We start from the raw sequence: 72,089 nt of genomic DNA, 5'->3' as shown, positions 1-72,089 counted from the left end.
TACTCCATATCTCTGTCGGGTGGAAACCTCATATATCCGAAACTGTCTTCTCAGGATTCAAATTCAAAAACAGCAAAAGTGGCAGATCGATAACCTCGAAACGCGTCGCTTAGTGCCACGTTTGTGACGCTGTAGTATGATCAAGTAGGCCGTTAATTTACGAAAAAACACAAAAAGTTAGATTATGGAGATCGATATGAGACCTGTGTCCATGATGGAGAAATACTCCAGTAAACTCCACATCTTCCTCTGTGGCCCTGCAGGGTTGGTTTGATGTGGCTGTTGTGGCTAGAGGACTTATAGTCACTGTCAGGGTGGAAAGCTTGTATGTCCCAAACGTGTTACCTTTCAGGAGATGGAAAGGAATAGCAAGTAGCTATATAATCACGGATCTACAAGCTCACAATGCGTAGAGATGCGACGCGTTGTGAGCTTGTATAGATCGGCTATTTTTGCTACTTTTGTGCGACACTCTTGTACCAGAAGTAGGGCATTAATTTCCAAAAACAAAGCATAAGTTGAAATTGAGGAGATACTAGGTTTCTGCCCAATAGCTACAACATGCATAATGGCTTATGAGTCAACTCCAAATATCCCCTCTGTGTATGAGGTCAACTCTGACTACCCGAAGAGACATTTGCCTTGAAGGCAAATGACTGGTTAATGATCAAACGTACCCCACGGATGTAGTGAGAAATAATGTATACACTTTCTCATGCACAAAGTTATAACGCTTCAATCTGGAACTTATTTTAATGAATGCAATGTTATTTTAATAACCACTTGAACCCCAGCATCATGCCTATTCTTGGGGGAACATTCTGCAAAAAATTACAGACCCCTGGGGGGTCATCAGTGTTATAGGTTTTAAGACATATGACTCGGCACTCTCATACGCTAGGTTGGTCTAAGACTGAATCACATGCGCGCGCGCACGCACGCACGCACGCACGCACGCACACACACACACACACACACACACACACACACACACACACACACACACACACACACACACACACACACACACACACACACACACACACACACACACACACACACACACTGGCTGTTGTGGCTGGGGGACATATATGCATGATGGGTTATGACTTATGAGTCAGCTCCAGATATCATGCACACACACATGTGCACACACATGCATGCAATTCTTCCACCCTGGCTTTAAATGACCTCCAGAGCCTTTGTTTAACTTGTGAATCTCCTGTATGCCATTCTCCCAGCTCTCTATGAATCATTTAACATCATCACCTTGCATGCCATCTGGCCTGGCAGTGACCTGCTGTCTACACTGGACTTATGATGAACCCAGGTCCTGGGGCTCAACCCTCCTGAGGCTGATAAGGTTACTTCCTTTCTGAGTGAAGTATTTAAATTACCTTTTTTTCTTGTATAGGTCTTGTAAAGGGTAACCGTCCTATATTAAAATTGGCTAATGAGCGGTGCGGGCCTGCCGGCCAACCACCCAGTCACCTCTCAGTCTTATGACTGAGACGTGACTGGGTGGTCGGCCGGCAGGCCCGGTTATACCATAATAGAGGCCGGCCAGAGGCCTGCCACTATGACTCAGACATAACCCTGTCACATGCCCATTTATGGGCATATACTGATGACATCAAGGACCTCCATATATGGGCACAAATGGGACAATGACTGACATATACAGAGATCTCCATATATGGGCACAAAAGGGGGAATGCCCATATATAGGCATATACTGATGACATCAAGGATCTCCATATATGGGCACAAAGGGGACAAGGACTTACATATACAGAGATCTCCATATATGGGCACAAAAGGGGGAATGCCCATATATGGGCATATACTGATGACATCAGGGATCTCCATATATGGGGACAAGGACTGACAGATACAGAGATCTCCATCGGCGGTGCGACATAGGTGCGAGGGCTGCTTAGCGGCCCGAACTTTAGATGTGAGGGCCGCGTATCGGCCCGAACCTCTAGTATTTACAAAATTCCAAATCGGGACCCGTAATCACTTAAATGCGAACATCGCAAATATACAAGCTTAGGGGCTGCGAGCTTTCAGATGGGTGGGCCATGAACGCTTTTGAGGTTTTCAAGAGGTGAAACTGAGCCACACATTGAAGTGTGAAAACACCACCCTCCTCCCTCGGAGTACAACATTCCTTCCTCTTCCTGTTCTCTCACACCTTCTGTCTGTTCTGTGAAGCAGGCCTGGTTGCCATGAACATCCCTGAACACTGTGGCTGCTTTGGCTTCTTTAGAGTTACCGTTAACTAAGGCCATCAATGCAAACTCCCTCCCAGTGATGAGTCACTGAGAACACAGCAATTCATAAGTCAGACAGGATTTCATCCTGCAGTAATGGAGCAAGCAAGTGGAGCTGCTCTGATCTTTAGCGTTATCAGTCGGGAGACTGTACCATGTACCATGCTGGTTAATGTTGTTGCATGCTTTAGAAATGTAACGCCACGCTTGCGTTGCGTTACGATTTTTCTGATGACACTTTCACGAAACTATCACTAAACCTAACCCTAACCTCACAAATATATACCTAAACCTAACCCTAACCTCCCAAAAATATGCCTAAACCAAACCTTAATCCTAACTCTACCCTCACAAAAACTATGTGGAGAGAGAAAAAACAATTGTAACCATAGTGAGATTTGTTCACGGGAGGATGCAGTGACTAGTCAAGCGTTGCTACCAGGTAAAGCCACCGAAGCAGTTGTCCAAACTTTCGATTCGAGTACTATTTGAAGCTCCAATGCGTGCCTTTTAGTTTTTGTGTCCTATAGTGACGCATCAGGGAGTGAAAATGACGGAGCGGCAATAACTGTGAGAATGTGTTGGCGTGGAGTATATTTCAGGCTTTAATGAGGCAGCATGATGTATGGCCTGCAGTGTGCGGGATCATCATCATCACGTTTGCCAACTGACTGCCCATGTTCCACATCTGTCTGGCCTGCTTACTGTCACAGGAGGAGGGCAGGGGAAAGCTACAAGGCTGGGGACATTTTTATCAGCATCAGGGTTGCTACAGGGGACATTGTATCTGCATCAGGGTTGCTTAGGCTGGAGACATTGTATCTGCATCAGGGTTGCTTAGACTGGGGACATTGTATCTGCATCAGGGTTGCTTAGACTGGGGACATTGTATCTGCATCAGGGTTGCTTAGGCTGGGGACATTGTATCTGCATCAGGGTTGCTTAGGCTGGGGACGTTGTATCTGCATCAGGGTTGCTTAGACTGGGGACATTGTATCTGCATCAGGGTTGCTTAGGCTGGGGACATTGTATCTGCATCAGGGTTGCTTAGACTGGGGACATTGTATCTGCATCAGGGTTGCTTAGGCTGGGGACATTGTATCAGCAGGGTTGCTAAGGCTAGGGACATCACTTATACCATGACCAGACGTCCCGGTTTGTGTGGGTGTCCCGAGTCCCGACACATATCTCTAAAACACTAAAATGTCCCGGTTTTGCAATGTTCATTACCAAATTGTCCCGGTTTTTCACTTTTCACCGCAGTTAAAATAATAACGCTTGTTTTGAGAGCTTACATATGTGTATCACGTTCTCTTCTGTTGAAAGGTGCAGTCAGTGTGCTATTAAGCGCTAAATAATTGTCCCCCATCCTGATGAAAACGGCAGGTGAAAATACATTTTGTATAGCTCTTTTTTAAATGGGATTCAATAGATTATGGCAGTGGTTCTCAAACTTTTTCATGTCAAGGACCCCCAAATTGACACTTATTAGCCCGCGGACCCCCATTTCAAAAGATATGCCAGGGACCCCCATAAGAGAAGATTTTTTACGGCTCTAGCAGTGATTCTCAACCATTTTAATTTCAAGGACCCCCAGTTTGACATGCATTAGGGCTACAGACCCCCATTTAATGGCATTTCTATCAGTTGGACTGCAATTTATATTGTAAAATCAATGTCAATTTAACTCTGAGAGTGTACAAATGGACCCAAATGGACCCGGTTGTACAAATGGACCCAAATGGACCCGTTAGGGTCCATTTGGTTCCATTTGTACACTCTCAGAGTTGCAGATCCATGAGGGTACATTTGGTGCCTAATCTATCATTTAGCTGGGGACCCCCTGGAACTCCCTCAAGGACCCCTGGGGGTCCCCGGACCCCACTTTGAGAACCAATGCACTACAGGACAGCAGTGGTTAGGGTCAGTCTCTCTGGATACCTCCCTCTGACAGCATCTCATCAACATGACACAGAGTGGATTAGCCTTATATACCACCATGCTGGAAGTCAGCATGAAGCATGGAGCTTGTCTAATTGACACACCCACCAGGAACAATACAAGTATTCTATTCTGTGTCCTTCAGCCTGACTACCCCCCCACTTCATACTGTAAGTCATTTAACCTCTCTTTGTGTCCAACGACCCCCCTACCCCCATCCTTCACTCTCTCTCTCTCTCACACACACACACACACACACACACACACACACACACACACACACACACACACACACACACACACACACACACACACACACACACACACACACACACACACACACACACACACACACACACCCGCACACTCTGATGGAGCCATATGCTGTATAATTTGGTTCTTTGCATATTCATAGTCTTAAACAAAACATGGAGATACCATAGAAGAGGTTTTATCTTTTCTTATATAATGTATCCTCCTCCTCCTCCTCCTCCTCCTCTCCCATTTCTCCTGTCCTCCTCAGAGTCCCACAGGAAGAATAGTATCCTTGTTATGACAGTCAGATGTAGAATATAATCCTCCACTGAATAACAGCACTTTATAGAGGGGAATGTGGGGTGATACAAGAATTGTGGCTGTGCTATTATAGTATAGTATGTCGTCGCTGTTCGGGGTGGAAACTTCATATATTTCCAAAACATAATGTTCCAAATCCTTTGCAGGATTCAAATTCCAAAATAGCAAAAAATCCACAAGCTGAAAACGCGTTGCATATTTAACCCGTTAAGCCCTGAAGAAGCATCTGTGTCACCTTTTGATTTGAGCTAAAAAGCATTATTTTACACTTTGGCTATTCAAAAAATAGCAGATCTACTATGAGCTTGTAGATCTGCTATTTTTGAAAAATCGTGAAAATGTGTGCAAATCTTTTAATATATATTGTTTTAAAGCGAAAAACTTTAACTCAAATCTTTGCTTCCGGTGGTCCCTGGAACATATATTTTTAGATGGGGGTCCGCGGCCAAATACATGTCATTTTGGGGGTCCTTGACAAGGACCACTGATATTATGTTTCTTTTTTTCAAAAAACTGTTGAATCCCCCAGAAGCATAGATTTGAGTTACAAATGTTCGCTTTTGTAACTCAAATCTCAAGATTTGCAAAAAAATAAAGATTTTTCAAAAATAGCAGATCTACAAGCTCATAGCGCGGCACTCGGTGCCGCGCTATGAGCTTGTAGATCTGCTATTTTTGAATAGCCAAAGTGTAAAATTATGCTTTTTAGCTCAAATGAAAGAGTGACACAGAGGCGTTCCAGGTCTTAATGGGTTAATCAATTACACAATTATATGTGCTGTTGTTCACATAGGCCTATTATATTGGGTCTAAGAACCTGTAAACAACATCATGGAAAATAGAAAGACAAACAAAGGAATTAAAAACAGACAGACAGAGAGACAGACACTGTCTGGTTTGTATTAGAAGCTATTGTGCATGGCTGCCTAAATCATCCCGTCACCAGAACCAAGATGTGTCATTCTAAGAACTATACTCCCTTTTCACTGAAGCTCAACAACAATATTCACATGCAGTCATGGTTTTATTTTTATTTTCTATCAAAACACACATTCAACACTCCCGGACATTGCCGTGTAGCAAAGCAGGCTTTCTCCATCCATCCATGATCCATCCATCCATCCATCCATCCATCCATCCATCCATCCATCCATACATACATACATACATCCATACATACTGTACAGTGGTGTAAAGTAACTAGGTTACTAGGTAATTAGAAAGTACTGTACTTAAGTACAATTTTGAGGTATTTTGACTTCATTGGAGTATTTCCAATGTTCAGTACTTTTACTCCACTACATCTCAGAGGCAAATATTATTCCACTACAATTATTTGAAAACTTTTAGTTACTAGTTACTTTGTAGATTTTGATTATTATTACAAAACATACATTTACCACTTCAGCCCTACATTTCGGCTATTTGAAAGTAGCCGATCTACAAGCGCACAATGCGTCGCGATTGTGCGCTTGTAGATCTTCTATTTTCAAAAGATTTTTAGACATTTTTATTCATTTGAAAACTTGTGAAATGGGACATTCTGCATAATGGGTACTTTCCACTTTTGGTACTTTAAGTACATTTTGATACCAATACTAATGTACTTTTACTCAAGTAAATGTTGAATTCCGGACTTTTACTTGTAACAGAGTATTTCTATATTGCAGTATTGATACTTTAACTTAAGTAACAAATGTGAGTACTTTTTTCCACCACTGAACATACATACCTCCTGGAAGAGGAGTGGACGAGAGGGGAAAGAGGGGACAAGACGCAGTGAAGCCTCAGGCCGGGAGGTGCTTCCAGGTGCTGACGAAGGCCGTGGGGATGAGGGAGTAGGGAACGGTGGTGATGCTGTTCCAGGCGTCCAGCGTGGGGTCGTAGCAGTCCAGAGTCTTACAGCGCTGCGTGCCAAAGTACCCGCCCACCACGTACAGTTTGTTGCCGGACGCCACCGCCTGGCAGCTCATGCGCTTGGCGGTCACGTCGCCCACCTTAGTCCACTGGTAGCTGTCGCTGCTGAACTTGTAGGCCGAGCACGCCGAGAACTCCGTGTCGCCGCCCATCACGAAGATCTGGTTGCCCAGCACGGCGGCGGCCGTGTAGCGCCAGGGCTGCGGGCAGGAGGCGGGCACGGTCCAGCGGTTCTCCGTGGGGTCGTAGCACTGCACCTTGGGCAGCTTGTCGTGCGTGACGCTGGTGCCGCCGAAGGCGAAGAGCTTGCTCTTGACGCTGACGACGGCCGCGTTGCTCACGCCCTCCCTCAGCGGCGCCACCATGGTCCACTTGTTGAGCGCCGGGTCGAACTGCTCCACCTGTTTCACAGCGGTTGATAGTTATACACAAAGTACATTTACTTGAGTACTGAACTTTTAACAATTGTACTCCACTACATTTCTTGGAATGGAAAAAAGTACGTTATGAATTCACTACTTAAGCCCTATTTCAAATAATGCGCATTGCAACTATTTTCACTTTTATTTATATTATATCAATTGTATTACAGCAATACATTGATGTTTAACAGAAAATGTACTTTGTAATGTGTACTTTTGGATACTTTTGGTATTTCTAAAAGCATGAACTTTTGAATACTTAAGTATCTTTTTAAACCAAGTAGTCCAGAACTTCAACTCAAATACAAATTTCGACAGAGCAACTTTCCCTTGTAGTTTGAGTAACTTTTGACCAGGAGACTCTGCTATACTTTGACTCATGTACTGGGGGTTACTTGGGAATTACTTTGTCCACCAACTGACCTGTTTAAGAGACACAGAGGGAGAGGCCGGGAGGCATCCGGTGGCCGCGGTGTGACCTCCCACCACGTAGAGGCAGTGCTTCAACTCGGCCGAACCGTGGCCGAACCGGGCGATGAGCATGGGCGCCGCCTTGGACCACTCCTCCTGGACGGTGTCGTACACCCACACGTCTTTGGACACGCCGTTCTCCGAGCCCCGCCCGCCGGTGATGTAGACCTTGCAGCCGATGGCGCAGGCGCTGAACTCCTTCCTGGGGCTGGGGATGTCCGCCTTGGGGATGATCTCTTTGGCCTTCTGGTCCACCAGGTACAGCTTGTCGCACATGAAGGTCTGCCCGCCCAGCAGGAAGAGGGCGTGGCTGGTCTTCCGGGGCCGCGCGCAGAGGCTGTTGACCACGCCGTCGTTCTGCAGGATCTTCAGCTTGCAGCGGATGGCCTCGTCCACCAGCTCTTTGCTCTTGGCCTGCGCGTTGATCAGCTCCTCGGTGGAGACGTTCTCCATGAGGAAGATGGCCGGCAGCAGCGCCAGCCGGACCGTCCTCAGCAGCTCCGACAGGTGACAGTGTCTCCTCTCCAGGTCGTAGTTCACCCAGTTGAGGGCGGCCTCGTACACCAGCCTCTCGTCCTCCGTCTCCAGCTCCTCGTGGGACAGCAGCTGCACCACCATGTCCTTGGGCAGCTGGAGGAAGTCCTCCGTCTTGCAGATGGCGGGGAAGTTGCCGAGGCACATGCCCCACGAGAGCTCCGACAGCTTGGTGCACTGGTGGGCGTCGGAGAGCAGCAGCATGCCCAGGCAGTTGGACGGGTGGAGGTTGCGCTCCAGGAACTCGGCGCACGCGTCCCGGATGTCCTGGAACTCCAGCATGTCGCCGGCCTCCAGCAGGGACTCGGCGTTCTCCTCGTTGATGACCACGCGCGACGAGTAGGCGTAGTCCAGCAGCAGCTCCAAGACCTATGGGAACAACCAAATAGACTTATATAGACAGCCCTTCGTGCCGGTAGCTATGAAGATGTAGGCTATATGAGGCACATGTTGGTCGCTCATCTCGCTCAGCGAACGAATTGCTCGGAAACAAGCAGTCCAGTACGGTATGCTTCTGTGTGTTCTCTTGTACTTTTACGTCTTTGCACTATGCTAAGCACTCTGAGGCTGTATAATGTTGTATTGTGTTAGTTTCATACCTTGTATACAGTATATGCAATGGAGTGACTGACTATCGTAAACGATACTGACAATATCGCCGGGACAGTTTGTTTATTTTTGGACCACAATTCTTATATACTGTAAGTCGATTATAAGATGACCCAATGTTATTTTCCATAGAGATATTACTTCCGTGGCCCAGGGGATGAGCAAGTGACGTCAGGACTTCTGTACTCTATAAAGGTCTTATTCTTATATCTTACCTCCGGGTGGATGGAGTCGCGGAAGTCCACCTCGCTGGCCTGGCTCTCCCGCAGTCCGCCGCTGAACATGGCCTCGAAGTAGCGGCTGCATGCGGCCAGCACGGCGCGGTGGCAGGGGAAGGAGCGGGCGCCGGCGTGCAGCAGCACGTCGGTGAACAGCCGCTGCTGCCGCAGCGAGTTGAGGTGCATGAGGACGCTGTCCGCGTACGACGACTTGTGGAACAGGTAGATGTTCATGGAGCCGGTGCTGGCGCGGGACTTGCGGTTCTCGTGGACGCAGACGGACATTTTCATTGAATCCTGAGAAAAAAGAGAAAAAAACATGTTTTAAATGTATTCTAGATCAGTGGTTCGCAAACCTTTTCAAGTCAATGACCCCCCGATTTGATAGGTATTTGACCACGGACCCCCCCATCTGAAAAGGTTTCGTGCCAGGGAGAGAAGATTTGTATAAAACATTTTTTTTAATTATTTTATTAAGTGACGACATAGCCAACATATAAACGGATAAAGTGTGATAGATATTTTGTCTACTATTGATGACTTAAAGGTGGTGTAGTGATATTGTTCTAGAAATCATTGCTATAGAATGTTTGTACAGTAACAGGGCTCCCGTCTCTCCAGCTCTTAAATAGAAAATACATTTTCAGGTCTGGATACCAATTTCATCCAGTGGGAGAGAGAAGCCATACGGCTGTTTTAACCAAACAATATCACTTACAGCACCTTTAATAGTTTATAGTGTAATTTAACGTGGTGGAATTCCAAGAGCAACCATGCATTTGTCATGTATATTTGATCTATTTCATCTACATGTTTGCAGATAAAGTAGGTGGAGTCGAGAAACCTAATACAGTACTGTATTATGTTTCTCCACACTGATATTGTTTTTCTTAAGTCTTACAAACCACAAAACCATTTTGTCTGGTTCAAGATAAGCATCCTTTACCCAACCTTTTCCTTGCCAGGTCAGGTTCCTGCCAAAGCGGCTCATGGTGAAGAACTGGTTTCAACCGCTATTCCGGCAACTGTTGACTAATAGAATTATGTTGTTTACAACATAACCAGATATCGAGCCTGCATAGTTAATGTTTCTTTTTCTTATTTATTTTTTTCATAAAAACAAATCAAAGAAGTTTAAAATCAAAATAGTAACTGAAAAATGAATGGTCTTCAAACGCATTAGAAGGACAATGTCAGGCACCAGAACCTGGACGTGCGTTTAAATTGAGTTTGAAAAATGAATATCGAAATATTGAATCAAAACTGTCCGAGTGCACACAGAAGCCAGAGTGGACGTAATTAAATAGTCAAATGAAATTCCCCTTTAAGTGGTTAAAGAGGTTCCAAGATGTAATTCTCCCCAGCTTTATGAATTTGAATTCAGAGGAAGCAAATTGAGAGCTTTAATCTTTGTACCAATTTCATTATCTAAACATGTCCAAACAACAGGTGCGAGAAAAGGAAACAATAGGCATGATTTGGGTCACACCGTACGAGCAACAAGCATCAAGGACTGCTTCCCCTGATGAGTCATAGCATACCAATAAGTAACTCATTGTCAAGCAATGATGGGAAAATACAAAGAATGTTCTTCTTTGGTATGCTGAACACCACAACAAGAGGACGTGGTGACATGTGACTCCTTCGGTGTTGTCAGTTGTCATTAATCACTTTCAAACTGGCATCCTATTCAGGTCAGGTCATTATAGGTGAAATATTATTTTATATTCGTGTAAATATGCATTTTTATTCTTTTGTAACAACTTTTCTGTTTTCACTCTGCACTACATATCTTCGCTGAAAATAGCTGATCCACAAGCTCATGACGTGTCGCAATGCGACGTGTCGTGAGCTTGTAGATCTGCTATTTTCGGCTAAAGTGTTGCCCAGGATATGGATGCTGGGGGGTTTAAGTGACAGACAGTGTCTGTCTGGATCTTCCTGTGATCTTCCTCCTAACCTTTGAGTGAAGCAGGTGCTATATAAGCTCATAGAGAACCATTGAGGGAATCGATAGCTTAAAGCTGCTAAACAAGCCAACATTTGGAGCTGTGAAGGTCAAGAAGATTAATTGTCAGGGTGCACTGCTAGGTTACCTGATGTGTGCGTCAATCTCTTAATCACTGGCTTCTGTCTGGAAACCTGTGTTGTATGTGTTGTCTCTTTCTCTCTCTCTCTCTCTCTCTCTCTCTCTCTCTCTCTCTGTCCACGGCTTAATGTCTCTCTATATCATCCTATCTAATTAGGGCAGTATGTGTGTGCATTTCATGAAGATATGGAAATATGGAATACTCTGCCATTACATCTACTGGAGCTGTTTCCCCACAAATTCAAGAAAGATCTGACATCGCTTCTCTTAACCACCACTATACTTTCCATATATGGTCTGCCTAATTAACCTGGGTCTATTCAATATTTTCCCCAGAGGTTTCGTTTTTTTGTGCCTTTTGTTGTTGCGATATGCTTTGGTTGTTTATTTTCTTTGGTGTATTATCCATATCGTGGGGCATTAATTTACAACAAAACATAAAAAGTTAAAATATGGAGATACAAGGTAGGCTATTCTGCCTGACAGCGACGATATAGAATATATTAAGATGAATTAATCTAAAATAGACAGCAGCACAGTACTCGTCTTCTCCACTACCCCGCTGAGAACAAATGTATCCGTCTCTAAAGATGACAAGACTGCCTCTAAAGAGACCGGAAAAAAGTCCACACTCACATTATATCAAAGTCCTTTTCACTCTCCCTCACACACACACACACACACACACACACACACACACACACACACACACACACACACACACACACACACACACACACACACACACACACACACACACACACACACACACACACACACACACACACACACACACACACACACACACAGAAAATGCACAGAATTTGTCAGGGTCCCTACAGTATACTCATTTTGAGTGGAGATGTCTCTTCCCATTCTGACTCACATGTCTCACATTCATCCACCCTACTTCCAGACACATCAGGAACCTCATCCACTAGAGCTGGCTGGGCAATTAACTGAAAATATATCCAAACCCACATTTACAACCAATAAATACTTACTTTTTTTAAGTGAGCTTCCATCACTGTGATGACCACTGTTGTTTTCAAATAGCACCGCTCACTTCACACTGGGTGTTATTTATTTTTAATAATCGACTCATTTGATAAGTCTGATTAACCACTATTAGTATATTCAAAGGCATTATACAAAAAGTAGCTAAAATAACCGATCTACAATGCTTCACTTTGCTACTACGCTGTGACCTTGTAGATCTATTGTCACCGTACGAGTACACCCCATGGACATGACGCCAGCTTGTCACATCATGTGCAAGTATACCCCATGGACATGACGCTAGTATGTCGCAGGGCCTTAACTACGCTGCCTGCCAAGCAGGGAAGATTTTTTTATAGTCTATGATATGACCAGGTCAGGGAAGGGGGAATCGAACCCTAACCTCCCAATCTCAGGGCGGACACTCTAACCACAAGGCCACTGTGCTGGTTATCCAGCTTTCTGTCTCTTTGGCTTTACTGTCACTCGACCTGTATCCTCTCTCTTCTCATGGAATTTTACAAAACGATGCAGCGTGCACTAGTACAATAATTTCACCCACTGGTTTTATACCCGTAAACCTGTGATGTGAAAAATGAAACTGATTCCGCTTGTGTGTGGACACCGTTGGGTTGCTCATACCTCTTTAACATCCTTAATCTTTTTTTTTACTTAAGAAATGTAACTCTTTGTGTCATGTATGCTTTGGATTAATGTAAGCTTCTTTGTTTTTCTCACCGCTGTCACAGTGATTTCATTTCTTTAACGGAACAACCTGTTGTTGACACAAACGTGGCTGAATGCCAAATGAAGTCAAGTGATCCAGATACACAGTCATGATGCCGGTGAGGTATGCAGACTAACTGCTCCAACCTGTACGCAGGCCTTCCCCCAATATCATAATGACTTCTAGCTTGGCTTATAACCACACGATCCTTATAGCGTCCCTTTTCTAGGCATTATCATAATAGCCAAACCTTCGAGTTTCGAGCGAAGAGATTTTGTGTAGAGGGGGAAAAGGGAGGGGGCCTAGTATATAGATCCCCCGGTCAACGAAGTATAGGGTTTAACAGTAGAAGATATTGACATATGTCTTGTTGACTAAACCCCATGGGGGGACCCCGCTCAACGGACTTGTATCACAGTTAGACAGACAGATATATAAACCTTTAGTGATCCCCGGGAAGGTACAGATACAGAGTAAGAAAGGTGCTGTGAGATAGTCAATCATCATATCTATGTTATCATATAACATCACGAAAAGCGCCGCTGAACAAACGTATACGACAGTGGCCATACACCCTACACAATAGCATGCATTATGCAAAATACACTGTACAGAATACACACCGTCCCGGTGTTATACAGTAATAATTAGACCAAGTGGTCAGCCTTGAGCGCACGGGAGGAGCAGTTAGGGGTTAATCATTTATAATCATATATTCCTCTCATTTGCAGCATCTGCAATTTGGGAGTTTGTTTAAGAGGAACTAAAGGAGTGTTCTGTTCTGCCGGTGCTGAACATATTGAAATCCTCAAGAGCCAAGAGGTGAAAACAATGGAAAACTGTTGAACAAATTTGTGTTTTTAATTCGCCTAACATGCAACTATCTTTAAACAAATGATGAACATTTTCCACAAGATTCTGCGGTGCACGTTTTGCCGGGTTAGTCTCATGGGACGTTATGTATGCAAAAGAGGACTCAAATGAGTCCTCTAACCCTAACCGTGACCCTATTGCAAACACCAGACAGTCGACAGAAAAGTATGTCAATATCCTTTACTGTTAAACACTATTGACTTGACTCCTCTGCCACGCAGTTTCCGCTCTCAAGGGTGCCTTTGGGCAGACAGTTTGCTGTTTACCTGCATTACCTATTCTCTGCTGTGTCAGCCTAGCGATTTTGAATACTACCGTTCTTAACTAGCTGCATAGTCTTTGTACTGGGCGGTATACTGTTATGATTTGGGCAGCCATAGCTGAATAGGTAGAGAGAGGCCGCCCGGGGGGAACAGAAGGTCACTGGTTCGAGCCCCGGAAATGTGTCAAGACGAGATGTCCCTGAGCAAGACACTTAACGACTTAAACCTCAGCATCCGTGTTCTGTTGGCTGAGAATCACCGGTGAAGACTGTGTTGGTGCTAGTTCAATTCAACTTCTAAAGTGCTGAGTGGTCCACTTCAACCAAACAGGGACCACCACCACCACCACCACCATCACCACCATCACCCCTTGGGGATGAGGGAGGTTGAAATTCATCTTGTGGTGGTGCAAGTATCAGTAGCAGGGTTGGATTTGCTGTGGGGGATGGGGGGCGGGGGGGGGGGGGGGTTAAATCCATTGCCACTGCTTTTGTTATACCTCCTCTTGTCATTCATTTTGAGGGCCGGTGAGGAATGTTTTAGTCCCCTGCTTCTGGCCAGTGAGTAAATGGCGTGAACGAACGCTAGTCAGCAAACAACGGGGTAAAAATGGTCATGTACGTTAAGTAAGCCTTTACTGAGCCATGTGGCCCAAAGGGGAGGAGCCTATCTATCTCCTGTTTCTGTAGCTTGAGGCGGCTTGATGTACATGTACATCCTCCCAGCCATGATGTAGGGCAGTGGTTCTCAAACTTTTTCATGTCAAGGACCCCCAAATTGACACTTATTAGCCCGCGGACCCCCATTTCAAAAGGTAAGCCAGGGTCCCCCATAAGAGAAGATTTTTACGGCTCTAGCAGTGATTCTCAACCATTTTAATTTCAAGGACCCCCAGTTTGACATGCATTAGGCTGCGGACCCCCATTTAATGGCATCTCTATCTCTGGGACCCCAATTTATATTGTAAAATCAATGTTAATTTAACTCTGAGAGTGTACAAATGGAACCAAATGGACCCGTTAGAGTCCATTTGGTTCCATTTGTATGCTTTCAGAGTTACAGACCCATAAGGGTCCATTTGGTTCCTATCCATCATTTAGCTGGGGACCCCCTGGAACCCCCTCAAGGACCCCTGGGGGTCCCCGGACCCCACTTTGAGAACCAATGATGTAGGCTACAAGTACATCCCCCTGGACATGGCGCTAGTACAGTATGTCACAGGGACTTATACCCCCAATCCAACCCTTGATGCTGAGTGCCAAGCAGGGCAGCATGCATGCGGACCCATTTTCATAGTCTTTGGAATCGAACCCGGATCTCAGGGCAGACAGTCTAACCACCAGACTATTATGTATGTAGTGCTAATTTACTGCTAATGTAGTGCTAATTTAAGCTCACAACGCGCCACTGTGAGCCGCATTGTATGCTTGTAGATTGGCATTTTGTGTGTGTGTGCGTGCGTGCGTGCGTGCGTACGTACGTGTGAGAGACACTGACTCATACGACGATGTAGGGCATTAATTTACGAAAAACGTGAAAAGTTGAATTATGGAGATACGAGGTTTCTGCCCGACAAGGTCGTTACATACCGTAGCGTTATGTGAACAAGTATTCATCTGTAGAGCATCTATCAAAACAAGCAGATCGTTGCCGTCGGGGCAGAAAGCTCTTATCTCCGTATTCTAAATGTTTTCTTAACCCATTAAGACCTGGAACTGTGCCATTTTTAGATTTGAGCTAAAAAGCATTATTTTACACTTTGGGCTATTCAAAAATACAGATATACAAGCTCATAGCGCGGCACCGAGTGCCGCGCTATGAGCTTGTAGATCTGCTATTTTTGAAAAATCGTGAAAATGTGTGCAAATCTTTGAATATATATATTTTTAAAGCGAACATTTTTAACTCAAATCTTTGCTTCTGGGGGGTCCCTGGAACAACATATTTTGATGAGGGTCGGCGGCGAAATACATATCATTTTGGGGGTCCTTGACATGAAAAGGATTGAACACCACTGATATAGAAACATAAGTTTTTCAGAAAACTGTTGAGATTTAGGAGACATGTAGAATCGGCTTCAGGTCTTAACGTCCTACTTGACCATGCTACAGCGTCACACAAGAGCAGCAGATCTGCAAACTTGAAACGCGGCGTGAAGCGACGCGTTTTGAGCTTGTAGATCTGCTACTTTTGCTATTTTTGAACTTGAGTCCTGTAAAGTAACAGTTTTGGACACATGAGGTTTCCACCCGACAGAGACAAGATCTAATCTCAGTCAGTGTAAGTGTGTGGGTGGACAGTCAGTAGTCGTGCTGCAGATGAGCAAACAGCTAAATCCTGAGTGATACTTTAACTCTACAAAGTGTTAAAATTAACCTTTAACCCATTAAGACCGGGAACGCATCTGTGTCATTTTAGATTTGAGCTATAGCCATTATTCTATACTTTGGCTATTCAAAAATAGTAGATCTACAAGCTCATAGTGCGTCACAGAGTGCCTCGCTATGAGTTTGTAACTCAAATCTTTGATTCTGGAAGTCCCTGGAAGAACATATTGAGATGGGGGTCTGAATCCTAACAGTTTTTTGAAAAAAACTATGTTTGCTGTATCAGTGGTTCGCAAACTTTTTCATGTAAAGGACCCCCAAAATGATATGTATTTGGCCGCGGACCCCCATCTCAAAATATTTTGTATAGGACCCCCAGAAGCAAAGATTTGAGTTACAAATGTTCGCTTTAAAGAATTCATGTTCAAAGATTTGCAGTATTTCAGTATTGAGCATTAGAATGTTGCAGGCTTAATTAAATGCACTATTTATGATATAATATAATACCTGCCCATTTGATATCCTCAATGATAAATTCTGCACTCATATACTGTTCAGAAAATCCAAGAGCAAAAGGTGTCAATCCATACAGAACCATGCAGATCTACAAGCTCACAATTTGTGAGCTTGTTTTTCAAATGCTCCTTATAAGCTAGTCTTTTTAATCACCAACATTTTGACAGTGGGTTGCCTTCTTTGTCACGACCTTGATGAAAACAACCCACTGAGGTATATGTGTGTGTGTGTGTGTGTGTGTGTGTGTGTGTGTGTGTGTGTGTGTGTGTGTGTGTGTGTGTGTGTGTGTGTGTGTGTGTGTGTGTGTGTGTGTGTGTGTGTGTGTGTGTGTGTGTGTGTGTGTGGTATTTCTCAGTGCTTTCCATGCTGCATAGACCGTAGCTTACTATAAGCAACTCCTAGACTGGATACATTTCAGTACATTTTCATTTGCCATCTGCTTTGTCTGGGGGGAGAAAAAGGAGGGTATCCATCCAAACTGAATGAATCCTTCTCGTTTGCCACATGATACATGCGTTGTGTCTCAAAACAGCTGTCACCATCTCTTGTTTAGTTTCAGTTAATGGCATTTTCAAACCGAAGCCATGTCACTAAAAGATGTCTTGATCAAATTAGGAGCATTAATGACACATCAGACAGGCAGCGAGGTCTGGAGGGCACACCTGATGCCCCGGGCTGGCCATTTAAAACTGAGCAGCCATCAAACCTCCACCATGCTGCCAGAACAGAAGACATGCAGCTCTGTATAAACAAACATTGCAGCAAGGAGAGTGTCTGTCTTGCATTAATATATTATAAAACAAAGAACACAAAGGCGTTGGTTGAATGTAGGCTATACTGTCAAATGAAACAAAGATGAAGATAGGTGGGAGTGGGACATAGCCCAATCAGTCAGGCTATTCATCGCAATTATGTGTGTCTGAGTCTGACACCCATTTGTCCACCAATTATATCAAAATTGATCTAATCAATGGTTATGGTAGTAATAATAAATAATAAGTTTTAGGCTAGACTACCCCAGATATGTACATAAACACAGCCTGGCTATTATTGATCATGTTCTTCTACACTCCCCTCCCTGATCATCATTGATTCGTGATCAGAAATAAATTAGCCTATATTATAGGGGAAGGAAAACCCCCGCTTTAGCAGCTATATTACAGGCTGTAGGCTATCATCATTATTAGTAATAACATAGTTATAATAACATGATACCATTATAATAACATCTATTACAGGCTCAGCCTGTATAGACGTTTTTCATTTTATTATAACTATGTTATTACTGATAATGATGACAGCCTACAGCCATCATTATCAGTAATAACATAGTTACAGTGTAATAACATAGTTATAACAACATGGCACTACAGTTACAGTGTAATAACATAGTTATAACAACATAGCATTACGGTTATCATTCCATGTTGTCCATGATACATACCTCTTTGGGTGAAAGTAGGAGTTCAATTCTGCCCGCTTTATCCCTGGAACATGAACATGCCTCGGTCTGCGAGAGATGAGCCGCCACGATGTGACCGTTGGTTCCAGTGGAAACCTCCTCCTCTGTGCGTTATGGGAATAGAAACCAAACGAAGTCCTCCTCGGTTTAAATTCCGATCGATACTAACCAGAGAGAAATATTCAGTGGAGAAAAAAAAGAAAAGATGGATCTACTCTTTCTCATACAACAGATCTAGGCTGGATATTGAGTATATTCTTCATTAGATAGATAATCCACCACGGCTGTGTATGCGATCTCCACAACGTTCCACAGACATCTGCTACTGCTGTGGTGTGTGACTGTGTGACTGTGTGTGTATGTGTGTGAGACGCTCCCCCCTGCCTGCCTGCCTACTAACCACTCTTCCCTAGAATTTAATGGGAGAGGAGGGGGAGGACCATCACCTCTCTCTCTGGGATGAAGTGGGAGGGTAGCCTACTACATCAGTGGTTCTCAACCTGTGGGTCGGGACCCCCAGGGAGGTCCCCACATGATTTTTTTTTTGGGGGGGGCGGGAGGGGGTCCCCATGGTTTTCATTCAGGTTTCCCCCCAAATTAATGTAGGTATTATTTGGGAGCGGACCCCCATCTGAAAATATTTTGTGCCAGGGACCCCCATACAAGATTTGTAAAAATGTTAAGATACAATAATAATAAAATAAAAGATATTTATCAAGATCAAGAAAATATCAGATCTACAAGCGCACAAAGCATTGCAATGCGACAGAAAATATTCCAATTTATTTTTGAAAATATTTAACATTTGTAAAAAAAAAAAAAAAAGGATCTGTATATAACGGATGGGGACCCCCTGGAACCCCCTCCAAGGACCCCTGTCCGGGAGGGTCCCCGGGCCCCACTTTGAGAACCACTGGCTTGTTATGATTGAGGTGAATAATTAGGAAGACATCAAGGGCATTCCAGGGCATCCAAGCGACTCAACAGCACGTCTGCGTGCACAGCACGTGCACGTTTATAGGTTTATTGGATAGGATCCCTGGGGTCCACATAAAAAGAAGTACAAAGAGTGCTGCGTGCTTATACCTACAGTAGTAGACTAATACCTCTGTTCTGCCCACAGATGTGCAGGTATTTGTACATAGTTTAACTCCTTGAACACCTTTGTAGCCCCCAGTTTGACGGACCCCAACACCATTTCTTATCTCCCATGGGATCCCAAGCCACACTGTAAAATCCTCAGTGTTCATTTAACTCAGACTATACTGTCTGAGTTACAGACCCATATATGGGTCCATTTGGTTCCCAAATATCTATAATTTAGCTGGGGACCCCCTCAGGACCCCCGGAGAACCACTGGCCTTTCACTAGTAGGCCTATGACTAAAGTAAGAAAGCATACTGCATATAATCTGATTGGATTATGTATATTACTATTGCATCAAATATACAATTTTAGATATTAAAGGAGTAGTTCACCCAAAAATTACTTATTTTCTATCAATTACACACCCCATGAAGCATTGAATTCATGGTGATTGTTTTGTTTTCGTCGCATTCCTAAGCCAATAATTTGATGACCGGCGGTCTCTCCGGTAGGTGACTAGAGACTCTTTGAGTCTCCTACCGGATCTTTCTGCCGGTTATTGCCTTAGGAATGCGACAAAAACAAAACAATCTCCATTCATTCAATGCTTCATGGGGTGTGTAATTGATAGACAACAAGTCATGTTTTGGGTGAACTACTCCTTTAAGCCTGCAATCGTTGTGATTTGTGATGATGATGATGTGCTGTAGCCTACTAACCTAATTAGGAGTAGTAATTACTGCTTTGATTAGGCTACTGTTCCAAAGGCTGCTGCTATTTCTGTTCCATTGAGTCTGCCTTAGCTGAAACTAGCGGTGGATGTCAACTAGCCTATTCATTCCCTTTATCATACTGTTTCTTTTTCTTTTTTGCATTTTAATGTGGCTTTGGCACTTTTGTGAGAAAAGAGATAGTGCTACTGCAATTATAGCCGAAAGCTCTCGGCTGTCTGTTAATTCCAAGAAGTTCCTTGTGGTTTTCTCATGAGCTGAGGCTCGTTGTCATTAATGTGTGTTTTTTAAATCAACATGCTTAGATGATCAAAAATCTGTGAAAGAAAACTCAAAACAAAAAAAGATGTACTACACATTGCCTGTTAAGTGTTAATTCATCAATTTCATGACAATGTGGCCCCCTAGTGTACAAAAGGCAACCCTACAGCAGTGGTGGAAAAAGTACTAAAATGATTTACTTAAGTAAAAGTACCAATAGTGCAATATAAAAGTACTCTGTTACAATTAAAAGTCCAGAATAAAAAATGTACTTAAGTAAAAGTACAAAAGTATTGGTATCAAAATGTACTGAAAGTACCAAAAGTAAAAGTACTAAATATTTGAAAATAGCAGATCTACAAGCTCACAACGCGTCGCTATGCGACGCGTTGTCGCGTCGCTATGCGACGCGTTGTGAGCTTGTAGATCAGCTATTTTCAAATAGCCTAGGTATAAAATAGGCTAAAGTGGTTAATGTATGTTTCATAATATCATAATTTATATTTGAAAAGTAACTAGTAACTAAAGTTTTCAAATCATTGTAGTGGAGTAAAAGTACAATATTTGCCTCTGAGATGTAGTGGAGTAGAAGTAAAAGTACTGAAAATTGGAAATACTCAAGTAAAGTACAAATACCTCAAAATCGTACTTAAGTAAATGTACTTCGTTACTTTCCACCACTGTAAGCAAAGGGATTGGCACTGTGCTTTGAGGTAGGCAGTAAGTTACAGTATAAGTGTGTTGTATTACAGAAATGTAGTGGATGTGGTTTTCTAGACTCAATTGCTTACCGGTTAAAATGGCTGCTGTGAAAAGAGATTATTCAGGGTCTATTATTTTTTATTCAGCACCAGACAGGCTGCCATACATTGCAGCTGTATGGGACTTCAGGCCAAATTTGAACTGGACCATATTTCCTACATTTTCCAAATGTTTTAGCTCAAGACCCAAAAGAGACATTAGACCATTTGCCCGGGACCCAAACTAGTGAAAATAGCAGATCTACAAGCTCACAACGTGGTGCGAGATCTCCTATTTTCACTACTTCTTAAACATTTTTTGTTATTTATTTATGGAAATGATTTGTTTTTTTTATTTAATGAATTGTACTTATATACTTAATACTTAATTAAATTGTTTTTAATTGATCAAATGTTTTGCTGTTAAGCTTTTTAAAATAAAGTATCTTTGTTTACGTACGAAGTGAAAAATAAATAGGGAATATTACCCGCGATCCATACAATTTGCTCCGTGACCCAGACATGGGTCCTGACCCACTGTTTGGGAAACAGTGCCTTGGTGCTCAAAGTAACAATCACTCGGTCACCACAGACACGTTTGTGATGTGTGGGGGATGGCTGATTGAAACTGTCACACCTGGCCCCAGTTCAAACTAATAGGACTCTGAGCTGAGTGTGACTAGCCTGGTAAACCCTCCCTCCGGAAATCTCATTTGTCATTTATTTGAAATCAAATGGAAATGAGATTTTCCAAAGGGAGGGGCTTTACCAGGCTAAAGTGTGACTGCACACAGGTTCATTCTAATGGTTACACATCGCTATTCCTCCACATCGCCACTTAGAAGATTGACTTCCATTCTTCGGAGTGGAGATGTTTCCCATTTGTTTTAAAGACATCGCTATTCCGACTGTGACGCATTGCTATTTATAAACACCGCCATTCCGACTATATAATCACAATGAATGTGAATTAATGTAGGCATACTTGGTAAAGCATCTCATGCGCATTAATGAGACACTTGCATCTGATCTATTGTCAAATCAGCCCAACATCAAAACACCATGTGTGTATTAATGCTTCATTAATCCTCCTTTATTAAATAATATTAAAGTTTACACCTGCCACAACCATAGGCATTATGTCATTTTTGTGAACAGCACTGCTTTCTTTTTGTCATCTCCAATTAATTCTGGGCCTTTAGTTTGGAGACAATGGAGAGATTCAGTTTTAACCCAGAATGAACCCAAATCTCAAGCGCAATAGTTCAGGGTTCTCTCTAAATCCTAAGTGTATATATCCATGTTACTTTTGTGAATAATTATGATAGGCTACACATGAGCCAAGCTTTCAGAGTCCATTATTGCGGTGCGGGATGGGGCGCGCTGCGCAGGTCGACACGCAACAAAAATAAAATAAAAAGCATTATACCGTCTCTCTCCCTCTCCTCTCTCCTGTCTTCCCGTCTCTTTCCTCCTGGTTGGAATCATCTGAGCTTAATATGTTAAATGTGTTGCTTATTTGCTGCCTCTAATGAATTAAAAATCATTGCAGAACGACACGCGCATGGGAGGGAGATCCGTTGTCATTTCATTGTAGATTTAAAAGCAGCCTATAGCCTACTATTGACTGTACTACAATATGGCTTGGTAACATGAACATGAACTTGGATGCATCACAGCGCCACGCCTTGTGAACTATAGGAGATTACATATTTTCGAAGAAACTGTAGCATTTAAGAAACTAGGAAAAATAAATTAAGCATCCCTGCGCAACTTGGAGCTCTCCAAATTGCCACATTCAGATTGAAGGATTTTTCTCACCTAATTCACAACAACTGTCGTGAATTCTAACCACCAGAAGTATGATCAAATTAATCTTTCACCTTAATTTGTCCACTTACTATAATAGTCCACTTCATATGCCCATAAATGAAGTCTTCAAGAGGCGTCCATGAGATGAGATTGCGCACAGCTGTCCACCGACAGCCTGGTTTGGTTTGATATTAGACCAGACTGGACAGTGGACACTGCATGTGTCTCAAACCAAACGAGGCTGTGCGTAAATGCTGTGCAGTGCAATAAACAAATTGATGCTATTATTATTATTACCCTTATTATTATTATTATTATTATTATTATTATTATTATTATTATTATTATATTATAATTTAGCACATTGGCGTGAGTGCGCTCCCACGGACGCCCTGCATGGGTCTGTCTGTCTGTATCTATCAGTCTATCTATCTATCTGTCAAGCTCTTTGCCAAAAATAGCCGATCTACAAGCTCACAACGCCTGGTGCTGCGAGGTGTTGTGAGCTTGTAGATCGGCTACTTTTGGTGCGAGTGAGTGTGCTGACTGTGCTCCGACGGATGTCTGTCTGTCAAAGGTCCGCGGCCGTAACACGCAAGCTCTCTCTCTCTCTCTCTCTCTCTCTCTCTCTCTCTCTCTCTCTCTCTCTCTCTCTCTCTCTCTCTCTCTCTCTCTCTCTCTCTCTCTCTCTCTCTCTCTCTCTCTCTCTCTCTCGTGTGCGTCTGTCTACAAACTAAGTGCCTTTGATCCTAACCACCTTTGATGTGTGCGCCGAATGGGCCATCAAGTTTTTCTGATCTCCCAGTGGGGAGCTAACGACCGCTGTTGATTCATTGACTGAAGCCATCCACACCTATTTAATTACGGGGCCAGGCTTCCAGCATGGACCCGTATTGTTATTCGCATTATTCCATTTCTTCTTCTTCTTCTGCCGTTTTTGCCAGTTCTGGCTGAACCGTGCATACGCTTTTTATGAAACTCGGCCATATGATAGATGGTCATGAAAAACGATCAAAAAATAAATCTCACAATCTTTCGTCAAAAGGTGGCGCTATAGCACTCAGTTGAAAATGCCAACTTTGAACAGGTACAACTCATGCCCTGTTTTACCTACAGCCATAAAACTTCAATACACACATGCGTCTCCTCATGATGAACAACTTTCACACTCTGACTTTTGACCTCTGACCCTTAGATCTCCCACCATTTCGAATTATATGAAAAACAGTTAAAACCTATCTCCTCCTGGGATTTTTGAGTAATCTGCACGAAACTTTTTACACATGAACTTTGGACCTATACCAAAAAACGTTTGCAAAATATCTTCCATAAGTGAAAAAATGAAGCTTTAATGAGCCAATGAATATTGCAGTTTTATGACAATTATTCATCTGCCCTTAACACATACATGCAGACTTACCATTCTTTGAAACTTTGCAGAAATGTAAAGGGCCATTCCAAATATCACTGAAACCAATCTTACTCCAATTGGTCAAACGGGGGCGCTATAGCAATTTTTTGAAAATTGAAACTTTAAACAGGCAAAAGTCATGCCTCGTTTGGCCGACAGCCATTAGACCTGCTTACACATGTGCCTTGACTAATGAGGAACACATCTATCACGTTAACCAGTAAGCACCGCCCTTATATTGTCCGCAATCTTGAGCAGTTTGAAAAACACTTAAACCCAGGATTTTTCAGCTATTTGCGTGAAACTGTATGATCTGTGTGATCTCCTTTCACAGGTTCTTGTCTGTTGGTGGCTTCTCGCTTAAATGTGTGCCCCACAACCTGAAAGGTCACCAGTTCAAGCCTCACTTGGTGCAGACTTCATCTAAGTTGCATTTCACACAACATGACTATCAATGAATACATCTGCAATTGTTAAAGATAACATGAAATACTTAATTGAGTGTTTTTTACATACTTCATTGTGAAAATAGCTGATCTACAATCTCACAAACTTTTCAGATAGCAATGAGAGTATGTTTTTTCAATGTATAACATACTTCATTGTGAAAATAGCCGATGTACAATCTGACAACTTTTAATGGTTTGTGAGCTTGTAGATCGGCTACTTTCACTAGTTTTGGTTCTGAGGAGATGTACAATTTCTTCATTGGTAAATGGTTTGTGAACGAGTGATCTTTGTGTTAGTGAAACAGGGGCTTGGGTCATGACAGAAGGCAAGAGTTTGTGATCCTCAACAAACAATATCAGCCTAGACAAAGCTATAGCACTATAGGTAGTGTTGCAGCTACCTAAGAGTGCCTCACGATCGCAAGGTTTCCGGTTCAAGCCTCACTTGATGTAGACTCATTTAAGTTGAATTGCAAAAAAAATGACTCAATCTATTCCGTTTCCATGTCTGTCTCTTCAATCTATTCCGTTTCTATCTTCAATCTATTCCGTTTCCATCTCTCTCTCTCTCTCTCTCTCTCTCTCTCTCTCTCTCTCTCTCTCTCTCTCTCTCTCTCTCTCTCTCTCTCTCTCTCTCTCTCTCTCTCTCTCCGAGGGTCGGCCATAGCTGAGTGGTTAGGGAGCCAGAGGCTCTGGTTGACCCAGGTACGATTCCAGGCCAGGCCAGCAAATGTGTCGACGAAATGAAATTTGTCCCTGAGCAAGACTCTTAACCCCTAATTGCTCACAGGCCCTCATTGGAAACAAGACCGCAAGGACTTTCATGAACTGACCTGTTAAAGGAATTATCATTTCTCTTTCTCTCTCCTGGCCCCGTATTATCGCTGCTTGCAGCTATATTTGTTGTTGTTTTTTTCCTCGAAAGTTAGAAGACTCATGGAGAAATCATGATGTCATCTCAATCACCTCAATCATGACTGAATGCAGACTGAATGCACTGAATACAGCACACGTTGTGTATTATTATGTTACATGCACTTATGTGCGTAATTACGCACGTGTAAAATTCCGCTGTTACGGTAGTTGTTCCACTCAGAGGAGGGGGGGGCACCTTCATGTCAGGAACCCCACAAATCACAAATTATGTGTATTTGGCCGTGGACCCCAGAGAGGAGGGAGAGAGAGAAAGCGCATATGGAATGCTGTGTAGTGTGTTCTGCAGACAAGTTGCCTACATCAAAATTTGGGGGTCCTTGGCATGACAAGGACTTTATTTTATTTAGTAAGACATGAGAACAGCAGTACATGGAAGTACAAATTCGCAATACAAGGTCTACTAAACTGGAAGACTCATTAAGCACTGAGCTTGTTTAAGATGAGATCCCCATGCACACAAATCATGATGACAAAGGAGGCATGTATAAGATAGAGGCCTATACTTCTTTTTTCAAACAGATCAGAATGAATAAATCAACATTTTGTGTCAGTTGGACCCCAGTAAAATGTACTGGGTTCATTTATTGAAATCAAGTAGCCTGCCCTATACTGTGTGAAATAAGGTGTAAAGTAGGGTAGTTACTTTACACCTCTGCAGACGCGCTGAGCAGCGTTAAGTAGCCTACATTTACTCAAGTACTTTACTTAAATGTTGTCTTATATATTACTCTGTGTCACAGACAGTGATTTGAACCGACGGCAGGCGTATATAGTAGCCATAGAGGCGAGAGTCTTCAGACTTCTATTAGAAGGGAGGTTTTTCATTGAATAGAGGTCACTATTAGAGGATTTAGCCTACTCACAACGCCTCATAGTGCTAGGCATTGTGCGGTTGTAGATCGGCTATTTTTGGCATAGAGTGTAGAGAGAAAAAAGAGCAGACCACGTAAAAAAAAAGACATATATGGAGAGAGAGAGAGATATGTTTCATAATATAATAATATATATCTGACAAGTAACTAGTAACTAAAGTTTTCAAATAATTGTAGTGGAGTACTATTTGCCTCTGATGTAGTGGAGTAGAAGTAAAAGTATTGGAAATACTCAAGTAAAGTACAAATACCTCAAAAGCGCACTTAAGTACATTACTTAAGTAAATGAGTTAAATTCCAGCTGTCTTTATTGTTATTATTATCATTATTAATATTATTGTTAATATTATTGTTATCATTAAATAGCATAATATTATTATCAATAATAATAATGGCATAATAATAACAACAATGATAACGATAATAATAATAATAAGGGTAATAATAATAATAATAATAATAATTAATATTAATAATATATATTAAAAAACATACTCTCTCGCCATGCCTTTCGGCCTGGCGGAGACGATAATAAAATAGGATGATGGGGGGGTTCGTTTTTCTAAGTGGGGATGTTTCTAAGTGGGGATGTTTCTAAGTGGGGATGTTTCTAAGTGGGGGTGTTTCTAAGTGGGGGTGCTTCTAAGTGGGGGTGTTTCTAAGTGGGGGTCTGTCCCCCATTCGGTTCAATGCAGACAGTCAGTCATCCCCACACATCCTCAAGAGAAAGTCTCTCATGGCAGCATGTCCATCTGCTCTGGCTTGTATAACATCTTGCCACTCTCTACAATACATGTGTTTGAACCCTCTGACCTGTGTCAGAGGAACCCCAGCAAAGCCACAGAGAGGTGTTGGGTGACACAGACTTGCTACACACTATTGCCTGCCCTGAACAGGCAGCAGATGACCAGGGGAAGCGACACAGTGGGCTGCGGGCCTCCTAGAAGATGCACTGGGCGTAGCAGTGTCCTTCGGGGGCCACAGCACTAGCCCCAATGCCAAGACCTTCCCCCGACAATGGCTGAAGTCGATGGAGGGGCCCATTGTAGGGTGGGAAAGCAGCACAGCGACAACCACGGGCATCCCCCCTGCGGATAGCGCCTCCCGCCAAGGAGATACCATTGTGAGTGACCCACCTGCCCAGCGTCCTCCCAGCCTGTCCAAGCAGCCCCTTGCAGCAGCCACCTCTACCTGAGAGGTTTCTGAGAGGAGGTGTGTGGGACAATGCTGATGGAGGGGTTTTATTACTTTAATTATGGCAACCCTGTGTCAGAGTAAGTTATTTTTCTATTTTTGCTGTGGGGGTTAAAACTAATTGGACTCTGAGCTATGTGTGTTCCAATAAGTTGAAATATATTTTCTCCATAGCCTATTGGGCTATTTCCTCATTTCATACTCCCAAGTGTGTACTGTAGACGGGTGTGGGATCGTCACAACATGTTCCTTTATCAGATGCATTGTTAATAACCGTTACAAACACACGTCTGCTTTGGTAAAACAAGCATCTATCAGACTGGCTGCCGGCTACTACAGGACGTTACAGACATAAATCGCATACCGGAGCGGAATAGGGTGTATAGCGCCCTTGGGAATCTGGTCAAGTATGGGGTTTAAGCGTTTAAAGGTGTACAAATTCAATGACATTTTCTTTTTCTTTTTATCGCTGCCAATTGTCTTCAGGGACGCACACCAGTAGCAATTATAATGTATATAGGTATTTCAACTCGCTGTGCGGGTTTAGACTGCCTGACTGTCCTATCCTCCGTGTCGTCAGTGCCCATACCCTAGCGAAAGGGCCTCTCTGTGTGGAGTTTGCATGTTCTCCCCGTGTCTCCTAGGGTAGGTACCCTCACAAAAACATGTGCAGCCCATGACAGCCTTTTCCTTTCCCCTCCATCAGGCGCCCCGCCTGATGGAGGGGAAAGGAACTGGTTGGAATAACGTGTTCCTTCCATGCACTACGCCCTACCAGGGAAACTCCCCCCTGTCAGGTGATAAGAAGGTCAGTTGGCTCTCATGCATTGAAGGAGGCATGAGCTCGGCTCTGGGCTCACTAGGCTGGCGGGGGGAGTGTATCGCCCAGGATCACTTAGACAATTGGCACTGAGATAAACAAAAATATATATTTAAAAAAAAAAGACTACCTGGACTCTTTAAGAATGTTTAGGAAAGAGGCCTTGTCCTGTGAGCTTCTCTGCTGGTGCCTCTCTGAACTCATTAGATGTCTTATTTGGAGGCTGGCAAAATGTTTACAGGTGTGGAGTCACTTTATCCCCATTTGCTGCTACTATACACCTTGTGTGTGTCAGTAGGTGATGCTGTAATGTCCGAGGTCGAGGAGTAGCAAAAGGCCTGACACCTCACAAAAGGCCTGACACCTCACCAAAGGCCTGACACTTCACCAACAAAAGTAATTTTTAGTCTTATATACCTGTACACAAGATTTAACAAAGAACCTTCAACTTGTTTTTTGTTATGTTCTTTGCACATGTATAGCCTTTTTATTCTAGTATATACTGACCTCCTGTGGTTGTTTTTGTCCATACCTTCTATATTCTATAGATTTGTGCCAGAGCTCTCCCCCACTTGAGCAGCCGCTATGCATCCCACTAATGGCATCCTATAGATTTACATATATGGCTTGAAAGTTTTTCATTCTTGTTTGCTGTGATGAAGGCCACCTTTGGGATGAAACATGCTGCCATTTGAACTGTTCCATTATGAACCAGCCTGTTGTTTATTAAAGGTGTTTAACTTTATGAAGAGTGTCTTGGACTCATTGCTGTTTTTGAAGGAACTGAGGTTCATGTCTGTCTGACTCTAGTGGCTCTACATTATATCCAAGGATACAAAGTTATGGAGTGAATATGAGGAGAATCATTTTATTTACATACCTCAAAGTATACAAACCTTCGGTCAGATATTTTGCATATAAAATAACAAATGTTTTGGAGAGCGGTTTACCGAGAAGGGTTAGGGTACACGGTATACTGTTTGAACACATAAGAGGAAAGGGAAGAATTATATATTTTCTGGATTTTGAGAATCACCGCACTTAAACAATGTTTTTAAAGGGTTGGAAGTGGAACCACCCAGGGTTAAAGTGGAGGATATGTATTTTATGGATAAGGTGACATTCAAGATCATAATCTGGGGATAAAAGAAACCCTTTAATTTAAGAAAAGACAATTGACTAAAGTAATTATTAGAAGGACCCTTGAGAAGATTAAGTATTTATTTAGAATAAGGGGTGGAATAGAAGACCTATTACCATAATGACACAACAACAGTTTAAGATTATTTACACACACACACACACACACACACACACACACACACACACACACACACACACACACACACACACACACACACAGTTTGTTTTCATGAGTTTAGTTGTATGTTTTTATTCTTTTTTTTTGTATTAATTCCTGTTTTATTGTGATTGTGTTTCTGTGTTCTTATATTGTGTCTTTTGATTATCACTTGGTAAACTCCACCAAACTTTAAATGTGCTCTATAAATAAAGTTGGATTGGATTGAGTTGAGTTAAATATAAACGCTGCCCGCGCAGAGTAACGTGTCAAACAGAACCGGAACGTTCTACAGGTGCCGCGGATGCAGAAAGTCGGAACGTAAACAAAACAGCAACATGAACAGGAAGTCCTCCTCGCGCCTGAAAAGACTGCATCTCCCACAATGCCTTGTTTTGACCAATGAGAATGTCTTTGCGTCAGATTGTTAAAACATGGCGGACCAGTGTATGCATGGACTCTACAACAGCTTGGCTTTGAACTAATTGTATTTTTTAGATTCCCTGCTTCATCAAACGAGCCAGTTCTTCTGCAGGTACGTTATTAACAGAACCACATACGTATAAAAGACAGAGTTACACAGAGTTAAACCTTTGTTACTTTATTATCAGCTGTTAATCAGTTCATTATCGACTCTTCGCCTGTGGCTAAAGCGACCGTTGCTCAGGAAGAGAAACGTATTCAAAACACAGCAATTCTTTCCCCAATTTTCTGTTTTTGGTTTTGTTGATTTCGTGAAAAATATATTCTATATTTTATTGTATTAAAAATGGTGATATAAGTTATTTCTATTCTGGGTTGTCCAGGGCGTCCACTCCACATAATAACGTCAGTTCGAGATGGTGACCCCTGTCATTGGCGTAGATATATAAGCTCAGTGGTGGAAGAAGTACTCACATTTTGTACTTAAGTAAAAGGATCAATAATACCACAATGTAGAACTATTCTGTTACAAGTAAGAGTCCGGTGTCATTTACTTGAGTAAAAGTACAAAAGTATTCGCATTGATTGATTGATTGATGTACTTTTAGTAAGACATGAGAATAACAGTACATGGAAGTACAAATTCGCAATACAAGGTCTACTAAACTGGAAGACTCATTAAAGCACTGGGCTTGTTTCAAATGAGTTCCCCACGCACACAAATCATGATGACATATAAGAGACAGACAGATATACACACTACTATAGAATGTCATACAATCAGTTTACAGGTTACTGGTATGAAGAGTGAAAAATATGTACAAAAGAAGAAAGAGAGGGGGGGTAGGGGGGTAGGTTAGGTTAGGACATGGGGTGGGTTAGGACTTGGACAGGGGCCATTTTTCAATTGCAGCCTCCTGAAGTACATTGCATCACAATGTACTTCAATCTTCAAAGTAATAAGTAAATAATGTTGTCAAATAATTGTAGTGGAGTAAAAAGTACAATATTTGCCTCTGGGATGTAGAAGTAAAAGTATTGACAACATGGGAACACTCCAGTAAAGTACAAATTCCTCAAAAGTGTACTTGAGTACGTGTGCTTAGTTACTTTTACACCACTGTAGATTAGCAAATGGTTGAGGGACCCCTCCCTAAACCAGTTGTTCAAAGTCGAAAATAAACTTTTTATTCCATTATCCCCCATAATAACTCTGACAGTGAACAAATGGTGGTTCCATTTGTACACTCTCAGAGTTACATTCATGGGTCCTCCTTGCTGGGGACCCCTTCCCTTGGAACCTCTCCAGGGACCCCTGGGGGTCTCTCTGTACCCCACTTTGAGAACCACTGCTTATGGACGTTTAAAGGAAAGTGGTTTCGTGATGAAGATCATAAGATGTCAGAATTAACCCATTAAGACCTGGAACTGTGTCATTTTTAGATTTGAGCTAAAAAGCATTATTTTACACTTTGGGCTATTCAAAAATAGCAGATATACAAGCTCGTAGCGCGGCACCGAGTGCCGCGCTACGAGCTTGTAGATCTGCTATTTTTGAAAAATCGTAAAAATGTGTGCAAATCTTTGAATATATATATTTTTAAAGCGAACATTTTTAACTCAAATCTTCGCTTCTGGGGGGTCCCTGGAACAAAATATTTTGATGGGGGTCCGCGGCCAAATGCATATAATTTTGGGGGTCCTTGACATGAAAAAGATTGAGCACCACTGATATAGAAACATACGTTTTTCAGAAAACTGTTGAGATTTAGGAGACATGTAGAATCGGCTTCAGGTCTTAATGGGTTAACTGAGTTTGAGCGTGAATGGCTTCACCAGGCAGGCTGTTTGACAGATGGACCAACTATTAGCCTACCCAGATAGGCTTGGGTTTTTAATTCAGGCGTCTGACTGCAATTTTAGAAACTAGAACTGACATCCATCCCCATTGCAGTCAGAACTGCAGACTTGGTCCCAATTTCCCGCCATGTTGTGAAGACTCACCTCTTCAGAGTTCTGACACCACCTCATCCCCTAGCACAGGGGGGTCGTCAATGTTTTCAGGCCAAGGACCCCCTAGCTGAGAGAGAGATGAAGCAGGGACCCCCTCTATATCGTATAAAATTGTGTCTCAGATTCAACATTTTTTTTGTTTACGTGGTCTGCTCTTTTTTCCCCTCTACACCTATACCTCTTTGCCAAAAATAGCCGATCTACAAGCTCTACGAGCTTGTAGATCAGCTATTTTTGGCCAAAGTTCTCCTCAGAAAAGGGATGCTAGGGTTCAAGTGGTTAAGGTAAAATAAAAAATCCTATCACACAAAGATTTAGCGGACCCCCTGTAGTAACTCTGAGGACCCCCTAGGGGTCCCGGACCCCCTGTTGAAGACCCCTTCCCTTCGCACTTCACCCCTTCCTGACACCTTCTGCCTCCATTGATGCTAGCAACTGGCCAAGATACTGTATGGCTACCATGCAGACATGTCTTGGTCATGGTCGTTTGTTTTTGTTACTTAGGTTTGTTTTGTCTTGACCACAATATTAAGAATGCAATTTAGATGGCATGTTATGCTAGGTTCGTTGTTTATCTGGTATCTTATAGTTTTCAATGTACCATTAATTATAATTATGATAGTATATTGTTGTTTTTAGACTGATTCTAGGTTCTTGGTTTACCTGTGATCCTAGTTTCCTGAGGCACTACACTGTCTCTGCATTCTGTGTGATTTATCTTGCTTATTGTAAGTTGCTCTTGATAAGAGTGTCTGCTAAATGCCTAAATTGTTGTAAATTATATAGTTGTAATGAAGGCTTTCACGTTGTATGGTTTGTTTGGTAGAGCGCCATGGTTGTGTAGTACATTACAGTACGTTTCTATGGTTGCCATCACTGCTGTCCTGACATCATGAGCAACTCCATATTTGGGCGTATGGATATATGGATCTGGAGCTCCATATATGGAGCCGGTGGAGACGGTGCTGACATCATCATGATGATGAAACGCCATGAGGGCAGAAGCAATCAGGGTTTTCACTGAATCTCCAACTGTCTTCAAGACTTCACTCTTCGATACAGATCAGAGTTCAGTGGGAGATCAGTACGAATCGGGTGTTATGGCCTTACAACCCAAATACCTCTGCATTCTACTGGGCTCTTTAGATCCGTACTACTCCTTCCCAATCACCAGGGTTGACATCTCTGTTACGTTCTTATCGAACACCACTGTGTACGGGTCCTAGACTTAGACAACCATTTCCCTTTCATTTTGAGTAGCATTTTATATACAATATATGGTCCAGAGAGAAGTAACGTTTGGATTAAATTGCCTTGTTCTCTCAGGTCACAATGATTCGCAGATCTCGGATCAGTGTCCGGCCAAACGTCCGGCCGAATGCCAACGCAGCAGGCAGACCTGGACCCCAGCCTGTGTCCCAAGATGCACCTGGACCCCAGCCTGTGTCCCAAGATGCACCTGGACCCCAGCCTGTGTCCCAAGATGCACCTGGACCCCAGCCTGTGTCCCAAGATGCACCTGGACCCCAGCCTGTGTCCCAAGATGCACCTGGACCCCAGCCTGTGTCCCAAGATGCACCTGGACCCCAGCCTTCTTCCCAGGATGCACCTGGATCCCTGCCTACTTCCCAGGAAACGCCACAGCTGAACCAGGAGGCTCAGTGTGTTGAGCCACAGGCAGAAACAAACAAGGACAATTCTGTGGCTGTTGTGTCTCCTTTAAAGAAAAGCACTGTTCCAAGGTGAGTAATGCCGAACGGTACTTGGTTTGCGAGCGAGGGTGTCGCACAACCGGAAATGGCTGATCTACAAGCTCACCACGCGTCAGGCTGTGATGCGCTGTGAGCTTGTAGTGTAGCTTGTTATAAGTTTTGCTCAGGCTTTGCAAGCTAAAGATAAATGTGTTGTGCCACAAGTGTCCTCTCATACCAATTGACTTTTTACTTTAAATGTCTTGCATGGATTCAAGTTCTCTGTTACCCAATCTGGGAACCCAGATCTAAACCGGGTTTTGGTCTGCCTTCACCGCTCCACTTCCGGGTGGTGCGACTATGTTTTCATTCCCACTAACAACATTTCTACACGGAACACTAACACCACTTCTCCCAGAGAACATGGATCGTTTTGGTTATAAGCCCACTTGTTTCTATGATGAAAGAGTAAGTTAAAATGTGAATATTTTTCCGTGGTTTTGTCTGCTCCGCGGACGCTATTGTTAAATTAGTTTTGGTTAGTTTCGAGGGGGGAAGGGTCGACGGACACGTGAATCCCGCCCACTACATTTGATTGGGTAAAGCGCGGCCTGCTTCCTGATCTGATAGCACACCCACTTGAAAACAATGCGCACGGGTTGTCAACACAGCTACCGACAGATTCAAACGTAGAGCAGAATCTGTTCTTGAGAGATTATCTGTCACCATAACTGATATCAGACATTTTTGATAAGATTGAAGAGTATTATTAGAATGGGTCAAACTAGCAATAGAATACATGTTAAGAAGCACCTTCCATGAAAACCCCAATGGTCTCGGATATTTCATCAAATCAAAAGTTAAAGCCTCAATCCCCAATTTCAGCACCTGGTTAGCTGTATGTAGAACAGCAAGAACATGGGTCTAGAATGATGATACCTAAACATCCTAACCTACCTTTGTGCTAATTGTTTAGGAAACACAGCGCTATAGAGTGGGCGTGGGGGCTCCTTTTTAAAGCAGTTTCACAAATCCCACATTGGGACCTTTTCTAACAAAAATCTTCAGGCATGAGTTTTGCTTTAATCCCTGTTGTGTCTTCTTGTCTCATTTAGGGATACCAGTGATGCAGGTGGCGAAGGCACCTCCTCCTCAGCTGCACTCCAGAGGAGGAAGCGTTTTGCCGTCAAGCCCAAAGTGGCTCCGGCCCTGAACCGCGCTCGAGCCCCAAAGTCTCCGGTCAGGACCGTCGTCCTGGAATCTCCTGTGGTAGAAGGACCTAGTGCAGACAGCCAGGATGTGACCGCTTCCAGCCAAACTGATGCTTCGCTCTCACAGAGAACCACGTCCCCAAGCCAGCAGCAGACACTCTCTGGGGGTAGGCAATGGCAACAATTACATAGTATTTTTACATAATAATAGCAATTATTTGCACTTTTCTGAACTAATCGCAATGATGTTGCATGATCGTTGGACTTGTGTCCTTCAAAAAGAAATTCAGATTGATAAGCTTGTCGAGCGAGTGTGAACTTGCTGATGTTTTTGCTATCGTAGAAAGCTTTGGAAGTATAAGATTATTGATTATTGAGTCATTATTAGTCATATTATCATAGTTGTATATTTAACCCATTGAGACCTGAAGCCGATTCTACATGTCTCCTAAATCCCAACAGTATTCTGAAAAACGTATGTTTCTATATCAGTGGTGTTCAATCTTTTTCATGTCAAGGACCCCCAAAATTATATGTATTTGGCCGCGGACCCCCATCAAAATATTTTGCTCCAGGGACCCCCCAGAAGCAAAGATTTGAGTTACAAATGTTCGCTTCTAAAACAATATATATTCAAAGATTTGCACACATTTTCACGATTTTTCAAAAATAGCAGATCTACAAGCTCGTAGCGCGGCACTCGGTGCCGCGCTATGAGCTTGTATATCTGCTATTTTTGAACAGCCCAAAGTGTAAAATAATGCTTTTTAGCTCAAATCTAAAAATGACACACTTAATGGGTTAAGTTAATCGTCATAAAATGCAAACGGAATTGTAATGTAACAAACTAGAGGGTCGGGGCGCTGCGCGCCCCTCCCCCCTATCCGCTGCGCGGTGCTTTGTGTTTGTTGGTCTCTATAATATATAAAGCCATAATAGGAGATGTTCCCAATGGAGCTATGCCCAAATATTGAGTGTGTTGTCTGACCTCACTTGGGTCTCGTTGGGCGGTGGTCGGCGATGACGCTAAGGAACAACATGGCCGACTGTAATGTTGTGAGTTTGTGTTGGCCGCAATTAATTATGCTGCGAGGGGGCAGATGTGTGCTGAGCAGTATGAAGTGGCCTACAGACTGCGCGTAGTAATTCTGCACGTTGTGGCGTGTCTTGTTAGTGACATTGATATGTTGTTTTTGTGTTTAGTCCCACACAGTGGCAGGTTTTTTTTGGGGGTTTTGGGTTTATGACAATTAATCGTCAACTTAAAATGTCCCGATCGCGACAGGCCTATCTGGAGGAGACACACGGCCCACAACACCCATGGCAGTTCCTGCAGAAGACGAAGATTCAACAGAACGAGCCCAAGAGCCCTGGCTTGACAAAAGCAAACTGCTGGAACTCTCGCCAAGCAGTCAAGCCAAAGACGTTCCCCCCAAACCACCGGATAAACCGTGTCCGTCAGACAAAGAGGCCATGGAGATGTCGGAGAGGGCCAAGACCCTGGTGTCGAGATCCGCTAAAGGCGGACTGCCTCCGCCGCCAGCACAGTTCACCTTAAGTAGACTCCTGAACGACTCGTCAGACCTGCAGAGGTTGGCAAAGGCCCGCAAACTCAGAGAACTGCTCAAAAAGGAGATCAACAAGGATAAGGTTAAGGTAATATATATCATTTTTGTCAAACATTCTTTTTGTCAAATAGTTAATTTAACCCATTGAGACCTGAAGCCGATTCTACATGTCTCCTAAAATCTCAACACTATTCTGAAAAAACATTTGTTTCTATATCAGTGGTGCTCAATCTTTTTCATGTCAAGGACCCCCAAAATGATATGTATTTGGCCGTGGACCCCCATCAAAATATTTTGCTCCAGGGACCCCCCCAGAAGCAAAGATTTTAGTTAAAAATGTTCGCTTTAAAAATATATATACTCAAGGATTTGCACACATTTTCACGAATTTTCAAAAATAGCAGATCTACAAGCTCGTAGCGCGGCACTCGGTGCCGCGCTACGAGCTTGTAGATCTGCTATTTTTGAATAGCCCAAAGTGTAAAATAATGCTTTTTAGCTCAAATCTAAAAATGACACAGTTCCAGGTCTTAAAGGGTTTTAATAATGGTAAATGGTGCATTCAAGGTATTTATTACACGGCTTGGTTGAATGCTTGATTCTGATATGTCAGTCCCTGAATTCTGCGGTGTGTTATTTCTTGATAATAATGACCGATGAGCTCTATAACAGACCGCTGTCAAATTAAAGACTCAGAGCACCTGCTCATATCAATCTGTGCTGCTTGATTTTGTGCTGTATCCAACATGACGTGTCTTCAAAATTGTAAATGCAGAGATTTGCCCGAAATGCCCCCGATACCCGCATATCTGTATAAGTACCTCGAAAAAGTTAGTGACACCCACAGTCACAAAACTAGAGGGAGCGTAAACAACAATCTGGTAACACCCACCCATAAAACAAACATGGGCAAATTCTCCTTCTATAACACAACCACCAAGGTATGGAATAGTCTAACCCCATCCCTCAAAAAATGCAGTTCGCTGGGCTCATTCAAAACAGCCCTAAAAACTCATCTTTCTGGAGGCCTAAAGAGGAGCTAGTACCAGTTTCCCTGTAGACAGACGACCCCCCCTCCCCTTTTTTTTGGTACATACTTTTTATTTTATTTTCTAATGCTTTTTTTGTATATATTTTTAGCGGCGCTATTAGCCCTCTATACCTGGCTTTTGCGTCAACGTTCTGATTGGTCAGGCTCGCCAAGGTTCTGATTGGTCAGGTCCGTCAACGTTCTGATTGGTCAGGCTCGCCAAGGTTCTGATTGGTCAGGTCCGTCAACGTTCTGATTGGTCAGGCTCGCCAAGGTTCTGATTGGTCAGGTCCGTCAACGTTCTGATTGGTCAGGCTCGCCAAGGTTCTGATTGGTCAGGTCCGTCAACGTTCTGATTGGTCAGGCTCGCCAAGGTTCTGATTGGTCAGGTCCGTCAACGTTCTGATTGGTCAGGTCCGTCAACGTTCTGATTGGTCACTATTCATGACATCATAGTGATGTCATGAATAGTAACATAGTGATGTCATGAATAGTGACCAATCAGAACGTTGACGGACCTGACCAATCAGAACGTTGACGGACCTGACCAATCAGAACCTTGGCGAGCCTGACCAATCAGAACGTTGACGCAAAAGCCAGGTATAGAGGGCTAATATCCGCTCTATAGCTAAAGGTATAGAGCGCGAAGTTTGTATATCTGCTACAAAAAGCTACGAAGATAAAAGCTGATAGAGTGGGTACCTAAAGTTTATTTTTTAGGTACCCACTCTATCAGCTATGACAGATCAGTCTTTGCCACTTACCTTGGAATGCATTTGGTGATTCGCTTCCAATGGCACTATTTAGTGCCACTGGAAGCCTTTTAATATTGTTTCTCTAGTAGAAACACATATCTATGACAAAATATATCAAAGGCGCCGCTACCTTCACACAGGTGTGATTTTTTTATTTTCTCATGCCTTTTTTGTACATAATGGTATATATTTTTTCCTCTGTGTTCTTATGTTGATTTTGAACTGTTTGGTTGCTACTATATATGTCTATGAAATTAATTCAAGGACCCCAACGGAAACAAGCCCGCAAGGACTTTTTTGGCCCGACCTTTTAGACAAAAGCATTATAAATGTAACTGTGTTGTTTTACATTCTTTTGCCTAATAAAAATGTCAATCAATCAATCAATGACAGCCATGACAGACACATTTTCTAAAGAAATTGCAGAACTACTAGCTCATAGCGCGGCACTCGTCGCCGTGCTATGAGCTTGTACATCTGCTATTTTTGAATAGCCCAAAGTATGAAATAATGGTTATAGCTAAAAATGACACAGTATGCGTTCCCAGATTGAATGGATTAATTACATTATTTTACTGTCATTGTATCATCTAAATGAACTGTCATCTTGTATGTATCGTCTTGAATTGTGTTTCATTCCTTGATTTTGTAGAAAAACATGAAAAACACAACGTCTAAAGCTCGCGTAAAGGAATATACCCCGGATCCTGCCAAGATGACCATGAGAGACCTCATCTATTATTTACCCGTCTCTAACCCCATGAGGTAAGTGTCCACTGTGGTGGTGGTTCTAAACCCCCTGGGGGTTGGGACCCCCTGGGGGTTGGGACCCCCATGATTTTGTGGGGACATTCTGCATTAAAAGTAATCAACAAACTATACTATACAAAGTGGTCAAACATTTGCCAAATTGTCAAATAATATAAGAAAGAGGCAACATTTTTGAAAAGAGACGATCTACAAGTTCACGTTGCGAGGCGTTATGAGCTTGTAGATCTGCAATTTTCACAGTATTTATCTGTGGGTTGTATATCTGCTATTTTTGAATAGCCAAAGACATTAAGACTAAAGTGACAGAGGTGCGTTCCGGATTGAATGGGTTAACATTGATTATCACTGTCTTTATTTTCTCTAATTATTTTCTCTTTCTTTCTTTCTATCTCCAGCTCTTATTTAGCAGATTCACAGCCGAAGAATGAGAATGAGATTGTGGTCCCACCTTCTCCTCCAGCTAGACAACCGTAAGACTCTCAGTTTTCTTTGATTTTTATGTTGAAGCTCAATAATTGAAACATACTTATGATGTACTTTGTCTTTTGTTTTGTAAATATATTCTTGTTTGCCACTATATTGCGTAACCCATTAAGACCTGGAACTGTGTCATTTTTAGATTTGAGCTAAAAAGCATTATTTTACACTTGGGCTATTCAAAAATAGCAGATATACAAGCTCATAGCGCGGCACCGAGTGCCGCGCTATGAGCTTGTATATCTGCTATTTTTGAAAATTTGTGAAAATATGTACAAATCTTTGAATATATATATTTTTAAAGCGAACATTTTTAACTCAAATCGTTGCTTCTGGGGGGTCCCTGGAACAAAATATTTTGATGGGGGTCCGCGGCCAAATACATATCATTTTGGGGGTCCTTGACATGAAAAAGATTGAGCACCACTGATATAGAAACAAACGTTTTTCAGAAAACTGTTGGGATTTAGGAGACTAGAATCGGCTTCAGGTCTCAATGGGTTAACCCCAAATGGACAGAATGTTATTAGATGGCATGTAATTTAGACAGATGCCAGGTTCATTGGTTTCCCTGGTATCCCTAGTTTATTTGAGGCACTGCATTGTTCTCTCTGCACTCGATTTATAGCACGTGACTATTTACTTTGTTGACTAGAGCTCATGCTTTAGTCAACAGGATATGGTTCATTTATCAGCAAAATTCTCATGAATTCCACAGGTCACCCGAGAGGGCCCCGAGCCCAGCGCCGTCTTCTCGCCAGGTGGACGACGACGGAGATGACGAGCAGGAAGAGCCTGAGGACGTTGAAGCCGATGACGACCAGCTGATGGTCCCCAGGGTGAAAGTGGCCGAGGATGGCACCCTGATTATCGACGAGGAGAGGTCAGTGACCTAAAAATCATTGATTATAGTACAGTAGAACACTGGTTCTCACACTGGTCCATGGCGGGTCCCCAGCACAATGAGTTAAATATAGCATGATCTGTTTAACCACTTTAAACCTATATATTGTCTATTTGAAAATAGCTGAAGTAAGAGCGTGTAAATAAAACTAGAACCAGGAGACCTGGTACTGCCAGACCCCTAGTGGTTGAAATCTGAATGGCCGGGCTTCGCATGACGTGTGTCCCTTCTATGTCCCTTCTATGACGAAAGGGGGACAGACTTTTTTTGGCTGGGGCCGGGGGACAAAGTGACATACCATGTATGGACAAAACAGATACAAAGCCTCATGTAAGCCCGACCCCTTGGGTCTGGCAAACATAATACAAAAATTACAAGTTCAGGGTTAGTACCACCTCCTGAGCAGGACCCACAGTATGTCTTTTCTGAAACCAAGCCGTTGTGTATGGAAACAAATCCACAACCCTGAATCCAAAACAAATCCAGAAATATGTTACACAGCATGATGACACAGTTGTTGTGGAAAAGAGCCGTGAGAGTGTACAACCAAATGGACCCGTAAGGGTCTGACCGTTTATAGACTGCTGTCTGAAGCAGTCAATGCCAGGTATTTGTATCTGTATTGTGAGAGGATGAGGGGAAGCAGATGTCGCATACAAGGGCTTGTTTAGTCAAGGGTTCCCACGGTCATGAAATTCATGGAGATATTTTGACATTTGGTTTTCCAGGCCTGGAAAAGGTTTGGAATTAATCAAATGTTTTGGAAAATGTTTGAGAACCCTGTTAGTCACGCTTTTTGTCAAACTTGTGTCTCAGCTTGACAGTGGAGGTCAAGAGGGCGAAAGGACCGAACCCAGCGGACGGCACAGACCCCATCTTCGAACGTGGCTCCACCACCACTTACTCCAGCTTCAGGAAAGGGAACTACACTAAACCCTGGACCACTGAAGGTCAGTCTCATACAGCCACGCTGATTGGACTAGAATGCTTATAGATGCACATTTTTGCTGCTCTTAAGGGTGCAACTGACCATTATTTTCTTGATGATTATTAAAATTCTAGTTATTATTTGGGTTTTTCTCATATAAATGTGAAGAACAAGTTGTACAACGGTGTCATGCAAAAACATTGCTGATCTACAAGCTCACAGTGTGTTCCGATCCGTCAAGTTGTGAGCTTGTAGATCTGTTTTTTTTTTGTACATTTGTCTTTAATAAAATGCCCAAAATAGGGATAGTGTTGCGGTCCTATTGCATTTAAAAAAGCCAAGACAATAAATCCACACACCAGTCTTTTACTTATACCATTTATTTTCCTTCCATCAGAGACAGAAATGTTCTTCCTGGCTATCAGCATGGTGGGGACAGACTTCTCCATGATTTGCCAGTTGTTTCCTCACAGAGCTCGATCACAGATAAAGGTCAGTGGAGATCTGAACAAATGCTATAAACGTATTTAACATTGTTATAAAGTGTCTACAAGACGACTGCACTGAATATATATCGGCACACATTCTTACGTAACATCGCATTCATTGCGTTTTTTTAACCTTGCAGCACAAGTTCAAGAGAGAGGAACGAGACAATTCCTGGAGGATTGACAAGGCTTTCAGTAAGTATTTTAATTGCAGATAGTTGCTTTAGCAACTTTTATCTCGCTTTGTTGTCGTGCAGTGTTCTGTTCTGGCAGCGATTGTTGTATGTCTGCGTGTGCAACTTCAAACAATTGTTGTTTTAATTCCGCTTTAGAGATAAAATGGGCAAATATTGAACCTTATGCCACTGTTTCCCAACCTGGGATCCACTTTCAACATGGCATCCCTATTTTCAAGCTCACGATGCGTTTTACTTGTGGATCGGCTATTTTCGCTATTTGTTGTACGAGAACCATATACCGTAGTGTGTTTTTGTGTGTGTGCATGTGTGGGAGGTCTCAGCTCTTGTCAGATGTAAGAAGGGGAGCCTCCATGGATAAAAGTTTTGGAAGCACTGCCTTATATCAGTGGTTCTCAACCTGTGGGACTTTTAACACATTGATATTTTCACTGCCTATTGTTATTCATGCCAGAGATTTTTCAATGAAAAAAAAAAAAGTACTCAGGATCCGAGATACAACATTTTAAAGTTTTAAGTTAACAAGGAAGTGGATGAGAGTAAAGATCTTCGAAAATTCATATCTCCTTGGTCTTTGGGTAAAAAATAAATAAATAATAATAATTTTATTTTTTTTGCTAAAATCGAGTTAACTCGATCTTGGCAGTCAATGTGTTAAAACAAACAAAAAAAGACCATTGCTGTGTTAAAAGTAATCAACAAACTATACTATAAAAACTAGTCAAACATTGGCCAAATTGTCAAATACTATAAGAAAGAGGCATTGTGAGCTTGTAGATCAAGCTATTTTCACCATTCTTATCTGTGCAACTCAGTCTAACTAAATGTAATGCCTCAAGTCCTACAGTTCTAAGTGCTTGTCAGGGTGGGGGGACACCAGTTCAAATATTATTTTAGGCGGTCCCCAGTTCAAATGTGATTATTTTGTGGGGGGGTCTCCAGTTCAAATGTGATTATTTTGTGGGGGGTCTCCAGTTCAAATGTGATTATTTTGGGGGGTCACGGCCTGAAAAGGTAGAGAACCACTGCCTTATACAACAGAGCCGATCTAACTTGTTACGTTTCCTGTAGAAGAGAGGCGTAAGCTGGATATAGAGTTCTTCTCCAAGCTGCTAGACAAGATCCTCGAAGTGCAGAAATGCAAGAAACCCAAGTCCAGGGAGAAGAAGACCAAGCCGCCCAGCGAGGAAAAGAAGACGAGGAAACGCAGCAGGAAGACAAAAGGTAACGAAGCCAGTTGAACATCATGACAGTTCAATAAGACCAGGTGTAAAATGGTTTGGATTTAATTAACCCATTAAGACCTGGAACTGTGTCATTTTTAGATTTGAGCTAAGAAGCATTATTTTACACTTTGGGCTATTCAAAAATAGCAGATATACAAGCTCATAGCACGGCACCGAGTGCCGCGCTGTGAGCTTGTATATAATGTTAACATTTTTACAGACGGGACTGTTTTACATAATTAACCCTCTACAGACCAATTTCTCTGGATTTTAGCGCCATTACATGATGAATTACTAATAACTTAAACCCCCCCTCAAATACGCTATGAGCTTGTAGATCTGCTATTTTTGAAAAATCGTGAAAATGTGTGCAAATCTTTGAATATATATAAAACTGATTCTGATTCTGATATATATTTTTAAGTGAACATTTTTAACTCAAATCTTTGCTTCTGGGGGGTCCCTGGAACACAATATTTTGAGATGGGGGGTCCGCGGCCAAATACATATAATTGTTGGGGGTTCTTGACATGAAAAAGATTGAGCACCACTGATATAGAAACATAAGTTTTTTTCAGAATACTGTTGGGATTTAGGAGACATGTAGAATCAGCTTCAGGTCTTAATAATGGGTTAATTCAGTTAGGTTGGTGCTCAGATTTATGTTTTCCCTTGAGTTGGAGCAAAATACTGCATAAACCCAAGTTTAAATATGGAAATACAAGGTTTCTGCCTGACGGCAACAATATAATCCTTCCGTGCATCTATCTATGTACCTTGTGCTTCCAGGAAAGAAGGCAGAGAAGAAACTGAGTGATGTAGAGGAGGAGGAGGAGGAAGAGGAGAATGGAGTAGCTGACATGGAGGAGGTGGAGGGAGAGAAGGAGAACGAGGACGTGTCTAACGAGAGAGGGACTCCTGCTTCCCCGCAGAAGAAAAGGAAACGCAAGAAGAAGGACGACGACGACGAGTCGACTGAGAAACCCAGCGAGAAGAAGAAGAAAAAGAAGAAGAACAAAAAAGACGAAGAACAAACCAATGAGCAAGGTACAGGAGTTCCACAGTTCCTTTCCTTTTCACAATGTCATTATTGACTACAAGCAGTGGTTCTAAAACTTTTTCGTGTCAAGGACCCCCAAATTGCTATGTATTTTGGCCGGCACTCGTTGCCGTGCACTCATTTGAGTGAGTGGCACCCATGATGTCACACACAAACACGGCCCTGGCCCGTGGCATTTGAACCCGGCCCGGCCTGGCTTGGCACCAGCCCGACGAGGGTCTGCAATTTATTAGCCCGACCCGAAGCCATCTATATGAACCTAATCTTTCTCTGATGTGCACTTTCGGTGATGTACTCACTCGCGCTGACGCATGCAAACACGGAACACACGTGTCCCGCTGTAGTTTTGTTAAACATAACTACACGTGCCACCAACAAAAAATGCTCACATGGCCTATTAATGGGCTACCGCGTTCCTAACCGACTGTCAGTTACCATGTACAGAGACACATAATTCAGCAGCATGTCATGTCATGGAGTTGAGAATAGGCTAAAGTTAACTTGATCCAGCCGCAAATGATAAATGTCAACAAGCTGCATTGCATAAGAAGAATGCATAGAAACAGAGAGCATGCCATAAAGAATAAACATGATCCAGCACCAAGTAATTAAAGTATTATGATCCATCTTGCTTTATTTGTTCTGATGTTTTGTGAACTGTTAAGAATGATCTTTCAAACGTTATATCACCCAAAACATAAACAGCCATTTAACTATGTAGGCATGGGATACTTTAATGAGCCTTTATATGAGCCTCATGCACTGTTTATTTTGCTTCAGGAGCTCTGTGTGCGTCCCCTTGTCCAACAAAAACATTGTCAGGCTGTCAGACGTTAAGGAGCCTCCTTATTATAACGTAACACAGACTCGTCTCCTCTCCCTTTTATTGTCAGTGAAAGGAGAGCAGGTTCAACTCACTGCGATGGTTGACAAATTGTGATGAGACCAAGCCTGGCCCGTGCCAGAGCATTCTTTCAAAGAATGGCCCGCTGCCTGGGCTTGTAGACCTTTAGCCCTCTCTAGTGGGGCTTAAAGGTACTGCAAGGGGGGGTTGAAAAAAGAAAAGACAAAAAGAAAATAGTGCAAAAGTGATTTAAAAACTAAATGTTTTTGATTAAAGAAAGAAGTAAAATGTTGAAAGGAAAAGTTTCAAATGTTAAAAAATATATGCTGCAGTTGATTGTTTTTTTAAAATTCATATCTGAATTGCATTTTGAGAAAAATACAAGCTACAGTTTAAACGCAAGTTATGTTAACATGTTCAAATAATTATGTAGAAAATATTTGAATGCTATGAGCTGTCTGTGTTTGCTAGAATTAATAGTACAAAGATGAAATAAGTTATGTTCAAGTGTGTTTAAAAAAAAGCATTGAAGGAAAAACAAATGCAACGATATGTGCTGATTGTCTTGTTTAGGCTATTAAATGTTGAATGTTTGGAGTTGGTCATGTGTGTTGTGTGTCTTGTAGCGTCTCAATCTTTCTACATGGGGATCATATTTCTTTCATTGGTCAAGGGGGGGGGCCATCATAAAACGTTTGGGAACCACTGGGGACTACAGCTTAAAATCAGTTCAGCATTGGGCTTCAGTCATTGAGTTTTTTTTTGTTTTGTACATTCAGTTGAGGCATGTCTGCCTGAAGCCGGGGATGCAGCTCTGCCCGAGGAACAGTCAGCTATGGACAGGTAATGTACCTACACTTTGAAAACATGATGAACTCATACTTTCAACTTGCTTTGGCAGCACCATTTTTTTACAAAATACATTATCCCATGTACATGTAGTTCTGGTAAGACCGAATCTGTGACGGCCGCCAAGGGCGCTGTAATCAAACCGGCGCAACTCTTGCGCGGCAGAGCGCCAAAGCCACTCGTACCGCTGGGCCGTAAGTGGGGTAAGAAAGGGCCGACGCCTTCTACCAAGGACCCGGCTGCAGGAGGAAAGAGCTCGGCTGATGACAAGGTGACAATTGAAAATCCAATGGGCCATATTCACGTGTGTGTGTGTGTGTGTGTGTGTGTGTGTGTGTGTGTGTGTGTGTGTGTGTGTGTGTGTGTGTGTGTGTGTGTGTGTGTGTGTGTGTGTGTGTGTGTGTGTGTGTGTGTGTGTGTGTGTGTGTGTGTGTGTGTGTGTGTGTGTGTGTGTGTGTGTGTATAAATAAATAAGTATGTATGCAGTGATGGAAAAAGTACTCAAGTTCTTTACTTAAGTAAAAGTACCAATACTACAATGTAGAAGTACTCCGTTACAAGTAAAAGTCCGTAATTAAAATTTACTTCAGTAAAAGTACAAAAGTATTGGCATCAAAATGTACTTAAAGTACCAAAAGTAAAAGTACTAAATATTTGAAAATAGCAGATCTACAAGCTCACAACACGTCGCGATGCGACGCGTTGTGAGCTTGTAGATAGGCTATTTTCAAATAGCCTATGTATAAAATAAGGTTAAAGTGGTTAATGTATGTTTTATAATGTAAACATTTATATCTGAATAGCAACTAGTAACTAAAGTTTTCAAATAATTGTAGTGGAGTAAAAGTACAATATTTGCCTCTGAGATGTAGTGGAGTAGAAGTAATTGTATTGGAAATTGGAAAAAGTAAAGTACAGATACCTCAAAATTGTACTTAAGTACAGTACTTAAGTAAAGGTACTTAGTTACTTTCCACCACTGTATGTATGTATGTATGCATGCATGCATATATGATGTAAGACCAAAATGGCCGCCACGTAAATATGGTCAAGCAATTGCTGATGCAAAGAGTGGCATAGTCTTACTGAAGGTCGCCCATGTAGGTTGATGAAGAATCGTCACCTTTAAGGCCAACGGAAGAGCACAAACAGGACAAGGGCAGTTCCTGCGAAGGTGAAGAAGAAGAAGATTCCACCGTTTCACCTCCCAAACCTACAAGGTACAAACATCTCCTATCTACGCACATACCTGTTTCCAGAATCGAAAAGAAAGGCCACAAATCACACTTGTAAAAGAACAGCCCCACAGTATAATTGCCAATTTGCGTGTTTTACCTAGGTACGGGAGACTGCCCAAACCTGTCCAGCACCTGAGCTATTCAGCCAAAGAGGATGCACTTTCTTCCGCATCTGACGAGCCGAACCCCGAGTCTGCCTCCAAGAAGCCAAAGCGCCTCGTCAAGAAGGCTGCACCGTCCAAGGCCAAGTCACGACCCAAGAAGCCACAGTTGGTGACCCTTAGGGCGTCTCAATCCGAGGGCAGTGACGACGAGGACAACGGTAGGGATGCACAATATTGACATTTTGGCCAATATCCAATCACCGATTAATTTCATGGTCAAATAGGCCGATACTGATATTGCGATAACAGTATGGTTTCCAGAAGGGTTTAGCCTATACCTGTTATAGATTAACTTTGATTCTGGGTGTAGATGCAGACTTTTAAAAAAACTGTGCATTCTTATTACCTGATTTATTAGGCCTGATGATGCACATAATAGTTCAACTTAAATGTAGTATTTTTTTTCACGTAACATTCTTCCAACTCGTTGACCCTTTTGAAAGCTTACCCAGTGAAGCTGATCGATCAGTGAAACACTGATTGAATCTTCAAGCCTTCATCTTCACAAAAGGCTTTTTCAGCGTCACATTCAAACATGCACGTATATATTATGAAATGCAATATTGGCATATTGTCTAAAACCGATATATTATTTTGATATTGGTTCGATACCGATATTGCATTTTTAACCCATTGAGACCTGGAACTGTGTCATTTTTAGATTTGAGCTAAAAAGCATTATTTTACACTTTGGGCTATTCAAAAATAGCAGATCTACAAGCTCATAGCGCGCGCTACGAGCTTGTAGATCTGCTATTTTTGAGAAATCGTGAAAATGTGTGCAAATGTTTGAATATATATATTTTTTTTTTAAGCGAACATTTTTAACTCAAATCGTTGCCTCTGGGGGTCCCTGGAACAAAATATTTTGAGATGGGGGTCCGCGGCCAAATACATATCATTTTGGTGGTCCTTGACATGAAAAAGATTGAGCACCACTGATATAGAAACATACGTTTTTCAGAATATTGTTGGGATTTAGGAGACATATAGAATCGGCTTCAGGTCTTAATGGGTTAAGGCCGATATTGATGTGATGACCGATTTAATGCGTCCATCCCTAGACCACCACGGCCTGAGTGAACCAGAAGAAATGGACCAGCAGCATCATTCCTCCAGCCCTCATGAGGACAGCAGTGCTCCTGTGTTTGTGCCAGTCGGCCTACGCTCCCCACAGCCTGTGGTCTCAGTGGTGGAAGAGACCATGGAAGAGGTACGAGACACTCATCCGCTTTATGTTTATGACACACATTCACTAGCCTGGTAAACCCTCCCTCCGGAAATCTCATTTCCATTTGATTCCAGGAGTGAGTCTGGCCTGATCGCCCATTCTGCAATATTGGCTGTGGGCTGGAGTTGGGCGGGAGTAATACCGTTGACAGACAACCCCTTCAGCCAATGATCGTTGTTCCCCTCCAGCCAATCAGCAGACCTCCAGACTAATGTGACGCAACGGGACTTTTGAGACGGCCATGCCCAAAATAGGTTGCCTTATTCGGATAAATGCGTGGCACTGCCCGCCCCTCCCGGTTCTCTAAATTTGTATTTTTAAATAGGCTCTGTCATGATTAATTGACCACATATATGAAGTTAAACAACTAAATTCTATCCAAACGATATCTTAAAAGTAAATTCCGTGCCTCAAAAAAGAAGTTTGAGAGCGTTTTAAAAACGAAAGTAAAAAGTGTAACTGGCCACAGAAACAATGGCGGATCGTTCCATTTTTGTCGGCTGCACTCGGTCCCATTTGGGCTCACTCGTACTCGCCACCTGATTGGCCAACTGTCGCTGTCAATCACAGAGCGATGAGCGACGACGCTGATAGGATCGGTTAGTTGGTAATTCCACTAGAAACTCCCACAATGGGCAATCAGGCCAGACTCACTCCTGGAATCAAATGGAAATGAGATTTCCGGAGGGAGGGTTTACCAGGCTACACATTCACTCCATGAGCTGCATTTTATGTTTGTGTCTTTCTTTCTGTTCTCCATTCCTGACACCATTACCTGTCCACAATGTTTATTAGTGTCTGGCGATATGAAAAAAATCAAACGTCACTATATTTTGGACAAAAAATAGGCTTTGTGCATAACTGTAGTCCCGGGTTTCCAGAGGGTGACATGTCCGTTTCCTGTTCCAGTTCATTTTCCCATAGCTTTGTTTTAATTGGCTCAGCAGTAGATTTGAACCCGGAAATGCATAATGACACCTTTTGCGTGTTTTTCCGGTTCAAATCTGCTGCGGAGCCAATCAAATGAAGCCATAGTTGCTGGACTGGAACAGAGAAAAGAAAGGTATGCCACCTTCTGGAAGCCCTGTACTACAGTCACGCAGAGAGCCTATATACCTAAATATTGTTATTGTGGCAATGATATTGTAGATAGCTCACAATGTGAGCTTGTAGATCGGCTATTGTCAGTATTTGTGACAGGCTGTTGAGTGATTACATCCAGATAAAGACATCACTTGTGTGTGCATACAGTATATCACAATATTACGATATTCAAAATCACCGACGATATCTATACAGTATATCACAATATTACGATATCCAAAATCACAGACGATATCTAGTCTCATACAGTGTTGATTTCGTCGACTAAAACTATGACGAAAAATGCTCGTCGACTACCTTTTTTCACTGACGAAAACTAAATAAAAACTAAATAAAACTAAGCTTTGACGATTAAAACTAAGACTAAATATATTGACAATTTCGTCAACAAATAAAAAGTAGACTAAAATGTTAGTGAGGGAAGTAATTTTATATTTGGTTGCACTCGGGTGTTGCATGCTGAAAATAGCCGATCTACAAACTCACAAGCTTGTAGATCTGCTATTTTCAGCATGCAACCAAGTGTAAAATCAGCCATTACGACGCCATCAAGGCACCGCCAAAATACATTTTAGTCGACTAAATCAACTGTAAATTTAGTCGACTATAATTTTATGATATTTAGTCGACTAAAACTAGACAAAAACTAAAACATTTCAGAAAATATGACTAAAACTAAATGGAATTTTATTCAAAAGACTATGACTAAAACTAAATCAAAATTTGCTGACAAAATCAACACTGGTCTCATATCACAATATCGATGTATTGCCCAGCCCTAATGTTTACGTATTATTTATGATTTCCCCCATAAGTCATCCAGTATTTTGTGTTTTTGGTTTTGTTGATGCATGGTTTAAACGCTCCATCTCCTCCACCCCCTGCTCTCTCTGTTCCTCCACACACAGCTTGATATCTCAGTCAATGTGCCCGATGTGCTGGGCATCTCCCAGGGTGCACTCTGTTCTGATGCCTCGTGTGAGCGGGCACGAGACAACGCGGGCACAGTCCCCTGTGACCACCAGTTGGACCTCCTGGTTGTAAGTGACCTAGTTCAGTGCTTCTCAAACTTTTTCATGCCAGGGACCCCCAAATTGATATATATTTGGCCGCGTACCCCCCATCTGAAAACATGTTGTGCCAGGGACTCCCGGAAGTAAAGATTTGTGTTAAAATGTTCCCTTTAAAAGAAATAAATTCAAAGATTTGCACGGATCTTCAAGATTTTTCAAAAATAGCAGATCTACAAGCTCATAGCACGGCACTCGGTGCCGCGCTATGAGCTTGTATATCGGCTATTTTTGAATAGCCAAAGTATAAAAGGTTAAAACTATTGTGATGCTATATTGACACATTTTGCTGGGGAACCCCCTCAAGTACCCCTGGGGGTCCCCGGACCCCACTTTGAGAACCAATGACCTAGTTAACCGAAATCCACTTAAATGTAGTGTAAAGTAGTTTTGGGATCCGGAAGTGGAGGATCAAACCGGTTCCATAACATTTTTGAACCGTTTCTGGAACCGGTTTATCACGCTGTCAAAGCTGGTAGTGGACTTAACATCTTATATACACTTACAATACTGATGGTTCTCAGACTTTGTAATTTCAGGGACCACCATCCATAACTCTGAGAGTGTACAAATGTAACCCATAAGGGTCCATTTTTACAGACCTGTAAGTGTCCATTTGGAACCCCCCTTAGGAATCGTTAATGTGAACCCGTTTAGAAGGAACCATTAAAATCCTAAAGGATCCCAACCCTAGTGGAGATCTAAAAGCTTGTAGATCTGAAAAAAAAAAAAAAACAATCGTGAAAATTCGTGCAAATCTTTGAATATATATTTTTCAAAGCGAACATATGTAACTCAAATCTTTGCTTCTGGGGGTCCCTGGAACAAAACATTTTGAGATGGGGGTCGGCGGCCAAATACATATCATTTTGGGGGTCCTTCAGATGGAAAAAGTCTGAGAACCACTGATATAGAAACATAGTTAAAAAAAAGAAAATGTTAGGATTTAGAAGACATTTTGTAGTCTTAAATGGGTTAATGATGTGTAATTTGTTTGCCTTTCAGGATGTGATTGACTTCATGTCGTCGGACCATGTGGAAGGTAATGTAGGACAATAATCCTGAGTACTCCAGACATTTTCACAGCTTTGTGTCAGAATATCAAAGGACTTTATTTTTCTTTTCGCTCTCTTTTATAATGTTTTAGTTTCCTCGGATGAGAGCTATAATGAGGCGGCTCAAACGCTGCTGACCATCGGCGCTGTTGCTCATCACTCTCAGCTGGCACAGACTCCTGCTTCACCGCAAAGTCATACAGCAGGTTAGAGACGGCAGCTACTAAGACAATTCTTGTATTCAACTTTGTGTTTTAACCCATTGATACCTGAAGGCGATTCTACATGTCTCCTAAATCCCAACAGTTTTCTGAAAAAAGTATGTTTCTATATCAGTGGTGCTCAATCTTTTTCATGTCAAGGACCCCCAAAATTATATGTATTTGGCCGCGGACCCCCATCAAAATATTTTGTACCAGGGACCCCCCAGAAGCAAAGATTTGAGTTAAAAATGTTCGCTTAAAAAAAATATATATATTCAAAGATTTGCGCACATTTTCACGATTTTTCAAAAATAGCAGATCTACAAGCTCGTAGCGCGGCACTCGGTGCCGCGCTATGAGCTTGTAGATCTGCTATTTTTGAATAGCCCAAAGTGTAAAATAATGCTTTTTAGCTCAAATCTAAAAATGACACAGTTCCTTAACCCATTCAAATCGGGAATGCATCTGTGCAACCACTTTAACCATTATTTTTATACTTTGGCTATTCAAAAATAGCAGCTCTACAAGCTCATAGCGTGTCACTTTGTGCCACACTACAAGCTTGTAGATCTGCTATTTTTGAAAAATCTTGAAAATATGTGCAAATCTTTGAATATATATATATATATATATATATATATTTCTTTTTTTCTTTAGGGTTAGGGTTACAGTGGCTTGCGATGTGCATCGCAACGTGTTTCGAGCCTGTAGATTCTATTTTAGCTACTTTTGCTCTGCACAACCCTGTCATGTGACAAAGTAGGGCATTAATTTATGAAAAACTTAAAAAGTAAAAAGATATGGACATACAAGGTTTCTGCCCAACAGCAACGATATGCTTAAAAGGAGTTATATAATGATATATTAATTGTTCCACTGCGTTGTATTTTCAGGAGCACCTTTCAACAGTGGTAATGAGTCTAGCAGCCATGACTTGGAGGAAGAAAGGGCCACTGGCACTGAGACCGTCACACACATTCAAAGCAGTGGCTCTCCTGTTGCGGGCGTGCCCTCTGGCCCCGTGTGCACAGAACCATCACAGACGACCGATAAGGACGTACCAGACACCGGTGTCATAGACGGTGGCTCTCAGATTGGTGACGGGATCAACGAGGAGGCTGGTGAAGGAACTCATAGCAGTCAGAAAACGAATGCCGGCGTAGAAGCCGCGCCCGATGTGGAAGCGTGCCAGGAGATATCCGAGCAGAACTCTCCTCCGACCAAGAGGCGACGTTTACCCAAGGCCAAACCTAAACCCAACCTGGGCAGAGCCGCTAGGTTTGCTCAGTCAAAATCGAATCAAGTCGAGGAAACGGCCACCGAGGCTGTCACGCAAACACAAAGCAGCGCCGCTCCTGCTGCAGCTGTACCTTCTGGCCCCGTGTCCACAGAATCATCACAGTCGACTGATGCGGATGAACCAGACAAGCCCATGGAATCGTCAAGTGTGACCATTCCTTCGGAACTATCCAAAGTATCAGTGTCAACCGTATCAGACTTTGTCCCAGCCAAACCCAAACCCAACCTTAGCAGAGCCGCTAGGTTTGCTCAGTCAAAATCTATTCAAATCAAAGAAACGGCCACAGAGGCTGTCACCCAAACTCAAAGCAGTGCCGCTCCTGTTACAGCTGTACGTTCTGGCCCTGCGTCCACAGAATCATCACAGTCGACTGATATGGATGAACGAGACAATCCCATGGAATCGTCAAGTGTGACCGTTCCTTTGGAGCTTTCGAAAGTATCAATATCAGCAGTATTAGACTTTGCCCCAGCATCCTTAGCTGAGTACACGGCTTCTACTGAAACTTCTACTGAACTCAGTGAAGAGACGTCTGTTAGTCAGAGAAACACTGCTGACATAGGACCTGGTCTTCAGATGGAATTGAGCACAGACATATCGGAGCAGCATTCCCCACAGAACAAGGAAAGGTTCTCTAATGTTAAACACAAACCCATTTTAGTAGAGGCTACCAGAGAGGCTATCACAAAGTCAGACTCTCATTCCCCTGAACAAACACTGACATCTACTGAGAACAGTTGTACTGCTCATGCTCAAGATGAAACAATAACTTCTGACGTAGCTGCCCCGGATGTTCAAGATGAAACAATAACTTCTGACATAGCTGCCCCGGATGTTCAAGATGAAACAATAACTTCTGACATAGCTGCCCCGGATGTTCAAGATGAAACAATAACTTCTGACATAGCTGCCCCGGATGTTCAAGATGAAACAATAACTTCTGACATAGCTGCCACAGATGCTCAAGATGAAACAAGGACTATAGCTGCCACAGAATGGCAAGTAATTGAAAAATCACCCGTCTTAGATTCTATTCTGGTGCAAGACACAAGTGACCATCCCACTACTGTGTCATCAATAGGAAAGTTGTCAGACAGTCATGGAGACGGTAATGAAGCTGGATTTGCATCTCAGAATAATAATAGTTGCTTCTCAGAGGATAAATCTGGAATTTTACCGCCTCAGGCCACAGAAGACTATGACAAACATCTAGAGTCCACAGAAGACCATGACAAACATCTAGAGTCCACTGAAGACCATGACAAACATCTAGAGTCCACTGAAGACCATGACAAACATCTGGAGTCCACAGAAGACCATGACAAACATATAGAGTCCACAGAAGACCATGACAAACATATAGAGTCCATAGAATACAATGACACACATCTAGAGTCTATTGGAAGCACCTCATGCACAACTTCAAAACCACACTCCACTGAGAACACAACAGCACAGTTAGAACCACAACCAGTTGACAATAATCGTCAGAAATCACCACAGTCTACCAAACTCATTGAACCAAATGCATTTGAGTTAGACTCTGCTCTTAGCCACTCGCCTGCAGAGATCTGTACCTCTGAGGAGAAAAAGACAGATGTTGAACATACTTGTCAAGGAGACTCAAGCCCAGGCAGCTCAAAGAAAGCTGTACCCCTGCAAAGGAGAACACGCTTCCCCAAAGTCAAACCCAACATAGCAGTACCCACCAAAACAACACTGTCAAGATTACAGCTCACAGAGGACACTAATAAACAATCAGAAAAAGGATGTGTGGACAACTCCTCGAATGTCAGCTCAGAAAAACAACCTGTTGAGCATTTGACACCGCCACAGTCTTCCTCGAACACAGTCGATCACAGGCCAGAAAGTCCCAGAGTCGCAAAGTCCGAAATGTTATTGGAGAAGAGTGACACTGATCCTGAGATGATCACAGAGTCTTTTTGGGTCATGGAAGAGCCGTTCACGGTGACAGGAAAAGCTCCTGAAACTCAAAACAGTGACAAAGTCACAAGTGAAGAGCCACAGAGAAGGGGCAGTACTCCAGATGAGAGGAATGCCACCAAAATGGTTTCTGCTTCACACTTAGAATCAGTGGCTGAACAGGATATCCCACAGAGGAGAGGCCGTTCCACTAAACCAGTCGACAATACTCATCAGAAATCACCACAGTTTGGCAAAATCATTGAACCAAATCCATTTCAGTTGGACCCTGCTGTTAGCCACTCACCTGCAGAGATCTGTACTTCTGAGGAGAAAAAGACAGATGTTGAACGTACATGTCAAGGAGACTCGAGCTCAGACGCGGGCTCAACGAAGACTGTACCCCAGCAAAGGAGAACACGCTTTTCCAAAGTCAAACCCAAAATAGCAGTACCCACCAGAACGACACGGTCAAGGTTACAGCCCACAGAGGAAAGTAATAAACAATCAGAAAAAGGATGTGTGGACAGCTCCTCGAGTGTCAGATCAGAAAAACAACCCGTTGAGCATTTGACACCGCCACAGTCTTCCTCGAACACAGTCGATCACAGGCCAGAAAGTCCCAGGGCCGCAAAGTCCGAAATGCTATTGGAGAAGAGTGACACTGATCCTGAGATGATCACAGAGACTTTTTGGGTCATGGAAGAGCCATTCACGGTGACAGGAAATGCTCCTGAAACTCAGAACAGTGAGAAAGTCACAAGTGAAGAGCCACAGAGAAAGGGCAGTACTCCAGATGAGAGGAATGCTACTGAAATGGTTTCTGCTTCACACTTGCAATCAGTGCCAGAACAGGATAGCCCACAGAGGAGGGGCCGTTTCACTAAAGTCAAACCCAACCTGCGTCAGGCCACTAGAGCCACACGGTCAAAGCCACAGCTCCCAGTAGAAACTCTCACCTGCTCCGAATCAACCGGACTCGTCGCAGGCATCGAAATGCAACCAACCCAGGCTTTAGATCTTCATTCAGATGAACAAATACTGGAAGATTCGAGCAAGAATACATCATCACAACAGTCTCTCTCCATCCCAGAACATTCAGGTGCTTTAAAAGAAGTGATGCAGAGTTCGCCTATGGAAAGCAACAGTTTAACAGCCAATGTCCTAAACACAGATGATGTTATTGTGGCTGAGACGTCATGGATTATCGAGGATCCATTTGTAGGGACAGACTATGTCCCTGAAAATCAGATCACGGACATGCCCACTAGTAAACCTCTACCCACAGAGGAGCCTTCTGCCAGTCAACAGAAGATGGTACGCACCAGTAAACCTCTACCCACAGAGGAGCCTTCTGCCAGTCAACAGAAGATGGTACGCACCAGTAAACATCTACCCACAGAGGAGCCTTCTACCAGTCAACAGAGGATGATACGCACCAGTAAACATCTATCCACAGAGGAGCCTTCTACCAGTCAACAGAGGATGATACGCACCAGTAAACATCTATCCACAGAAGAGCCTTCTACCAGTCAACAGAGGATGATACGCACCAGTAAACATCTATCCACAGAAGAGCCTTCTACCAGTCAACAGAAGATAAAAGTTGAATCTTTCCCAAAGAGGGGCAGCAGAGTGACACGGGCCAGAAAAGGCAAAGTAGTTGAACCAGAAGATGCAGCTACGACTGAAATTGCGCCTCCAGGGGAGGCAGATACCGGGGAGGAAAACAAGGTTGTAGAAGAATTACAACCTTTTCCTCAGGGAGAAACCGGCTCAAAGCGGACCAGGAGGGGCCATCCTACTAAAGATAAGACCAGTGTGAACCCCAGACGAGGCACCAGAGCCACAAGATCTAAACCACAACCCACAGAAAATATCTCTACAGGCTCAGAGCCAGAGACTGTCAACAAAGCATTGCTCCCTACTGTGGGCACCAAGTCAACCGCAACAAAACGAGCTGGCAGTGCCATTATGCAGTCATCCCCTCTACGGTCTGCCCAGCGCTCGGAACGTCAAAATCAAGTAAACCAGAGAGTCACACTGCCAGAGTCACGGATGTCAAAGGGAGAAATCGGCGAGGTTATGACCTCACCTGAATATACCATAGACAGTGAAATAGCCTGGCTTATTGAAGATCCTTTTTCAATTAGTAACACAGAGGCCATCGAGTTGTCCACTAAACCCGCTACGTCATCTACTAGTCCGCTGACAGAAGCTGGATCTGTACCACAAAGTGGCTTCAACCTGAGGCCTGCCAAAGAGCTGAAACCTCAGGTCAGGACAGACGCAGCTACCATTCCGGAAATCCAGTCTGCAGAAGATGTCTCCGCACGATCTGAACGTGGACAAACTGCCAGCGCAAGCGGTAGACGAGAGCCAACGCAGATCAACCCTGATCCCCTCCCATGGACACACGGCGCTGATGTAATCCAGGTGTCTGACTCTGACCAGGATGTTAGAGATCATACCGTTTCACAGGAAGGCCTTTCTGAGAGCAGGACCTCTGAGCCAACAACCAAGGATGGTCTGCAAGATTCACAACAGTAAGATATAGTCATACTCGTGGCTGCATTTTAGGGCAGCAAGCAACTATCGATTATTTTCTTAAATAATATTCTATCAATTACGGTTTCGATTAATCTACAATTGAGAAGCAATTATTTTGTATCTTCTTTTTAACGTATCAACAAATCAACAGGAAAAAAAACTGCTGTTCTTATAAGCGACTGAACCGATCAGTCTGATTGGCCACTTGAACCCTATTTTATAATTTGCCGTACAACGGCTTCGCGCAAGAAATATCGATAAAAATCGATTTGGTTATTGTTATTAGTGAGTAGTTGTGGGAATGTTAATTAAGATGAACTTTCTAGCTACAAATGATTTCTGCCAACATTAATTACAAGCCATTTGAATACTAGATGTCAGTGTTGATTTTGACGGCAAATTTTAATTTAGTTTTAGTCATAGTCTTTTGAATAAAATTCCATTTGGTTTTAGTCATATTTTAGTCATCTGAAATGTTTTAGTTTTTGTCTAGTTTTAGTCGACTAAATCTACAGTTGATTTAGTCGACCAAAAGTGTATTTTGGCGGGCCTTGATGGCTTATTAATGGCTTGATTGCATACTGAAAATAGCCGATCTACAAGCCAACACAGCCACAGCTGTGAGCTTGTAGATCTGCTATTTTAAGGGCGCTAACACCCGTGCATAAAATGACTTGTCTTTTAGTTCTACTGGATCTCTTCTCCACTACTAACCTAGCATTTTAGTCTAGTTTTTATTTGTTGTCAAGTGTTGTCTTAGTTTTAGTCATCATAGCTTAGTTTTTATTTCGTTTTCATTTGAAAAAAGGTGAAAACATTTTCGTCATAGTTTTATCAAACGAAATCAACACTGCTAGAGGTGCCTGGTAACATTACAAGCAAAAAACGGTCATTTCTTTCTCCTTCCACAGTGCTTATGATGCCTCCTCAGGGACGTGTGAGCGTGAGGAGACCTCCACGAAGGCTCCACACACTCGCAGGGCCAGGCTCCCTAAACCTAAACCTTGCCTGGGCACCGGCAATCGCCGCACACGCACGCAGTCGGTCCAGCATTCAACACAACAAACGCCAGGTTTGAGAAAACTCCCAACTTTATTGTCACATGACTATGGCTGTCAAGATTATGAAAGTTTTACTTGACGATTATTGTCTCTCACATCACTGTGATTTGTGCGATTTAATTGCGTTTCTGATGTTGATCATTGGGATGTTATGAATTCAAATTACATTACTGTTTGGCTTTTAGGGCTTTGTAAACAAAAGGTGCACAGGGCAGATATGACAAATAACTTTCATAACTTTATACTTGATATGAATAGTGGAAATAGCCGATCTACAAGCTCAAAACGCATCACATCACATCGTGACACGTTTTGACCTTGTAGATCTGCTATTTCTGAAAATGTTTGAAAATATACATTTTTCAACATTGAAATGATTATGGAAAAAATATTGCGATTATCTCAAATAATTGCGATTAGGCAATTATGTAATAATTTTGACAGGCCTACACATGACCGCTTCACATGTGTAAAGAAGTGGGTGAAATTATTTCCCATCATTTGTAGTTTGCTTGATGATGATGCAGACACACTTTTTCCTTTCCAGCAGCTTCCAGCTCTGGTGAGAAGGTAGCAGTGTCTGATGATGCTGTGGAAACTCTGGAGGACTCAAAACCCTGCCCTGACAACCAGCCACCAGTAGAGGATGCTACCGTAGAAGAAAATAAACACTGCGGTCCTTCGATTCGTGCTGTCTGTACTCTGGCCAGCCTGACCCAAACACCTGTGATTCGTTCTGTCTGTACTCTGGCCGGCCCCACCCAAACACATGTGACTTCTGCCGTCTGTACTACGGCCAGCCCGACTCGAACACCTGTGATTTCTGCAGTCTGTACTCTGGCTAGCCCGAAAACACCTGTGATTTCTGCAGTCTGTAGTCTGGCCAGCCCGACTCAAACACCGCCGGCTCTCACAACACACCCAGGAGGTACGTACTGTAGGTCTAACTTTGGTCCTCAAACATTTTCATGTCAAGGACCCTCAAACTGATGTATTTGTATTTGACAGCAAATCTCCATCTGAAAATAATTTGTGCCAGGGAGTGGACCTTCATAAGAGAAGATTTATGCTAAAAAGTTTTCAAAAAAATGTATTGCTTAAACATGTAACTTTATAATTTGTGGGACATAATATGCTATATAGTTACATAGTGCTACTTTAAAGTGGTTAAACTGATTTTGATGCTATATTTTGCTGGGGACAGGCTTTCTCTCCTGGAAATTTAGCACGCTGAAATAGAAGCCATTGTTCTTGCATCAATTAAAAAAAGTTTGAAATGGTAAATAGTGCATTTATATAGCAGCAAATGCAATTCAACAGTGAATAGTACATTTTCACAGTGACTGACATGTCCACAAGAAGATAGATGCTCAGTGCCTATCATTTTTTATATTGCACGATTCACATCATTTCATGTATTTTGTTTTTGTTCAGGGCTGTTGGAGCAGGTCCCTTCAGACAACGAAGAGCCCTTTTTCATCCTCTCTCTCACTGAGGTCCCGGTGGCGTCCACGGAGGGAGACATGCTCCTTCCTTATCTCCCTGATTCACCTGCACAGCAGCTACAGAGGTCAGTGTCTGACTGGTACCATGACCCATGTCTTGGGATGCATTTGTAACCAAACTTTTTTTTTTTACAGAAAATAGCCGATCTATGAGCTCACAGCGCGACGGATCGTGGCGCGTTGAGAGCTCTTCGATCAGCTATTTTTGCCATGTGACACCGTCGTTTGACAATGTTTAATAAATTGTTGAATCTCAATTTGACATTTTCACGTGTCCGTTCTTCAGTGTCGGCCTCCCTTCCTCCGGAGACGGTGGACACAGTTTGACGCTCAGCGATGTGCTTGTGACCGGAGAGACAGGACCTGACAGAAACTTCACAAGTGTACAGGATGTCGATCCTAGACCCACAGCATGTACAGTAAGTGAACTGACAAGGAACTAAAGGGCCGTCCACACCAAAAACAACAACAACAACCATAACTGTAAAAATGTAGTTAAAAACATTGCTCAAACTCAAATGTATGGTGGAATCCAACAACTATAAAGACAACGACGGTGGTGAATGATGTCGTCGAGATCACTTTCAGAGGGATTTAATGGAACGATTGACAGCCAATCAAAATCCATTCGAATTTACAGGCTGTCACACTCAGCGCCGCAACTACAGATTATTTTCTTAGCGATTATTCTATTGATTACGTTTTCGATTAATCGAATAATCAATAAGCAAGTGTATTTTTTTTATATATTTTTATTTTATCAACAAATCATCAACTTTTGACATGTTTCTTTTCAGTTTTGTTCTCCTTGCTCTCCCTCTCTGTGTCCCCCGCCCTCCTTTTCCCTCCTGAAAACTACAAAAAAACATTTCACCCACTTCTTTTCACCTGTAAACCTGTGATGTGACAATGCATTTTTTGAAACGTTTCAGTTTTAGCCTATAATGACATGCTCAAAGTAGGGATCGATTACTAATAGATTATTTTCTATAATTGATTAGATCAATAAGTTTGATTAACCCCAGGTAATCATCTGTGTGGATGCTCACATTATTATCGCTACAGTTATCTTTATAGTTTTCATTGTTGGTGTGGGCCGCCGTTGAGTCTGGTTACAGTTGTATTCACTAGTCACAAAATTTCATATTTTCTTTCTCAACAGAGTTCAGTCGTGCAGAATCCAGAGAACCCAGAAGGTAGGATGATGCAGGGACGTGCACAGATAGACTCTAGGTCCTCTTGACCAGAAGTGCCCTTTTGAAAAAAAATCAGTTTACAGCAGGGGTCTTCAACAGGGGGTCCGGGACCCCTAGGGGGTCCTCAGAGTTACTACAGGGGGTCCGCCAATTCTTTATTTGATATGATTTTTCTTTTTACCATAACCACTTGAAACCTAGCATCCCTTTTCTGAGGATAACTTTAGCCAAAAATAGCAGATCTACAAGCCCACAACGCCTCGCGCTGCTGTAGCTGTTGATTTGAACTTTAACCACTTTGAACCCTTTATACCTTTTTTTACTGGTGGCCCCCTATACTAGAGCCCTGGGGGGGGGGGTTAGAAGTATACTAAGAAGGGGGCCTCCAAAGAAAATAGTTTGTGAACCACAACCATAGTTGGATGTCTTCCAAGAGACTCTGCAATACTTCTTATTTTCGCACTTCTCTGTTGAAGTGCTGAAAGAAGTGTGGCTGTGTGAGTATTAATGTCAAACTGTGTGTTTTAACCAGGCGAACTGCAGCTGAAGAAGTCCGTGTCCAGAGGAAAGAAACAACCTAGCAGGTCCTCCTCCTCCAGTGCCAAAGACTCAGCGCAAACCCCTTCTTCCCAGACACATGATCCCACCCTAGAGCCAGAGCCTAACTGCCCCCCAGCTCAACCACAAACCATGGAGACCACCGCAGCGGATGACACCACCCTTACAGAATCCCATGTAGAGGTCGAGAAGAAAGACGCGGGTGATGTGGGCGACGGCAGCTCAGCAGCAGAACTTCTGCCCGATACCACCAGCAACACTCTGAAGAGGTGAGATGAATGTACAAATGTACATTGTCATGATTAACTTTATCTTTATCAGCATTTTTTTATGTCAATTACATCACTGGTTCAAGGCCTTTTTAGTTTCAAGGACCCCCAGTTTGATAGGCATTATTCCCATTTGATAAATTGTTATATTTTAAGTCTCGGGGACCCCAATGGACACTGCAAAATCCCCGTCTTAACACATTGGGTGCCAAAACCGTATATATACGTTTTTTCAAAAAGTCACGTTGAGTGCCCAAACCGTATATATACGGTTTTTGAAAAAAAAAAATTTTTGGAAATATATTTTTTTTCCTTTACAGCACCAGGAGATATCATTTTCCGAAGATTTAGACTCCAATCCATCTCCTGGTTAACTTATGACTTCAAAAGCCTGTATCTCGGCTCCTCAAAAATGGTTAAAACTCCTGGCACTCAGTGTACTCTGTTTTTAAAAAAACCTGGCACCCAATGTGTTAATATAACTCTGAGAGTTTACAAATGGAACCAAACGGATCCGTAAGGGTCCGTTTGGTTGCATTTGTACACTCTTGGAGTTACAGACCCATAAAGGATCCATTTGGTTCCCAACTGTCTTATCATTTAGCTGGGTGTCCTCTTCAAGTACCCCTGGACCCCCACGTTTTTTTCTTATTCTCTCTCTGTTCCAAGGCCTGGCAGAAAACCCAAGGGATTCCTCTCCTTCCTGTCCAACAAGTCCAGCGCCTCTCCGTCCCGCCAGGCCAGAGCGCTTTCCCAGGCGCCTCAGCTCAGCGCCTCGCGTATAGGAAGGAGACGAGCAGCCCCGACGGCGGCGGCCTCCGCAACAACATCACACGTAGACCAGAAGGCCCCGGCGTCCACTGCTCCCCCAAACGCAACACAACGAGCCGGGAAGGATTTTAAACAGAGCTTTCCTGACAGCCAGATGGACCCGGACCCAGAACCCAGTACCTCTCAATGGCCAGACCCTGAACCCAGTGCCTCCCAATACCCGGACCCAGAACCGAGTGCTTCCCAATGTACCGGTACCGTAAACAGGACAGCAAACGTTTCCTTACACACACAACCATCTGCTCCATTACAGCTGATGTCTACTGTTGATAGCTCTCATTCCATGCTGGAGGAGCACCATGACTTTGTAGAAGAAGACGTCGAGCCTACCAACGTAACGCAGTTCTTCTTAAATGACATTTTCACAGATATGGACGAACAGTGACAGCAATGGGGACACAGAGAAATAATTTGTTTTAGTTTTTTTGAATAATTCACAGATATTAACGTAGAAATATGACATTGGGGACACAATTAGTTCATACACTATAATTCATATTAGTGTATTAGTGACTGCATTTTCAGTTGAGGTGACGTTAGTCTGGCGAGTCGGAGATCTCTGCCTACCGCGATACATCTGGTGACATCTTAAAATGACGTTTAACTGGTGGGATGAAACTAGGTGGGAACAATTCAGATTTAAAAAAAAAAGCGTTGCAGAACCAATGCAAAGAGGCAGTCCGCGTTGCAGAACCAATGCAAAGAGGCAGTCCTTCATATTGGGACGCTATCCAAATTGGTTTTCAAAGCATTTGGTGTAGGTTTGTTAGTAGAGAGGTTTTCCCTGCTGTACTAGCCCCTACATTGAATTTAGATCAGGGCTGAAACTATCACTTTTGATTTATTTCTATTAATTTATTTCAATAACTTTTTCAGGTAAATGAATAATACGTTATTTTGTTAAATATCAACAAATCAAAACGAAGCAATATCAATTGATTTCTTATCAACTAAATCATTTAGTCTGATTAACCTCTTAAGCCCTATTTTATACTTTGCCTTACAACAGTGTCTTGCAAAATAGCTGATCTTCTAGCTCACAAACGTACTACTTTCTGTTATTGCATATACAGAAAGTAGTGTGAAATAAAACGATTTGATTTCCCACCCCAAATAAGATTTTAATAAAAACAACCTCTAAACGTTTGAATTGGTTTATTCGATTATAACTGTTGCATAATCTAGCCCAGAGGCGTATCAGTAGGTGGAGATCTCTGGTCATCTGTCTACATCAGTGGTTCTCAAACTTTTTCATGTCAAGGACCCCCAAATTGACACTTATTAGCCCGCGGACCCCCATTTGAAAAGATAAGCCAGGGACCCCCATAAGAGAAGATTTTTACGGCTCTAGCAGTGATTCTCACCCATTTTAATTTCAAGGACCCCAGTTTGACATGCATTAGGGCTACAGACCCCCATTTAATGGCATTTCTATCACTTGGACCGCAATTTATATTGTAAAATCTATGTCAATGTAACTCTGAGAGTGTACAAATGGAACCAAATGGACCCGTTACACTCTCAGAGTTACACACCCATAAGGGTCCATTTGGTGCCTAATCTATCATTTAGCTGGGGACCCCCTGGAACTCCCTCAAGTACCCCTGGGGGTCCCCGGACCCCACTTTGAGAACCAATGGTCTACATGAGACCTGGGTAAAGCGGTACCGTACCTTTCAGTCTAAGAGGAAGTTCTGTTTGACCACATTGCACAGTACATACCTACAGTGTTCATTTGAGTCTAAAGGAAGGGGGTGGGACGGGTTTGGGGGAGGGCAGTTGAGTTCCAGTTATGTTTCATGAAGGCTCATTAAATGTTTTTATTTTCTGTAACATATGTAAATAGTTTGTTTAGTATGTGCCTCTTGTGTTTTGTTTTTTTGTGGTGTGTATTGATATCAAAAGAAAAGAACAATAGAATTATCCAATTAAGACCCCTGACTTTATTTGCATATTTTTGCACAATTTTAGATAAATACCTCTAAACTTGGAGGAGTCAGTGGAAAGAAGTGAGAATTTAAGCATGAAATTCAAGAATTATTTTGCATATATATATATATACCGTATTTTCCGCACTATAAGGCGCACCGTCAGTGCGCCTTATAGTGCGGATGCGCCTTATATATGTATCAATATTGGTTCCCTCAGTTTCCGCACTATAGGGCGCACCGTCAGTGCGCCTTATAGTGCGGATGCGCCTTATAATGCGGTGCGCCCTATATATGAAAATAATACATTTATTGAAGGTGCGCCTTATACTCAGATGCGCCTTATAGTGCGGAAAATACGGTACATACATCATATATCTGCTTTGCACCGCGTTTCGAGCTTGCTGATCTACTTTTGAGAAAAATGTGATTATGAATGAAAGAGGGTTTGTTGTTGGGCACGGATAGTAGGGCGGTCGCAATCATGCCATTTTCGTGAATTGTAGGGCTGTCACAATCATGTCATTCTAGTTGACAATTACATTTTCATACAAATGTGCTTAACAATTTAATAATGTTAATCAAAATTACAGTTCAGTTTTCCACTTAGGCTATGTAGACACAAAATATTGCACAGGTATGACAAATAACTTAAAGTACAAAGCCTATTACTGAAATTGTGAAATATACAAACCGTATTACAAATAAATAATGTGCTATTGCCACAATAGACATTTAATAATTGTATTACAAATAGTTAGCTCAGAGCTTGTATTGCGACTAGGGCATTGTGTAATAATCGTGACAGGCTACTAAAGTGACATCTGCATTCCCATTTCCATCTATGGGAAAGACATCAGTAAGTTGGCTTGGAAATTGTGATTGAAAGCACACATTAGATGACCGTTGTGCTTGTGCATTAGTACAATATGTTATGTACTGTAAGAACAGTTTGTCAACGACATAGAGGAGGTTTGTCAACGACATAGAGGAGGATGTTGCTAAAACCATAGACACTGATCTCCGGAGCTGTGGAAAGAAACGTGACATAGGTGAGTCAACCATCATGTCAAGCAGAAACCTTGTATATCAATTTTTAACCTTAAAAGAAAAATCCCATAGACAAAATGCTCTACTTTGTTGTACAAAAGGGTCACAAAAGTAGCGAAAATAGCGTCTCTACAAGCTTGTAGGATCGGATATATAAGTGAACTATCAATACTCAATGTAGAAGTGGTCTGTTAAAATTAAAAAATTAAATTAAAAATTGACTTGAGTAAAAGTTCAAAAGTATTGGTATCAAAATGTACGAAAAGTAAAAGTACTATAATGTTTGAAAATAGCCGATCTACAAGCTCACAATCGCGACGCGTTGTGAGCTTGTAGATCGGCTATTTTCAAATAGCCTAGGTATAAAATAGGGCTAAAGTGGTTAATGTATGTTTTATAATGTAATAATTTGAATAATTATGCAAAGTAACTAGTAACTAAAGTTTTCAAATAATTATAGTAGAGTAAAAGTACAATATTTGCCCCCTGAGATGTAGTGGAGTAGAAGTAAAAGTATTGACAATTGGAAATACTCCAGTAAAGTAAAAGTACCTCAAATTTGTACTTAAGTACAGTACTTGAGTAAATGTACTTAGATACTTTACACCACTGCTCTTAACTCTCAATTACAGCCGCAATATTAGTCAACAGAAATTGCCTGCTCCCACGCTCACCCCCTCTCTTTACACATTCCCACACTACTACAGTGCCCGGTGATCACGCCCACCAGTGCAGTGGCCAATCTGTCAATCAAGTGTGCAATACCTCTTAAGTCAATATAATAATAAAAAGGTGAGACTTGGCATAAGTCACATGAGGCTCCTACAGTGATCTACAGCATTTCATATGAAAACTGGCAGAATAAACATGATTGAATACTTTATTAGCAGCCTTTTTTTTTAAGCACAGGAAAGTACAGTTCAATACAAGGTCTGCTAAGAGGATTTTAAACCCAAGAAAGCATATGGCTTGTTTCCATTGGCGTAAAATACATGAAGACTAGTGTCCCTATTCTGGGGCATAAGGTAACAGGATAGGTGGGCACTAGGGACGTCTGGGCACCTTAATGGGCTTGACTGGAAAATGCGTTGTGGAGTGTGTACAGACGGTGCACGGGCTATGACAGGTCGCCACAAGGGAGTTGCAGCGCGGATACGTGAGGTGGCACCGGGGATGCAATGGACCCACTGCAGCATACATCGTCAGGCCCTGGCGGTGAAGAAGATGCCAGGAGAACTTAAGGCTGTGTTGGACACGGCTGTGAAAACTGTCAATTTCATTAAAGCCCGACCTATGCATACTCGCCTATTTCATGTGCTCTGTGATGAAATGGGCAGCGAGCATGTTCAACTGTTGCTCCATACAGAAGTACGGTGGCTATCAAGAGGGAAGGTACTTATAGTCCAGGGGCCAAGCCATATTTTGGTACCACCTAAGGTGACCGTAAAGTTTTTGTATTTTTGTCTTCCTACATGTCTCTAGTTTATATTTTGGTATGATATCTAATATCTAATTTGGGGTCTGAAAGGAAAATCAGTAAAATTAGTAAAATAATTGTTTAAAGGCAGGCTTACAACTACATACTTACGCCTAGTAACCTCATTCATACTTTAAAATGTTCATCTTACTCTGGACATGTTTGCCTGAAAAGGATTCTTTGAAATGTTTAATAGTTTTAGAATTGTACTCCTTTAAAAGTTCAGAGATTTAGAATGGAGGTCGATGGACGAATTTGGGACCTCAAAAAAACACTTTCACCTAGAAACTCCATTCACAGTTCAAAACTTCCACCTTACTGTGGACATGCATGCTTGAGATTTTTTCTTTTGAAATCATTTGTAGTTTTGGAGATATTTAACTTTAAGCGCCCCATTCATTGTCGATGCGGCAATGGACATTTAAAGGCAGGCTTACAACTACATACTTACGCCTAGTAACCTCATTCATACTTTAAAATGTTCGTCTTACTCTGGACATGTTTGCCTGAAAAGGAATCTTTGAAATGTTGCATAGTTTTAGAATTGTACTCCTTTAAAAGTTCAGAGATTTAGAATGGAGGCGGATGGAAGGTTAGGGTTAGGGTATAGGGACCTCAAAAAAACACGTTCACCTAGAAACTCCATTCACAGTTCAAAAAATCCACCTTACTGTGGACATGCATGCTTGAGATTTTTTCTTTTGAAATCATTTGTAGTTTTGGAGATATTTAACTTTAAGCGCCCCATTCATTGTCGATGCGGCAATGGACATTTAAAGGCAGGCTTACAACTACATACTTACGCCTAGTAACCTCATTCATACTTTAAAATGTTCGTCTTACTCTGGACATGTTTGCCTGAAAAGGAATCTTTGAAATGTTGCATAGTTTTAGAATTGTACTCCTTTAAAAGTTCAGAGATTTAGAATGGAGGCGGATGGAAGGTTAGGGTTAGGCTATAGGGACCTCAAAAAAACACGTTCACCTAGAAACTCCATTCACAGTTCAAAAATTCCACCTTACTGTGGACATGCATGCTTGAGATTTTTTCTTTTGAAATCATTTGTAGTTTTGGAGATATTTAACTTTAAGCGCCCCATTCATTGTCGATGCGGCAATGGACATTTAAAGGCAGGCTTACAACTACATACTTACGCCTAGTAACCTCATTCATACTTTAAAATGTTCGTCTTACTCTGGACATGTTTGCCTGAAAAGGAATCTTTGAAATGTTGCATAGTTTTAGAATTGTACTCCTTTAAAAGTTCAGAGATTTAGAATGGAGGCGGATGGAAGGTTAGGGTTAGGCTATAGGGACCTCAAAAAAACACGTTCACCTAGAAACTCCATTCACAGTTCAAAAATTCCACCTTACTGTGGACATGCATGCTTGAGATTTTTTCTTTTGAAATCATTTGTAGTTTTGGAGATATTTAACTTTAAGCGCCCCATTCATTGTCGATGCGGCAATGGACATTTAAAGGCAGGCTTACAACTACATACTTACGCCTAGTAACCTCATTCATACTTTAAAATGTTCGTCTTACTCTGGACATGTTTGCCTGAAAAGGAATCTTTGAAATGTTGCATAGTTTTAGAATTGTACTCCTTTAAAAGTTCAGAGATTTAGAATGGAGGTGGATGGAAGGTTAGGGTTAGGCTATAGGGACCTCAAAAAAACACGTTCACCTAGAAACTCCATTCACAGTTCAAAAATTCCACCTTACTGTGGACATGCATGCTTGAGATTTTTTCTTTTGAAATCATTTGTAGTTTTGGAGATATTTAACTTTAAGCGCCCCATTCATTGTCGATGCGGCAATGGACATTTAAAGGCAGGCTTACAACTACATACTTACGCCTAGTAACCTCATTCATACTTTAAAATGTTCGTCTTACTCTGGACATGTTTGCCTGAAAAGGAATCTTTGAAATGTTGCATAGTTTTAGAATTGTACTCCTTTAAAAGTTCAGAGATTTAGAATGGAGGCGGATGGAAGGTTAGGGTTAGGCTATAGGGACCTCAAAAAAACACGTTCACCTAGAAACTCCATTCACAGTTCAAAAATTCCACCTTACTGTGGACATGCATGCTTGAGATTTTTTCTTTTGAAATCATTTGTAGTTTTGGAGATATTTAACTTTAAGCGCCCCATTCATTGTCGATGCGGCAATGGACATTTAAAGGCAGGCTTACAACTACATACTTACGCCTAGTAACCTCATTCATACTTTAAAATGTTCGTCTTACTCTGGACATGTTTGCCTGAAAAGGAATCTTTGAAATGTTGCATAGTTTTAGAATTGTACTCCTTTAAAAGTTCAGAGATTTAGAATGGAGGCGGATGGAAGGTTAGGGTTAGGCTATAGGGACCTCAAAAAAACACGTTCACCTAGAAACTCCATTCACAGTTCAAAAATTCCACCTTACTGTGGACATGCATGCTTGAGATTTTTTCTTTTGAAATCATTTGTAGTTTTGGAGATATTTAACTTTAAGCGCCCCATTCATTGTCGATGCGGCAATGGACATTTAAAGGCAGGCTTACAACTACATACTTACGCCTAGTAACCTCATTCATACTTTAAAATGTTCGTCTTACTCTGGACATGTTTGCCTGAAAAGGAATCTTTGAAATGTTGCATAGTTTTAGAATTGTACTCCTTTAAAAGTTCAGAGATTTAGAATGGAGGCGGATGGAAGGTTAGGGTTAGGCTATAGGGACCTCAAAAAAACACGTTCACCTAGAAACTCCATTCACAGTTCAAAAATTCCACCTTACTGTGGACATGCATGCTTGAGATTTTTTCTTTTGAAATCATTTGTAGTTTTGGAGATATTTAACTTTAAGCGCCCCATTCATTGTCGATGCGGCAATGGACATTTAAAGGCAGGCTTACAACTACATACTTACGCCTAGTAACCTCATTCATACTTTAAAATGTTCGTCTTACTCTGGACATGTTTGCCTGAAAAGGAATCTTTGAAATGTTGCATAGTTTTAGAATTGTACTCCTTTAAAAGTTCAGAGATTTAGAATGGAGGCGGATGGAAGGTTAGGGTTAGGCTATAGGGACCTCAAAAAAACACGTTCACCTAGAAACTCCATTCACAGTTCAAAAATTCCACCTTACTGTGGACATGCATGCTTGAGATTTTTTCTTTGGAAATCATTTGTAGTTTTGGAGATATTTAACTTTAAGCGCCCCATTCATTGTCGATGCGGCAATGGACATTTAAAGGCAGGCTTACAACTACATACTTACGCCTAGTAACCTCATTCATACTTTAAAATGTTCGTCTTACTCTGGACATGTTTGCCTGAAAAGGAATCTTTGAAATGTTGCATAGTTTTAGAATTGTACTCCTTTAAAAGTTCAGAGATTTAGAATGGAGGCGGATGGAAGGTTTTGGGACCTCAAAAAAACACTTTCACCTAGAAACTCCATTCACAGTTCAAAAATTCCCCCTTCTGTGGACATGCATCCTTGAGATGTTTTACTTTGAAATGATTTGTAGTTTTTGAAATATTTAACTTTAAGCGCCTAATGCATTGTCAATGGCAATGGATATTTAAAGGGAAAAGGGTACAAAGTTTTGAAGGCTAAGTTAACAGAATAAGTCAGAACCTCTGTGGTGCAGTGGTTTAGATACAGGACCTGCAACCAGAAGGTTACCGGTTCAAATCCAACCAGGACAGGTTTCCAACAAATACCTGACTCTTGCACCTTTATCTGATCTTTCACTGAACAGCGTGTAAGACACCATAGAAAGTATGTACCATGATGGAGCAGTGGTTAAGATTCAGGCCTTACACACTGAAGGTCCTGAGTTCAAATCTCGCAAGGACATCTTTCTAACTTTTACCTGGGGCTTTTACCTTTATATAATCTTTCAGACAAATTCCACGCAAGTCAACAGAACATGTAAGGACCTCTGTGGTGCAGTGGTTTAGATACAGGACTTGCAACCAGAAGATTCCTGGTTCAAATCCAACTGGCACACTTTTTTTTCTTTCCCAAGACTCAAGACCCAAAAGAGTCTTGAGTCGAACCAATTACTCCCGCGGAGACATCAAATTTCTCTTTTGGGCCATGAGTCCCAAGAC

The 72,089-nt window shown here is 42.3% G+C and overlaps 2 protein-coding genes across 3 annotated transcripts in view; one reads left to right on the top strand and one right to left on the bottom strand.

Moving 5' to 3' along the window:
• The window catches only part of enc1 (ectodermal-neural cortex 1), a 20,926-nt gene extending 2,344 nt beyond the window's left edge, over positions 1-18,582 (bottom strand). Inside the window, exons 1-4 of the mRNA XM_084047725.1 lie at positions 18,203-18,582; positions 8,962-9,261; positions 7,556-8,506; positions 6,526-7,111 (exon numbers count right to left, since the gene is read on the bottom strand). Coding sequence (XP_083903851.1) covers positions 6,581-7,111; positions 7,556-8,506; positions 8,962-9,255 — 1,776 coding nt within the window. The 5' untranslated portion in view covers positions 9,256-9,261; positions 18,203-18,582 and the 3' untranslated portion in view covers positions 6,526-6,580. The remainder of the gene's footprint in view (positions 1-6,525; positions 7,112-7,555; positions 8,507-8,961; positions 9,262-18,202) is intronic.
• Positions 18,583-30,275: 11,693 nt separating this feature from the next.
• LOC311038211 (uncharacterized protein) lies at positions 30,276-65,211 on the top strand. 2 transcript variants are annotated; one of them, XM_084047591.1, is made up of 28 exons: positions 30,276-30,367; positions 33,595-34,010; positions 35,075-35,337; positions 36,456-36,826; positions 39,176-39,288; positions 39,690-39,764; positions 40,490-40,654; positions 41,492-41,625; positions 42,001-42,095; positions 42,232-42,286; positions 43,360-43,512; positions 44,304-44,561; positions 46,198-46,261; positions 46,361-46,538; positions 47,372-47,487; positions 47,607-47,827; positions 48,734-48,882; positions 50,913-51,044; positions 52,080-52,116; positions 52,222-52,335; positions 53,226-58,101; positions 59,017-59,177; positions 59,717-60,094; positions 60,601-60,736; positions 60,958-61,090; positions 61,834-61,867; positions 62,400-62,694; positions 63,364-65,211. In XM_084047591.1, the coding sequence occupies exons 2-28, from the start codon at positions 33,601-33,603 to the stop codon at positions 63,908-63,910; spliced, it is 9,663 nt and encodes a 3,220-aa protein (XP_083903717.1). In that variant the 5' UTR covers positions 30,276-30,367; positions 33,595-33,600; the 3' UTR covers positions 63,911-65,211. The 2 variants fall into 2 exon arrangements, with proteins under 2 accessions (XP_083903717.1, XP_083903716.1); XM_084047590.1 differs by having other exon boundaries at positions 59,714-60,094.
• The last annotated feature ends 6,878 nt before the right edge of the window (positions 65,212-72,089 follow it).

The sequence above is a fragment of the Gymnoscopelus microlampas genome, assembly GCF_963454915.1.
Source record: "Gymnoscopelus microlampas genome assembly, chromosome: 21".
Taxonomy (NCBI): Eukaryota; Metazoa; Chordata; class Actinopteri; order Myctophiformes; family Myctophidae; genus Gymnoscopelus; species Gymnoscopelus microlampas.
The sequence above is the reverse complement of the archived record's forward strand: the minus strand, read 5'-3'. Positions and strand labels throughout refer to the sequence as shown.

Coding starts and splice junctions, on each gene's coding strand:
- LOC311038211 (XM_084047590.1), top strand. CDS start 33,601: ATGATTCGCAGATCTCGGATCAGTGTCCGGCCAAACGTCCGGCCGAAT. Junction 43,513..44,303: donor ACGCAGCAGGAAGACAAAAG/GTAACGAAGCCA, acceptor TTGTGCTTCCAG/GAAAGAAGGCAGAGAAGAAA. Junction 59,178..59,713: donor TTCAACACAACAAACGCCAG/GTTTGAGAAAAC, acceptor TTTCCTTTCCAG/CAGCTTCCAGCTCTGGTGAG.